The 72,089-nt window shown below is 36.3% G+C and overlaps 1 pseudogene; it reads right to left on the bottom strand.

Moving 5' to 3' along the window:
- Window positions 1-26,942: 26,942 nt before the first annotated feature.
- Window positions 26,943-54,372, bottom strand: LOC138839805 (ubiquitin-conjugating enzyme E2 D2-like; annotated as a pseudogene).
- Window positions 54,373-72,089: the final 17,717 nt, after the last annotated feature.

Here is a 72,089-nt window from a genome sequence, read left to right as displayed (position 1 = left end):
TAAAATGGCCGGAACTCCCAAATACCTCTCAGTCTTAACATTCAACATTAATGGACTTACTCTCCAATTAAGCGACATAGACTGTCTATTTGGAATAAAAAGCAAGATCCTTCTATCTGCTGCCTTCAAGAGTCACACCTTGCCCATAAAAACAATCACATTTTGAAAGTGAAAGGCTGAAACAAAATCCACCAAGCAAATGGCCTCCATAAACAGGTGGGATTTGCAATCTTTATATCAGATAGAATAGACTTCAAATTAAAATTAGTGAGAAGAGATAAAGAAGGTCTCTAAATACTAATTACAGAACCTCTCCTTCAGGAGGATATTACAATTCTAAATATCTATTTGCCAAACAATGGAGCACCCAAATTTATCCAAGAAACTAACTTTCCCTCAAATCTCATGTAGATCCAAAACCATTAATTGTTGGGGACTTTAACACACCACTCTCCCCACCAGATAGATTAACTCAGCAAAAACTCAACAGAGAAATCGAAGATCTAAACAACTGTATAGCAGCACCCAGTAGCACCAGAATACACGTTTTTGTTTTTTTTTTTCTCAGCAGCACATGGAACATTTTCCAAAATAGACCACATTTAAGGTCACAAAGTAATCTTGTCTTAATTCATAAACATTAAAGTTATACCTTGCATTCTCTCAGACCACGAGGGAATAAAATTAGAACTCGGGGCTGGGAAGGTGTCCCACTGGTAGAGTGCCTGCCTTGCATGCATGAGGCCCTGGGTTCAATTCCTCAGCACCACATAAGCAAAAGAAAAAAGCCACAAGTGGTGATGTGGCTCAAGTAGTACAGCACTAGCCTTGAGCTGAAGAGCTGAGGGACACCGCCCAGGCCCAAAATTCAGGCTGCACAACCGGATCCCCTCAAAAAAAATTAGAACTCAACACCAAAAGACACCAAAGAAAGTCCTGTAACACATGGAGGCTGAACAACACACTGTTGAATCACCAGTAGGTCATGGAAGGGATTCGAAATGAAATTCAAATGTTCATGATATTCAACAAAAATAATCACATAAATTACCAGCTCCTCTGGGACACAACAAAGGCAATACTCAGAGGTGAGTTTATGGCTCTGAGTTCCTACATCAACAAAGTGGAGAGATCTGAAACCAACAATTTAATGAGACATCTGAGCCTCCTTGAAAAAGAACAGCAAGATGAACTCCAATCCAATAGATAGAAATAAGTAATTAAAATTAAATCAGAATTAAATGAATTAGAATCCAAAAAACCATAGAAAGAATCAACAAACAAAGAGTTAGCTCTCCAAAAAAATGAACAATATTGACAGAACCTTAGCAAATCTTATCAGAAAAAGAAGAGAATACACCCAAATAAATAAACTCAGAGATGAGAATGGGAACATCCCCACAGAAACAACCAAGATTCAGAATATTAGAAGGGAATACTTCTCAAACCTTTATGCTAATATGTTTGAGAACTTGGAGAAATGGACCTTTTCCTAGCAAATATTGACATACCGAAACTAAACAAAGAAGAGTTAAACCATCTTAAGAAGCCCATGTCAAGCATTGAAATAGAAACAGCATTAAGAGACCTTCCATCTAAGAAAAATCCAGGACCAGATGGATTTACAGCAGAATTCTACAAGGCCTTCAAAGCAGAGCTCTCACCAGTACTCCTGCAAATCTTCAATGAAATTGAAAGAGAAACTTCACTACCGAACTCATTCTATAAAGCTATCATAACCTTCATCCACAAACCAGGCATAGACTCATCAAAGAAAGAGAATTATAGACCCATTTGTTTGATGAACATTGATGCAAAACTTCTCAACAAAATTTGGGCCAATCGACTTCAACAATTCATCCAAAAAATCATATACCATGTTCAAACAGGATGTATTTCAGGGATGCAAAGCTGGTTCAATATACGCAAATCAGTTAATATAATTCATCACATCAACAGGAGTAAGAATAAGAACCACATGGTTATCTCAATAGATGCAGAAAAGGCATTTGAAAAGATCCAACACCCCTTTATGATGAAGGTTCTGGAAAAACTAGGAATCCAGGGAAGATTCCTCAATACAATAAAGGCTGCATTTCACAAACGTACCGCCAGCATTATACTTAATGTTGAAATAGTACAGCCATTTCCTCTTCACTCAGGAACGAGACAAGGATGTCCACTCTCTCCACTTCTCTTCAATTTAGTATTAGAATGTCTAGCTACAGCAATAAGACAAGATGCAAACATAAAAGGGATCCAAATAGGGAAAGATTAAGTAAAAATCTCCTTTGCAGATGACATGATTTTGTATTGAAAGAATCCCATGGACTCCCCTCCCAAATTAAGCAAGCTGATTCCATATTTTGGCAAAGTAGCAGTGTATAAAATTACCCCTCAAAAACCAATGGCTTTTCTGAATCCCAACAATGAGAAAAGGGTGGCTGAAATCACGAAAGTAATTCCATTCGGAATAGCCCCACAAAACTAAAATACCTAGGAATTAACTTAACCAAAGAAGTGAAGGACCTCTATGAGGAAAACTTTAAAAACCTGAAAAAGTAAATCAAAACAGAACCTAGAAATGGCAAAACTTCCCAAGCTCATGGATTGGAAGGATCAACACAACAAATCAAAGAAAGGTTGGACAGATGGGATTGCATGAAAGTGCAGAGCTTCTGCATGGCAAAAAACATAGCTAGCAAGATCAATAGAAAGTCTATGGATTGGGAGAAGATCTTAACGAGCCATACAACGGACAAGGATCTCATAATTAAAATATAACGGGAACTCAAAAAATTAAATCCCCCAAAAACAAATCCTCAAAGAAACAACACCCCAATACATAAGTGGGCTAAAGACTTAAAGAGAAACTTCTCTGAAGAGGAAAGAAGGATGGCCAATAGACACATGAAGAAATGCTGAACCTCTCTAGCCATAAAAGAAATGCAAGTCAAAACAACATTGAGATACCACCTCACTCCAGTTAGAATGGCTATAATCAAGAACTCTAATAACAACAGATGTGGACAGAAGGGAACCCTACTGTATTGTTGGTGGGAATGTAAACTTGTTCAACCACTTTGGAAAGTAGTTTTGAGGTTCCTCAAAAGACTCCACATAGAGCTCCCCTATGACCCAACAATCCCACTTGTGGGCATTTACCCAAATGATCACAAACAAGACTATACTAAAGCTACCTGCACGACTATGTTTATTCCAGCATTTTTTTTTTACCATAGCTAAGATATGGAACCAACCCAGATGCCCCTCAGTAGATGAATAGATCAAGAAAAATGTGGTATATATACACAATGGAATTCTATGCCTCCATCAGAAAGAATGACATTGCCCCATTTGTTGGGAAAGGGAAAGACTTCGAAAAATTTATATTAAGTGAAGTAAGCCAGGCCCATAGAAACATAGGTCCCAACGTTTCCCTTATTTGCAATAACTAGTATATGTCTGAGACAAGCAGAAAAGATCAGATAAGTTGATGTTAGTGGAATGAACCCCAATATAAGTATTCAAATGTTTTTGTTTGTTTTTTTTTCCTTTCATGCAATTGTTTCTAACATATTTATAAGATGCTTTCTGTGTTGCTTTTTATGTTCCTCCTGCACGGTATAACCCCTGATTTCATTGTATTTGATGTTGGTATAATTTGTGGAGGGGAAGGGAAAAAACAAACCGCTTAAATAGGGATACAGGTTGACCCATTGCAACAATGAGATATACAAGTCATTATGTTGAAAAACCTACTTTACAACTTTGGTTGAGAGGGGTGGGGCTGGAGTGGTAGGAGATGGGAAGGTGAAACAAAGGAGGAGGCAACAATGCTTGATAAGAAGTATACTCATTACTTTGCCCATGTAATTCCAACTTTTCTGTACTATATTTTCACAATAAAAAATTAAAAAACAAAGAAAAAGAGAAAATTAACTTCGTTTTTTCATTATGATATATTCAATTTTATTACCACATATTTGATAGAAGAAAAATAGTTACTATAACTTTCTGAGTTTATGCTTTGGAGCTAATTGTATCCTTTAGATTAGTATGTTGAGTCAGTACTGACTGCACTGTGAAAGGCTTTTTAAGGTGTAGTTTAAGTTAAAGCCATAAGGATAATCTCATTTGGTAAAAGTAGTAGATTGATAAGAGTTCTCTCTTTCCTGTCTCTTCTCTCACTTGCTCTCCTCTTTTTTCCTTCCCCCTTGCACTCCTTTCCTCCTTTTCTCTCTATCTCCATATCTCCCTCCCTCTCTCTCCAGAATAAAAGCCCTCCCAGGAAGTCATCATGTTCACACCCTAATCCCATAATTTCAGGTTAACACAGGTGGGAAAATTAATTTCTTTCATGTATGCAATTCAATTGATTGGGTATTTTATGTCAGTGGGAGCTAATTAATATAGATTAATACCCAAAAATTAATTCTGCTAGAGCTGCAGTACTCAACCTAGGTTTTTTTTCTGCCTGAAAGTACAATGAACAGATCTACAAGTACCAACCTTTCTTCATACCTCACATAGTTTCTTCTAGTCAGTAGTGAAGAATAAGTTATCTATTCTTTATCTCCCTTGCATTGCTTCATGAATTTACTTGGACTTTATATTAGAATATCTTAATACTGAGAAAGGGTTACTAATCTCCTAAACTTTCACTGCCACTGAGTTAATATGTAAATGTATATATGTATATATATATATATATATACACTTATATATCTAATTCATTATAGTCACTTTTATATGTTTATAAAACAAAATATTTTATAATGAAAAAGCCTGACAGATATTTAATTATGGGAACATGAAAAGTTATTAAAATTATAGATAGGGATCATTTTAAGCAACCAGTTGCATAAATCAGATTACTACTTGTTTATTTTGCTCTCAATCAGTTCTTCTGTATGAAAAGCAGAGTGACAGTGAGTTTCTTAGTCCAGGGAACCAAACCCGACAGACATTTTTTAAAGAATAAAATCCCTCTTTGTTTATGATATTAAAAGTACAGATTAGAATGAGATTTACTTGAATTTCCACCTACTTGGTTTGATTTATTAAGAAAGAATACAATGTACATAGTTGCTTTACAAATCGAATTATATATATATTTTTAAATTTTATTTTATTTGTGAACATACTGTACAGAGGGGTTACAATTACATGGGCAGGATAATGCATACATTTCTTACCAAGCATTGCAGCCTCCTCCTTTTTTTTACCCTTCACGTCCCTTCCCAGCCTCCCCCCTCCCCCCATCCCAATCCTTCTCCTTCCCCCCCATTCCACCCCCCCCCCCCCCGCACCTACGTTGTAAAGCTCATTTTGGACATGACAACTTGTACTTCTCATTGTTGCAACAGGTCCACCTGTATCCTTAAACAACTGGTTTTTCCCCATCTCCTCCTCAAGTTATACTGACATCAAATATAGTGAAAGCAGGGGTTATACTGTGGGGGAGGGACATACAAAGCAACAAAGAGATAATCTTATAAATGCGTTAGAAACACATGCTTGACAGAAAAAAAAACATTAAAATACATATCTAAGGGTTCATTTTCCTGACATCCCATTATCTGACCTTTTCTGCTTGACTCATGCATATACTAGATATTGCAAATAAGGGAAACCATGGGACCTATGTTTCTTTGGGCCTGGCTTAGTTCACTTAATATAATTTTTTCCAAGTTTTTCCATTTCCTAACAAATGGGGCAATGTCATTCTTTCTGATGGAGGTATAGAATTCCATTGTGTATATATACCACATTTTCTTGATCCATTCATCTACTGAGGGGCATCTGGGTTGGTTCCATATCTTAGCTATGGTAAATAATGCTGCATTAAACATAGTTGTGCTGGTAGCTTTAGTGTGGTCTTGGTTGTAAACATTTGGGTAAATGCCCAAAAGTGGGATTGCTGGGTCATAGGGGAATTCTATGTGAAGTCTTTTGATGAACCTCCATACTGCTTTCCAAAGTGGTTGAACAAGTTTACATTCCCACCAACAATGAAGTAAGATTCCTTTCTGTCCACATCCCCTCCAGCATCTGTTGTTGTTAGAGTTCTTGATTTTTGCCGTTCTAGCTGGGGTGAGGTGATATCTCAATGTTGTTTTGATTTGCATTTCTTTTATGGCTAGGGATGTTGAACATTTCTTCATGTGTTTATTGGCCATCCTTCTTTCTTCTTCAGAGAAGTTTCTGTTTAAGTCTTTCGCCCACTTATTTATTGGGCAGTTGTTTCTTTGAGGATTTGTTGTTGGGTGGTTTAATTTTTTGAGTGCCAAGTATATTTTAGATATGAGACCCTTGTCCGTTGTATGGCTAGTAAAGATCTTCTCCCAATCCGTGGGCTTTCTATTGATCTTGCTAGCTATGTCATTTGCCCTGCAGAAGCTCTGCAACTTTATGCAATCCCATTTGTCCAACCTTTCTTTGATTTGTTGTGTTTCCGGGTCTCTATTCAAAAAATTTCGCCTGAGCCAAGGAGACCTAGGGTTTCTCCTATTCCATCCTGTAATGTTTTCAGAGTGTCTGCTTTGAGTTCAAGGTCTTTGATCCATTTGGAGTTGATTCTGGTGCAGGGTGATATATAAGGATCTAGCTTTAGTTTTCTACATGTAGTAAACCAATTTTGCCAGCACCATTTACTGAAGAGGCTGTCTTTCTTCCATTCTATTGTTTTAGCTCCCTTATCGAAGATTAGATGGCTATAGGTCTGTAGGTTCATTTCTGGGTTTTCAGTTCTATTCCATTGGTCCTGAGGTCTGTTCTTATGCCAATATCAAGCTGTTTTGATTACTATGGCTTTATAGTAGAGTTTGAAATTTGGTATTGATATTCCTCCAGCAGTGTTCTTTCCATTGAGGAGCGTTTTTGCTATTCGGGGTCTTTTATTGTTTCATATGAATTTTTGGATTGCCTCTTTTATTTCCTTGAAGAATGAGGTTGGAATTTTGATAGGTATTGCGTTGAATTTCTAGATAGCCTTGGGAAGTATTGGCATTTTCACGATGTTAATCTTTCCAATCCAGGACGAATTATATTTTTATTCAGTAGTTGCTTATAGTTTGCACTAAAATAGTGATCCACTAAATGAGTATTTTTCTAGACGAACATGTCGATGTCACTAAACCTTGGATTCAAATCTAGGTTCCTCTATTAGGAGCTATGTGCAAATGGACTAGATATTACAAACTTTCCATCTTATTTTTATTGTTTTGTTGTTTGTAAAATGGGGAGAAAAATCATTTTATATTATCATTCTGACAAATGAGCGAACAATGGTAATAAACATGTAGAAGTACCTCATTATTGATTTCATCCTGTGTTTGATAATTTTATGTAGTTTGTAACTTTCTGAAAAATCAAATCACTGTCACCTGTGTTACAAAATATTTTGACCCTTCCTTCAGATTGGATGTGGAAACAATTGGAGACATAAAATTTAAAGGAAGTATTCATAAGGTAGCCATAGGTCTTCCAGTATGACATGTATTCCATGAGCGATCAGAACAGGTAAGCATTATGTAAACCTTAGCGAAAACTGTATGGGTAGATGAAATGGGCATGAAACTGACAATTTATATATGTGTATAATGTATTGTCATGCCCTGAGTGGCAACGGTTTTAGTCCTCTATTTGTTTGCTTTGTATAAGTACTAGATTTTCCAAAGAACTTTTAGGAAAAAAGCTTTTGATAACATACACTCTTGCATTTTGTAATTTTTTTCCCCAACATTTAAATACAAGTTATTCTTTTCAACTTCATCTGTCAGCAACTTGATGCCATATGCATGGTAGAGAAAAAAACTTTGTAGTGTAGATTCCATTGCTAGTATCAATATATTTCCATTATCAGCATTTATTTTGAAGTTCTTTAAATTTTTACTAATTATATTCTAAGATAGTCTGGCAGACTAGAAATAAATAATGGAAGTCCAAATGTTATAACTTTGAACCAGCAGTTGAAGTAAATGCAGTTTTTTGTGCTTGAGTAAAATCACTGTATTGTAAAATCATTTCACTGTGGAAAATTTTAATGATGCAGGCTAAAATTTACCTTAATAAAAATTTTACCTATGTGAAAATGATAAAAATGTCTAGTGTTAGCTTCATTTCAATTTTAATGTCTATCTACTCCAGAAAGTGACTTCTATTACTTCAGAAGTAGTCAGGTGCATAATTGAATTTTAACGAGTAATTCTATTTCAATATCATTGATTAACTCATGTTATTCCTTAGCCCTAAAACTTCTACTCATCTCCTAGAGTAAAAACCAAATTCCTCAAAAGACTGGCAAGTCTTATTTTTCTTGTCCTCATGTTTATCTTATTTCTATCATCTCCCCTTTTTAGTTGTGGCTAGTTGTGCGTATATGCATTTGGTTTGGTTTTGTGTGTGTTTAAGGCTTTTATATGACTCAAGCTGGCCTCAATTCACATTCTTTCTGTTTCAGCCAACCCAATGCTATTTTGCTACAGGCATGTTCAACCAGGCCTAACACATTTTGGTTTTCATCTATTAATTGTCACCTCAGCTCACCTTTACTTAATTACACTAGTTTTACTTATATTCCCTAAATATATCTGGCAAGATATTACTATTACATTATTCTTCTTTCTGCTAGAAAACAATTTCACAATGACCACATGAGTTTCTCCACTCACCTTCTGGAGGTGAAAATGTTAGTATTGTTTCTCAATGATGTTTTCTAACTCTAATTTCCGAATTCATCACACCTTTCTTGCTTTATTCCTTACCACTTATCACCCACTAACAGTATATAATGATATACTTCATCTGTGATCACACAGAATCATTATCATATGATTAGAATTGTGGGACACAGAAAAGTTTCAGTCCTTTCATTCCCATAATATAAATACATAGATTGAAATAGGTTAATTATTAGGTAAAGATGCACTTTACTCCCTTTTCCTATATATTATGTTGTCTAATATATTATCACTGTATTATTTAACATTTCTACATGTTATATTATCCCTTGATATAATAGAATCTGCTCTTCCTTGACACAAATATTAAAGAGAAAATGTTAATTGTGATTTATCACTATCACTTTGATATTATATTGCTTACTTCAAAAAGGAGTAGTAATAAGTTCTTGGTCTTCTTCTTAGACTTCAAGAAATCTTGTTTTACTCTGCTCTTCATAAACTTGGCAGTGTGACTTAAAAGATTGTGATGGCTTATTTTATGTGTAAACATGTCTAGGGCATGTCTAGTTATTTGGTCAAATATCAGTTTTGATATGACTAGGTGGGACTAGATAGCATAACATAACTGACATTATTCAATCAGTTACAATCATTACAAAAAAATCTAAACTCTCCCAAAGTGTATATAATTGTATTCCCATAGTGCCTTAAGCTATTACAGTATTAATGATTATCTAATTTAGCAGACTGCTGTTCTGCCCTGCACAATTTGAACTTGAGTGCTCCAGGTGGACTGAGCCCATTCCTTAAAATATCTCTCTTTTAATCCTGTAGGTGCTCACATATACAAATATACATACATGCAATACACACACATAGTATAATAATATGTGTATACACATACATGTTTACTTAAAACCTCATATTTGTATATATAATACACATATGCATTATATTGATTCTGTTTCGGTGAACTCTAACTGTAGCTAAGTAGACATCAATGGTGACAGCATTGATGAAATTCAGAATTCATCAATGAAATAGAGAAATATAATTGAAGGGCTAAGATATCTGTTCACATGATATGTAATTATTTCTTCATGTTACATTTGGTAGAAAGTAAGGAGAATTTAAATATCTTTTAATTCCTATCTGTTCTGATTGGAAATTTCAGTCACTGACCTTCAGAAAAGAAGAGTCTCTTATTTTTATTGGAAATTTGGAATCAGAAATTGCTACATTAATTAAGTTTTAGAATAAAAATATTAACCAGATAAACAATTTCAAAAATTTTAGAATTTATTATTTATAGTAACATGCATATAAAAATCTCAAATGAAGATTTGATATATGAAAAACATTAATTTTAACACCTTATCTTTCATTGTCAATTAGCCTTGGCAAGAAAACAAAACAAGAAGAGAGCTGCAATATGATCTACAAGGTAACATAAATGCTGTCACCATTGATGTCTCCTTATTTAGAAAAAACTCAACAGTACTCTCGTTCATTTTCATTGTCTTCTTTAAGTAGGCAAATATCTCTCAGAAACCATTATATCATATACAGTAAGGCTCACTAACATTCTGAATTTTTTTTGTTTTTTAATAAGTTTTTATTGTGAAACTACTGTACTGAGGGGTTACAGTTACATGAGCAAAGTAATGAGTATATTTCTTAGCAAGCATTGTTTCCTCCTCCTTTGTTTTTCCCCTACCATCCCTTCCCTCCCACCTCCACAACTACACTCCCCCCCACATAAATTATAAAGTTCGTTTTTCAACATAGTGTTTTGTACATCTCATTGTTAGAATGGGTCAACTTGTCTCCCTATTTAAACGTTTTGTTTTTTCCCTTCCCCTCCCCATATTATACCGACATCAAATACAATAACAGGGGTTATACTGTGGGGGAGGAACGTACAAAACAACCAAAAAAATCATGTCACCTTATATATACATTAGAAACAATAGCAAGAAAGAAAAAACACATGTGTCCCTATCTTGGGGTTCATTTCACTTAACTTCATCTTATTTGGTCATATGTACATAGCTTTTGACCTTTTCTACTTGTCTCAGACATATACTAGTTATTGCAAATAAGGGAAACCATGGTTCCTATGTTTCTTTGGGCCTTAATTTAATATAATTTTTTCCAAGTCTTTCCATTTCCTGACAAATGGGGCAATGTCATTCTTTTTGATGGAGGCATAGAATTCCATTGTATGTATATACTGCATTTTCTTGATCCATTCATCTACTGAGGGACATCTGGGTTGGTTCGATATCTTAGCTATGGTAAATAATGCTGCATTAAACATAGATGTGCTGATAGCTTTAGTATGGTCTTGTTTGTGATCATTTGGGTAAATGCCCAGAAGTTGGATTGCTGGGTCATAGGGGAGCTCTATGTGGAGTCTTTCGAAGAAACTCCATACTGCTCTCCAAAGTTGTTGAACAAGTTTACATTCCCACCAACAATGCAGTAGGGTTCCCTTCTGGCCACTTCCCCTCCAGCATCTGTTGTTCTTGATTATAGCCATTCTAACTGGGGTGAAGGGGAACCTCAATGTTGTTTTGATTTGTATTTCTTTTATGGCTAGAGAGGTTGAACATTTCATGTGTCTTTTGGCCATTCTTATTTCCTCTTCAGAACAGTTTCTCTTTAAGTCTTTAACCCACTTATTTATCAGGTAGTTGTTTCTTTGAGGATTTGTTGTTGGGGTATTTAATTTTTTGAGTTCCATGTATATTTTATATATGAGACCATTATCTGTTGTATGGCTATTGAAGATTTTCTCCCAATCCGAGGGCTTTCTATTGATTTTGTTAGCTATGTCCTTTGCCATGCAGAAGCTCTGAAGCCTCATGTAATCCCATTTGGAAGTGGTAGAGCCCTAGCCTTGAGGGGAAGAGCTCAGGGACAGCATCCAGGCCAAGAGTTCAAGCCCTCCCCCCAAAAAAAAACTTCTTACATTACATTCTGAATTTTTAAGAAACTTTATATCCCTAAAAATATTTCACTAAATTTTACAACTTAAGCTACAAAAATTTTAGTAGGCCAAAAATGCAGAAATTAATTTCAGTAAAATTTTCCCATTAAAGCTCTTAACTGGTTCTTCTCAGAAAAAATGAAAATTTTTATTTAAATGCCTTTCTTACCATACATTGCTTGCTACCATTAAGCCTGGTATATTCTTTTTCACCCTTTTTACTATGATTTTTGGAAAGGAGAGCTGAAAAAAAGCATAGAAGTTTAGTCTATGAGGAAACGCTACCAACAAAATAAAGCAGAAAAATAAAGGGTCTTTCTGATTAGGCTATATTCTAAGTACTGACTGAATTTTTAAAAAGTGAATTGATATAAAATATAACATTAAAATACTTCTAAAGTCAGTTTTAATGAATAAGTCTAGACAAGGCAAAAGAACCCCATACATGGGTATATAAATCTCAAATATTACAATAACAATTTTACTAACCTGTAACCATTGCTTTTTGACTTTAATGGTTCAGTGACATTTTTTTCAGAAAGAGTTGTCTGAAAACCTTCTGTCTTGCTAAGTCATGATATATTCGTTTTGCTTAAAAGTAGCTTATAGAGCCCTTTTTTTCTCTCTCTGTTCGTTTCTAGCTCTTGCTGCTCTTTTCTTGCTCTCTTGCTTTCTCTCTTTCCCAGCCACGTGGAGTGCCAACCTTGCCTGGTCCCAGCAGGTCTACCCCTTACCTGAATACCACGTGAGTGCTACTGTTCTTACCCCTCTCTCTGCTCTTTTCTCTCTCTTTCCTCTCTTCCCAGCTCTCTCTCATTCCCAGGCCTTTCCCAGCCACGTGGAGTGCCACCCTTGCCTGGTCCAAGCAGGTCTACTGAATTTAAAAAAAAAAAAAAAGTAGCTTATAGAAGAAACACCTTTAATGTATTTGATACAGTCACTGGTTGGTAACTGACATGTAATATTTCATATTTGTTAGGACATTAAAAGATAATTTGTACCTAAAAACAACAGCTTGTGCGATAGTACATTTATCTTTACATGCATCATAAAAATGAAAAGGGCATAAATTAATTTCTGCTGGTTAAAATCTAATTATTTGTAAAATCATTACTTGGCACTTTGACAAATTCACACAATGAAATTAATGCTCAACATATTAAAATTTGCAGTGTACTTTTGCTCCCTAGATTTCTAAACCTTAATCAACAGTGATATGAGTGACATCATATGTACGATGCTAGTTTTAATTTCTCTATAAAATGTTAGTCACTCAGCAACTATTGTTCACAGCATATATTTGTTCAACTTGAACAATGATTTTAGGTCAAATTTTATTTTCCATGACATTGTTAATCCTTATGATAACATAGTTTCATAGATGATGACAGCATAAATTGTAAACTAGGATGTTACATTGATATGGAAAATGACCAAGAATAAGAGCACATTATGGAATACTATGCAGTAGGTGTTTGTTGTATCCTAACTTCATTTTGAGACAATATTAATTTTTAAAAAGGTAATGGATGTAAAGTTAATGTTAAAAATTCAAAGTATTTTTAAACTAATTTGCTTAAAAATAGAAGATATAACATCTTGTCACATGGGTTTAGTGGGTTTGGGAGTTACAAAAGCCCTTTTGAAGCTTAATGGCTGTGCCGTTTATCATAACCATCTGTTCATAAGAAATACGTTTGAAATTGAGTGGGACTAATCTGCAATGAAGTACACTTCAAGAAGTCTGCAATGTTTGAGACTTTGTCAAGTCCGTTGTTAGGATTCACAGAACTACATTCGTTCAGATCTCTACTTTTCTTTCAGTATTTGATTTGATTTCAAGTCTGATAGATATTTAAATAAATGTTAATAGATAGGTACATATAAGGTAGGTAATTTAGGGCATAAAGGGCGTAGGCAGAATGTCTGTGTTCATATTCAACTTTTGATTTACTAGATAAGCATTTTTGTCATGTTCTTTACTGTTGTATTGCTGTGTATTTTACATGTAAAATGGAAGTGGAAGCATTAACTTCATAAAGTTTTGGAATAGAGTAAATGAATGACTGAAATCAAGTTACACAATAAATGTTAACTATTTTGTTTATTTCACCATAAATTAATAATGCAAATTGTTTCACTGTAATATTGCCTCTTATGTATGTAATGCACTTTGATCTCTATTGGTTTTAAATATTATTCTGTCTTCTATACTCCTGTACTTTTTAAAAATAGATTTTAATGATTTCCTTATTTTATGAGTCTAGGTAGGCCAATGACAATTTGCAAATATTTTCCCTAATGTATTAGACTAAGATAAAATACAAAAGAGAGAAAGCTATAGGATAAAAAATTTCCTTTTTATCACATCAAGGTTATTTTTGGAAGCAATCAGAAAAGAATATAACCATTTTTTAAGATTTAGAGATTTGCTCAGCATTTAGTGAGCTATTAATAACTTCCTGGATTTGTTACCAAATTCCACTGATAATAGGGTATAAATCTATAGCCAACCAGAGTGGTTAGAGTGAATGTTTTGGAAAATTTATTTCATTTCTACTTAGAATCCCCTAATTATTATTCCTAAATTTTCTATTTAAAAACAAAATAATATATTTATCCATTTACCATTTCAAAGGTAATCTAGTAATAAGATGTTCTTGCATTATGGTCTGAATGTGATATTTTCTTACTGATATTTAAATATTTGAAAACTTTGTTATCCCTGAAAATGACCATATTTCAATTATATAAGCAAAACAAAGCTTGGGCTTCTATTGATTAGAAAATAATATGTAAGCATAGAAGATAATCAATAATACTATGTAAAGAAATTTAATTACTATCAGAGAAGTAATGTTCTTTCCATTTTGTTGTAGATAAATAGACCATTAAAAAAAACAGAAATGAAATCAAAACAGAAAGCACTAAAACACAAACACTTTCAGGATATTACAACAGTGAGTCCAAGCATGCAAATATTATTTTTATCATCATGTCTGTCTTCCTCTACATTACTGGAAAATTACTTAAAAACAAACATGCATGCACACACACTCACACAGTGATAAAAGAAAGGGAGAAGGAGACGATGGGGAGGAAAAGGAAATAAATAATTAAATGAAAGTAGGGGCTGAGGGTAGTGTATAATTAAGCCAAGGAAGAAATAAAACTCCATCTCAAATCAACATTTGTGTAGCTGCACCTGCTTCCCCCCTATCCCTGGTTACCTATCATCTATGCCTAAGACATCAGGACATAAATGTAAACCGAATTCAACTCTTTCCATTCTCTGAATTTGAGAGCTTTTGTTTTGGCTGTATTCTGTTTATGCTTTTTCTGAGAAATAGGCCAGTCTATGGAGCACTTCTGTACTTCATTATCGATTGATTTACTCTGTCCTCCACTGAGAGATTTCAGGTCTTCATGTCTGGTCAAAATCTTACCCTAGACTTCCCTTAAAGATCTAGTTCAAGACAAATGATTCTTTCATGGCTTTGAAATGTCCTCTTTACCTTGGAGACCAGCACAGATCCAGAAAGGAATGAAATCATTGTGTGTGAGAATTTTGGGATTACTGGAATAAGCTTCCCCATCTGTCTTCTCTAACTTTGTCAACTGCAGTTTGGGCAATGGCTATGTGAACTTCTTCCTGAATATTGACACTGAGTTCTAGACACTATAAATTCTGACATCATTAATAAAATACCATTACATATTATGGGGTAGCAACATGGTCCATCACTTCATATGAGTGGAGTGGGAGATACATTCAGCAAAACGTGCATATTAAAAGTTCTTGTATGTATATTTTCTCTTTTGAAATATAAATGTATGAATGTAAAAGGGAGACTTCCTAGGAAAGAAAAAGCAGGAGCGAGAGGAGGGGATAATTATGATGGAAGTACATTATATGAATATGTGAAAATAACAGAAAGCCCATTAAAATTGCAAAATAGGGGGACAAGGATAGAAGATGAATATGATTGAAATACGATATATTCTTGTATATTAATGTCACAATGGAACCACTTTTGCCATTAATATATGTTAATATAAAGAATTTAAGAGGAACTATTCTCATAAAATATTGATCTGTGAAAATCGATCAAGGGATTGGGATTCTATACGTATTGAGAAATCAGAAGCTGCTTGAAGAAAAATTGTAAAGATGAATTGGATGTCTCTGAAAACCAATTTTTTTGAAAGTTGTACATTTTTCAAAGAAAGGGAAACAGAACTACCCACTAAAACAAATGTTTACATAAAGGCTTGCCAATTTTAACATAAAGACTAGTATAAGTAATATGGATAGTGAATGTCTTGGTTCTTAGTGTAAATCATGTTAATCATGTTAATCTTAATAGAAAACAGGATATAAAAGAGGGAGGAGGGATGGAAAGAAGGAAGGAAAGATAGATACCTAATTTGAGCCAATAACATAGTAACTACTAGGTGTAAACATGACAATATTTGACCAAGAAATGTTCAAGATGATTTTCATGATAAATGACCAGAAAGAGAATCCCCTTTTATGCACAATCACTACATCCAGGATCATAATAGAGCCCAGCAACAGTGATGACTTGGGCTGTGTAGGCTTTATATCTCCTCAAGAATCTAATAAATCTGCTGGAAGCCTGTGGCTCACTTCTATAATCCTAGCTACTCAGAAGGCTGAGATCTGAGGATTGAGGTTCAAAGCCAGCCGGGGCAGGAAAGTCTGTGAGACTCTTATCTTCAATAAACCACTAGAGAACTGGAAGTGGCACTGTGGCTCAAGTGCTAGAGCGCTCATTTGAGCTGAAGACTACAGGTACAGCACCCAAGCCCGTAGTTCAAGCCCCACGACCGACAAAAAAAAAAAAAAAGAATCTAATAAATCTTCCATAACAATCTAGCAATCAGTGGAAGAGTTGTGATTACAGAAGCATTGTCTGTTGCACAAAGAAAAGACTGTCAGGTTCTCTATATCAGGAATGAAGTACAAATACAACTATAATACTACGTAAACTAACAGCATTCCTATACTCAATTCTTACCCAGTAGCGGCAGCATAACTGAATAACTTTATGCAAAACATTCACAGATCAACATGGTGATGGACATCTTTCCAAGTCTGGTGTGTGGCAAAATCTTATCTATCTCAGAATATACCCTGTGCTATTCGTTCAGAATAGCTTTTGAGCCATCATATAACATCTTCAAGCTGCAACAGGTCCCCTATTCAAGTCAGCCTGTGAGATGATCAGGGATGACACAGATTATGGCTTTTCACTGTAGAATTTATACATCAGGACCACATCCAAACATTATAGAAAATTGAAGCTTTCTAAAATTTGTTCACAGCCCTCTAAACTTTAAAGTACAATTGCTCCTGCTGAGAAACCTGTTCCTGTTTGCACACAGTTCATGGTATGTCAAATGTAATTGAAATGGACTAAACTACTAATATGAAGGCTTTAGTGTGAAATGCAGGTTCTTCTAATTCAATACATTCATTTGCCTCTGGCTGGAAAAAAATCTGACAAATTATTGAAGATGGATGAGACAGAAATTCTTCATATACTCAAATATTCTGAGAATCTCAAGGCTAAGGTTGATAAATCTATCCTGCAAGCCAATCAAGCTTGAGATACTACCCAAAAGCTTCTAACAACATTCCTCAGTATTGAGCTTGTGAAAAACATGATATTTATGGTCACAAATAATTTCAAATATTAAAAACTTAAACACTTGAAAAAACTGATGAGAATAAAATATTTTACAAAATTACAAGTTAAGACATTACCAAAAATGTCATGTTTCATTGCTAATATTTGATAATTAAAAAATACAAAAATAAATACAAAATAAAATAAACATAAAATAAATACAAAATATAGAAGTTGAAAAGAACTTTAAAAGAATATAAAGAATTAAAATACAATTTTAACAATGGAAAAGCTATAAGCAATTTTGTTCACAGAACAATTAAAATAAGTATTTAAATTATAATATTTTTTGTTGTAACCATTGAAAAGTGACAATAGTATCCTGCGATTCATAGTTGAAAACTTATCAATGGAAAGTAATGTGGACTTAAATTTTCTGGTTTAGTGAACAATGAACGAAAGGTGCAAATATGAGTGATCTTAATATGTATGAATATCAAATTATTTTAAGAAAACTTTTTCAAAGTAGTACACAGTAAACAAATACTGTAAAAATGAAATAAAGAAAATACAAAATATTTTCTTTAACCAAAATGAAGCATATTTATTTTTAGGAAAGGAGTAGGGCAGGAATAACACATTAAGAAATGTCTATAACCTCCTTTGTACAGCTACTTAAAGATACTAAATATTTTTAAAGAACTGACTGAAAATATAAATTTGTTTATCCAAGGGTAAAACTTACTCCTCTTTTAATATTATTTTACACTGTTTAAGACATTTACCAAAGAGAAGAAAATAGACCAAAGAATTAGATTTAACAAATATAAATTTAACATTTTTATTTTAAACATTTTTATTTACTTTATGTTTTCATTCATTATTTCTAATGTAATTATTTATTTATGTTTTATACTTTTTATCGTACAAATATTGTACAGAGGGATTACAATTACATAAGCAAGGTAATGAGTACATTTCCTATCAAGCATTGTTACCTCCTCCTTTCTTTTTCCCCTCTCACCTCCCAGGCCCAGAGTTCAAGCCCCACAACGGACTACTACTACTACTATTATTACTACTATCCTTGCTTAGGCCCCAGAGCACAATGATTAATTATTTTGGGCTACCAAGCAAGGTCAGAGAGAAAGAGCTGCTCTTTCTTTTTCCTTGTCTTTTACTGAATGTTGCAGTTTACTGAGATAGTGTGAAGTTTAAGGGGAAAAGATAGTGTCTGTATGTATTTTTTTTTATTTTTTTATTGTAAAAATGTTGTACAGAGGGGTTACAGTTACATAAGTAGGGTAATGAGCACATTTTATAGTGAGCATTGTTACCTCCTACTTTATTTTCCCCATCACTTCCCTCCCCACCTCCCCAACTCATCCCGCCCCCCGAACCCAACATTGTAACATTCATTTTCAATATACTGTCCTGTACATCTCATCATCACAATGAGTCAGCCTGCATCCCCATTTAAGAGTTCTGCAATATCCCTTCTCCTCCCCAAATTACAAAAATGTATATACAAGATACAGAACACCTGCACCAAATCCAGTGAAACAGGGGTTATACCATGGGGGAAGAACATACAATGGAAACAAAAGAATCAAATAATGCATTGTAAGTACATTAATAACATTAGCAAGAAAGAGAAGAAAAAAAAACCTCTTGTGTCCCTGTCTTGCGGTACATTTTGCTTAACATTAGCTCATGTGGTCCTATGTAGATAGCCTTTGACCTTCTCTGCTTGCCCTACACATGTACTAGTCTCTGCAAACAAGGGAAACCATGGGACCTATGTTTCTTTGGGCCTGGCTTACTTCACTTAATATATTTTTTCCCAAGTCTTTCTATTTCCTAATGAAAGAGGCAATGCCATTCTTTCTGACAGAGGCATAGCATTCCTGTATATGTATATATATATATATATATATATATATATATATATATATATGTACACACACACACACACACACACACACACATCACATTTTCTTGATCCATTTTCATCTACCAAGGGGCATCTGTGTTGGTTCCATATCTTAGCTATGGTAAATAATGCTGCAATAACCATGGTTGTGCTGGTAGCTTTGGTATGACCTTGTCTGTGATCATTTGAGTAAATGCTCCAAAGTGGGATTGCTGGGTCATAAGGGAGCTCTATGTGGAATCTTTTGACAAATCTCCATAGTGCTTTCCAGAGTGGTTGAACAAGTTTACACTCCCACCAGCAATACAGTAGGGTTCCCTTTTGGCCACATCCCCTCCAGCATCTGTTGTTCCTAGATTCTAGCTGGGGTGAGGTGCAATCTCAGCGTTTTCTTGATTTGCATTTGTTTTTTGGCTAGAGATGTTGAGCATTTTTTCATGTGTCTATTGGCCATTCTTATTTCCTCATCAGAGAAGTCTCTCTTTAAGTCTTTAGCCCATTTGTTAATCAGGTAGTTGTTTCTCTGAGGATATATTGTTGGGGGATTTAGTTTTTTGAGGTCTAAGTATATTTTAGATATGAGACCCTTGTCCATTGTATGGCTAGTGAAGATCTCCCAGTCTGTGGGCTTTCTATTGATCTTGCTACCTATGTTCTTTGCCTTTCAGAAGCTCTGCAGTTTCATTCAATCCCATTTGTCCAAAATTTCTTTGATTTGTTGTGCTTCTGGGTGTCTATTAAGAAAATTTCGGCCTGTGCCAAGAAGCCCTAGGGTTTCTCCTATTTCTTCCTGTAATGTTTCCATGGAGTCTGCTTTTATTTTGAGATCTTTGATCCATTGGAGTTGTTTCGTGTGCAGAGTGATATATACGGATCTAGTTTCTTTTCTACAAGTGTTTAACCAATTTTGCCAGCACTATTTACTGAAAAGGTTTTTCTTTCATTCTATTTATTTAGCTCCCTTGTCAAGGATTAGGTGGCTATAGTTCTGTGTGTTCATTTCTAGGTCTTCAGTCCTATTCCATTGGTCCTCATGTCTGTTCTTGTGCCAGTACCAAGCTGTTTTGATTACTATGGCTTTGTAGTAGAGTTTGAAATTTGATATTGATATTCCTTCAGCACTCTTCTTTCTACTAAGGATTGTTTCTACTATGGGAGGGGTCTTTTATTGTTTCATATGAATTTTTGGATTGCTTCTTCTATTTCATTGAAGAATGAGGTAGGAATATTGATAGGTATCACATTGAATTTGTAGATAGACTTGGGAAGTATTGCCATTTTCACGATGTTAATTCTCCCAATCTAGGAGCGTGGAGGTTTTTTCACTTTCTTACTTCTGCTTTAATTTCCTTTTTCAGGTTTTTAAAATTTTCATCATACAGGTCCTTCACCTCTTTTGTTTACTTAACTCCTAAGTATTTTATTTTTATGTGGAGCTATTAGAAAAAGGGTTGCTTTCCTAATTTCAGCGTAGCTCTTCTCATTATTGGCATACAGGAAAGCCATTGAGGGTTAATTTTACACCCTGCTACTTGCCAAAGTTGCCGATCAGTTCAAGTAACTTGGGAGTGGATTCCAAGGGGTTCTTTAAATACAAGATCATGTCATCTGCAAAGAGGGAGAATTTTACTTCATCTTTCCTATTTGGATCCCCTTTTTGTCAGCATCTTGTCTTATTGCTGTAGCTAGGCATTCTAATACTAGGTTGAAGAAGAGTGGAGAGACTGGACACCCTTGTCTCATTCCTGAATTTAGAGGAAATGTTTTTAACTTTTCACCATTAACTATAATGCTGGCTGTAGGTTTGCCAAATATATCCTTTATTATGTTGAGGAATTTTCCATGGATTCCTAGTTTTTCCAGAGCTTTCACAATAAACAGGTGTTGGATCTTTTCAAATCCTTTTTCTGCATCTATTCAGATAACCATGTGGTTCTTATACTTTCTCTTGTTGCTGTGATGAATTATATTGTTTTGTGTATATTGAACAAGATTTGCATCCCTGAAATGAATCCTGTTTGATAGTGCTGTATGATTCTTTTCATGAGTTGTTGAAGTCGATTGGCCAAGATTTTGTTGAGAAGTTTTGTGTTGATATTCAACAAAGAAATGGGTCTATAGTTCTTTTACTTTGAAAAGACCCTGCCTGGTGTGGGGATGAGGTTTATGCTGGTTTCATAAAAAGAGTGTGGTAGTAAATTTTTGCTTTCAGTTTCCTTAAAGAGATAGAGGAGTATTGGTATGAGTTTTGCTTTGAAGGCCTTGTATAATTCAGCTGTAAACCCACCAGGTCCTGGACTTTTCTTTGGTGGGAGGGCTTTTATTGCTGTTTCTATTTCGATGCTTGATATGGGTCTGTTAAGTTGGTTTAAATCATCTTGGTTTAGTTTGGGCATGTCAATATTTGCTAGAAATTTGTCCGTATCGTTCAGATTCTCAAACTAATTAGCATAAAGGTTTGAGAAGTATTACCTAATATTCTGAATCTTGGCTGTTTCTGTAGTGATGTTTCCATTCTCATCTCTGAGTTTGTTTATTTGGGTGTGTTCTCTTTTTTTCTCCTAAGATTTGCTAAGGGTCTGTCAATTTTATTATTTTTTTTGAAGAACCAATTCTTTGTTTTGTTAATTCTTTTTATAGTTTTTTGGTCTCTAATTCATTTAATTCTGATTTAATTTTAATTATTTGTTTCTGTGTATTGGATTGGGGTTATCTTGTTATTCTTTTTCAAAGAGCTTCAGGTGCCTCTTTAAATCGTTGGTTTCAGATTTTTCCAATTTATTGACATAGGAACTCAGAACTATAAACTTGCCTCTGAGTACTGCCTTTGCTGTGTCCCAGAGGAGCTGGTAATTTATTTGATAATTTTTGTTGAATATCATGAACATTTGGATTTTCTTTCTAATCTCTTCCACCACCCACTCGAGGTTCAACAGTGTGTTATTCAGCCTCTATGTGTTACAATATTTTCTTTGGTGGCTTTTGGTGTTGAATTCTAATTTAATTCCCTTGTGGTCTGAGAGAATGCAAGGTATAATTTTGATGTTTCTGAATTTGGACAGATTTGCTTTGTGGCCTAGAATGTGGTCTATTTTGGAGAATGTTCCATGTTCTGCTGAGAAGAAGGTGTAATCTGATGCTGTTGGGTAAAATATTCTGTAGATGTCTATTAAGTCTTGTTGAACTATGCAGATTTTAAGATCCAAGGTTTCTCTGTTGAGTTTTTGCCAGGTTGATCTATCTAGTGGGGATAATGGTGTATTAAAGTCCCTCACAATTAATCTCTATGAGGGATTTGAGGGAAAAAAGTGTTTCTTGGATAAATTTTGGTGCTCCGTTATTTGGTGAGTAGATATTTAGAATTGTAATATCCTCCTGAAGGAGCGATCCCTTATTTATTATGTAATGACCTTTTTGATAAGTTCTCATTGTTTTTAATTTGAAGCCTATTTTATCAGATATTAGGATCACAACTCCCACCTGTTTATGGGGGGCCATTTGCCTTTCACTTTCAGAATATGTTTATTTTGTGGGCAAGGTGTTTCTCTAGAAGCCAGAAGATAGAAGGATCTTGCTTATTGATCCAACTGGACAATCTATGTCTCTTAATTGGAGAGTTAAAACCATTAAATATTAAGGGTTAAGACTGAGAGGTGTTTTTCTGCCCCTACGTTTTTATCCATACTTTTGGGGGAAACTGCCTCGGTTCTGGCTGTGATTACGTATTTGTTTTTTTTTTTTTTTTTGCCATTCTTTTTTTTTTATTGTGAAAATACTGTACAGAGGGGTTACAATTACATGGGCCAGGTAATGAGTACATTTCTTCTCAAGCATTGTTGCTTCCTCTTTTGTTTCCCCTTCCCATCCCTTCCCGCCCCCCCTCCACCAAAGTTGTAAAGTTCATTTTCGACATAATGTCTTGTACATCTCATTGTTGCAATGGGTCCACCGTATTCCTATTTAAACAAGTTTTTTTACCTTCCCCTTCACAAATTATACCAACATCTCTGTTTGTGGACTGCTTCATTTCCTATATTCTGTTCTTGTTGGTTTTCTATATGTAGAACGTCTTGGAGGATTTTTTGGAGAGCTGGTTTCGTAGAGATATATTGCTTCACATTGTCCTTGCTGTGGAAGGTTTTTATTTGTCCTTCTGCTATGAATGAGACCTGAGCTTGGTAGATTATTCTTGGTTGGTAGTTATTTGACTTTAGAATATTGCATATCTCTTTCCAGACCATCCTTGCTTTTATGGTGTCTGCTGAGAAGTCTGTGGTAATTCTGATTGGGTTACCATTATATATAATTGTTTTCTTCTACCTGACAGCTTGAAGAATTCTTTCTTTAGTGGCTATTGAGCCAATATGGATCATATTGTGGTGGTGGGTTTACTTTTTCTGGTCTGGTCTATTTTGGGTTCTAAAAGCTCTTGTATCTGGATGGGCCTGTCCTTTTTTATATTTCAGAATTTAGCTGCTAGGATTCTGCTGAATATATTTCCTAATCCATTGGGTTCCCTCTCCAGGCCCTCTTGTATACATATTATTCTCAGATTAGGCTTTCTGAATGTATCCTGTATTTCCTGCAGTAATCTGTCATGCTTCTTCATTTGGTTATGAATAAAAGTGTGTTATTTCTCTATAGAGTCTAAACTGTCTTCCGCCTCCAATATTCTTTCTTCCGCCTCCTCCATTCTACTTTGAGGGCTTTTTACTTCAGTGTCTATCACTTTTGCTTCTTGTTCATCTTGCTTAATGGTGGCCATAAGGTTTTCTTTTAAGACTTGAATAGATTGCCTTACATCCTTGAGTTGGTTCTCAGCCTTTTCTTTCACTCCTTAATCTTAGTTCCTATCTTTTCCTTAGCTTCTTTCTCACTCTGGTGGAATTCCTTTATCTTTTTCCTTGTGGAGGCCATGAAGTCATCTATAAGCTTCTGGTTGGCCTCATTGCATTCTCTGATAACCCTTTGTTAGGGTGTCCAAATTTTCATTGAGCAGGTTTGCCAGCCATGATTTTAATCTATCTTGAGCATTTTCCTCTAGCTCATCCTTGGACTGCTCTGTAGTTTGTTTATGTGGAGATAATGTTGGGATTTGTTGATTGACCATGTTCCTTGTGTTTCTGTGGTTAGTTCTACCCATTTGGAGACAAGAACCACACTGGTACGACAGTAGGACAGTCTTTTATTTGGACCGGAGCCAACCCGGTGTCATGTAGATGTATATATCTTAGGGTTTCAAAGTTACGTGTAAGTTTTTTCTTTTTCTTTGCTTGGAGAAGGATATTGTGGCTTTGAGGTCGAGATTATGTGTAGTTGTACCTTTTGAGACAACCTGGGTTTGGCTGAAAAGTAGTCTGTTCATTAGAGTTAAAAAGATGGGCCCCTTGTACTCAAAATAATCAAATGGATCCAATTTTGTGGTCAAATATAGAACCAACTATAAGTTGGGTAAGATATAAACCATTAGGGATCAATGGGCTGCAGCAGATGGAGAAGTGAAGGGTTAGGATTAGAGAGATATGAATTCAAGTTCAAAAAAGTACTTAGGTTTAATGATAATAGAGGTGTAAGACAGCTTAGGGGAGGGGTATATGTAGTAAGAGGAGAATATAGACCTTGTTACCCAAGTGTAAGAGGTAGAAAAGCATTTGAAGAAAGGTTATGTAAGGAGTAGCCTAGAGATTGAGATGAAGGTAAAAAAAAGAAGTTATATATAAGTGTGTTTGGGAGACTTGCTGAGATGAGAAAAAGATTATTTAGATATTATTTAAGAATTGCTTAATCTAAGTTAACTCCTGTCATTATTGTTTGCACACATGGAGGCATTACTTTGTGTATAGAACTAGGCAGGGTAGCTCTGATGTAGTAGTGGTATACTGTGGAGAGAAAGTAGAAGGGGAGAATGAGAGGAAAAGAAAGAAGAAAAAAACCTACAAATTAGGAAGTTGGAAAGCGGGAGAAAAAAATAATAATGAAAAATGAAAACTTTTTTAATTGTGAAAATACTATACAGAGAGGTTACAGTTACATGAGGAAGGTAATGAGTACATTTCTTAACAAGCATTGTTGCCTCCTCCTTTGTTTCCCCTTCCCATCCCTTCCCATCTCCCCCCATCCCCCACCACCCCCAGACCAAAGTAGTAAAGTTCCTTTTTCCATTTTTCAACATAATGTCTGGTACATCTCATTGTTGCAATGGGTCCACCTGTATCCTTATTTAAACAATTTGTTTTTTCCCTTCCCCTCCACAAATTATACCAACATCAAATACAGTGAAAAAAGGGGTTATACCGTGGGAGAGGGACGTACTAAGCAACAAAAATCATCTTATAAATATGTTAGAAACAATTGCAAGAAAGAAAAAACCATTTGAATTCTTATCTTGGGGTTCATTTCATCTAACATCAACTTATCTGACCATTTCTGCTTGTCTCAGACATATACTAGTTATTGCAAATAAGGGAAACCATGGACCTATGTTTCTTTGGGCCTGGCTTACTCCACTTAATAATTTTTTCCGTCTTTCCATTTCCTAACAAATGGAGCAATGTCATTCTTTCTGATGGAGGCATAGAATTCCATTGTGTATATATACCACATTTTCTTGATCCATTCATTTACTGAGGGGCATCTGGGTTGGTTCCATATCTTAGCTATGGTAAATAATGCTGCAATAAAGATAGTTGTGCTGTGAACTTTAGTATGGTCTTGTTTATGATTATTTGGGTAAATACCCAAAATAGAAGCTTTAAGTGGAATATCAAATCCTAAATCGCAATACACATATCACATAGAAATGAAAACAAACAACAAACAATCACACATAAAAACTAACAAAACAAAACATAAAGAAGAAGAAAAAACTAAAGAATGGGTTTTTGGGTTCTTTGGTGGATCTTTAGTCTCCCCATAGTCCTCAGAGCAGATTCCTGATAGCACCTTGTATACCTTGCTGTAGTCCATTTTCCTTCTGGCTTGGTTGGGAGCAGATGGTCTTTTGATGGGGGAGGCTGCCTGCTATTTATAGTCCCAGTTTTAGGCCTGGTAGGAAGGGGTTTTGGGGGTTTCAGGTTTGTAGACTGCTATCATAGGCCTAGAGCTGTGTTCCCAGGCTTTCCCAGGTAGCCACAGGAGTCTTAGGAACAGAGCTTATGTCTGTGTTTTGTTCTGTTATGATCCCTCCCTTTTGGAAGGGGGCTTGGGTCAGAGGGCTTTGGGATTCCACAGGGAATTGCCCCCAAGGGAGTGGACCTATTTGGGTTACTCACGAGGTCTGTAGCTGGTGATGTGCTGGACCACAGAGCCTGTGCGGTGGCAGGTAAGATGGAGTTGGCAGATTCTGTAAGATGGTCTGGGTGGTGGCAGATGCATGTGGGGTAGTGGCTCTGCTGATGCTGAAGGGTCTCCTCTGTGGTAGCATGGGGAGTCCTGGCTCTGGGAGGACCAGGTGGAGGTTCATGCAGCAGGCCTATGTGGACTGCAGGGCCCAGTGTTTGTCTGCAGCAGAAGTGGTGGGAGGTGGCAGGTGACTGGCAACATTGAGGGTAGCTGCCTGAGGCTGCTAGGTGCATCTGGGGAGATGCCTGTAGCAGCTTGTTTGTGCCAAAGCTGTGAGGCCTGGGGTCTGAGCTGGGTGGCAGCAGGGAGGGAGCAGGCCTCAGCAGGGTGCCCAGTCAGTAGGGAAGTTGGCCAGTAGAGCTTAGAGTGATGGATTGGCTTTGGCTGTGGTTTCCTGTGAGCCTTGTGTGGGGTTGGCAGGGGCCCAAGGAGATCCTGCCAGCACTGCAGTCACAGGCTGACTTCGCAGGCTTACCCCGTTGTGCCAATTTCTGGAGATTGTAAGGGCAGTATTGCTGAGTTTGCTCCTTCCCTGTAGCTGCCCTTGGGGAGTTCGGGTTGGGACGAGGGCCATTTGCCACCTCGGAGTTCTTCACCGGATTTCCTCTTAACTTTCTGTGGGTCTTCATTTTTTGTGTGCTCCTCCGCTTAAAATTTGCAGAGAGTCCCAGAGTTGCATGGAGTGGAGCCGGGTGGTGCAGCTGCTCCCAAGGGTCTTGTTCACTGTTTCTCTTTTTCCTTTCCTTATTTGCCTGCTAGGATAGTCCTCTTGTAGTAGAAAAAGTCTTTAGACATTTAGAGTTTGATTGGAGTGGATCTCTTGATGTAAAGTGTGGCTGTGCCCCTAGATCTTCTTTTTGGTCACAGACTTATAATGGGGCTACCTGTGAGAGCACTGCCATTTCCCTCTGTCTTATGCTTGTCTGTCGGTCTGTATTTAATCAAGGTATTTATTAACACACTGTATATCTATGAATGCCTGAGTGCTGTTTTGCATGATTCATTTTCTCTGATTTATCCTGTCTGACTAATTGCAGAAAGATTTTTCATAAACTTTAACTGGTAAAGATGGATGGGACTGATAGGAAAAACAATAACCAGTAATAGCTTCATAATGTCCTAGTCAAAATCAGTAAAAAAAAAAATAATTGAAATTGAGTCCTAGAGAGAGAAGAGACAGGAAGAAAAACAGTCATAGCCCAAAATAACAGAATGATAATCAGAAGCATTCCACTTTGAGCACTGTGAGATAGTTGTATAGATGCACAAATTCAAGGTTAGGATGAAAAGGAGATGCTAAGTTGTCAAAAGGTTCTTGTTTCCATTGTTTTGGACAGAATCTTCTTGAAAATGGAAGGCACCTACTCCAATTTTCTTTTCTATTTTTAAATTTAACTTTATTTTATTGTAAAGGTGATGTACAAAGGACCACAGTTATGTAAGTGAAATAATGAGTTCAATTCTTGTTGAACATTGTTACCCCCTCACTCATTTTATCTCTTTGCTTCCCTCATGGCTCTCCTTCCTTCCAAGTTGTAAAGATCATTTCCAACTTAGTGTCTTATGAGTATCGCTATTGCATTGGTTCATCCTTTGACCTTTGTCTCACCATTTTGTGATTCCGCTTTTGTTCCCCAAATCAGATAAACATATATACAAGACACAGGGTCCCCAAATCAAAAGCTGACAACAGGGGATAAAACAAAGGGAAAGTAAACAAAAGAAAAAAGAAATGACTTCATACTATATTAAAACAAAAAGAAAACAAAAAATCCTATTATTTACATACCTTGGATTCATTTCAATTAACATCATTTTATATGGTCATATGTACATAGTTATTGAGTTACTGTGATCTTCTGCTAGGAATTTCCTAATTATTACAAGTGAGGGAAACCATGGAGCCTATGTTTCTTTGGGTCTGGCTTACTTCATTAATATGATTTTTTCCCAAGTCTTTCCATGTTTTTACTAATTCCATTGTGCATATTACCACATTTTCTTGATCAATGAACATGGTTGTCCTAGTAGTTTTAGTGTGGTCTTGTTTGTGATTCAGTAAATGCCCAGGAGTGGGATAGCTGGATTGTAAGAGCTTTATGTTTATTCTTTTGAGGAACCTTTATACTGCTTTTCAGGGTGGTTGAACCAGTTTCCATTCCGGCAACAGTGTAGTAGTACTCCCTTTTGGCTACATCCCCACCAGCATCATATATATATGTATATGTATATATATATGTATATGTATATATATATAGAGAGAGAGAGAGACATAGATAGATATAGATATAAATAGATATAGATATAGATATATAGATATGTAAAATGGACAAGGACTCACTCCAATACTCCTCAAATGCTTCAATGAAATTGAAAGTGAAAGCCCTCTGTATATCACTTTTACAATAAAATAAAGTTAAATTTAAAATTATTCTATGAGGCCAGCATAACCCTCATCCCCAAACCTGATAGGAACCCATCAAAGAAAGAGAACTATAGACCAATTTTTTATTGGATATCGATGTAAAGCTTCTCAATCAAATTCAGCCAACTGACTTTAAGAACTAATAAAAAAACTCATAAACTATAACCAAACAGGATTATTTCCAGGGATGAAAACCTGGTTCAATATATGCAAGCCAATTAACATAATTTAACATATCAATAGGAACAAGGACAAGAACCACATGATCATCTCAATAGATGCAGAAAAAGCATTTGGCAAGATTCAACACCCCTTTATGATAAAAGCTCTGGAGAAACTAGGAATCCATTTAACATTCCTCAATATAATAAAGGCTGCATATGACAAACCTACAGCTAGCATTATGCTTAATGTTTAAAAATTAAAGCTATTTCCTCTAAAGTCAAGAATAAGACAAGAAGTCCATTCTCTCCATACCTCTTCAATATAGTAATGAATAAAAAATAATGCAAGAGACAAACATAAAGTGGATCCAAATAAGGATAAAAGATGTAATATTCTCTCTCTGTAGATGACATGATCTTGTATTTAAAGAACCCATAGACTCCTCTCTCAAGTTACATCAGCTGATCCAAAACTTTGCCAAAGTTTCAGGGTATAAAATTAACCCCCAAAAATCAGTAGGGTTTTTGTTAGGTAGCAATGAGAAGGACAAGGCTGATATCATATAAGCAACTCTTCTTGTAATGACCTCAAAAAATACCTAGGAATTAACTTAAACAAAGAGTTGAAGGACCTCTATGATGAAAACTTAAAAGCCTGTAGAAGGAAATTGAAGGAGATTTAAGGAAGTGGAAAAATCATCCGTGTTCTTGGATTGGGAGGATTAACATTGTGAAAATTGCAATACTGCCCAAAGCTATCTACAATACCCATCAATATCCCAACAGTATTCTTTAGTGAAAAAGAAGAAGCAATCCAAAAATTCATATGGTATAATAGAAGACTCCAAACAGCAAAAACAATCCATAGCAGAAAAACATTGGTGGAGGAATATCAATCAATACAAAACTTCAAACTCTATTACAAAGCCATAGTTATAAAAACAGCTTGATACTGGAACATGAATGGGCTTGAGGACCAATGGAATAGAAATGAAGACCCAAAAATGATTCCACAGACCTATGGGCATCTAGTCTTTGATAAGGGAGCCAAAATTATCTTATGGAAGAAAGACAGCCTCTCCAACAAATGGTGCTGGCAGAAATCGCTATACAGGTGTAGAAAATTGAAGTTAGATCCTTATATAACACCCTGCAGCAGCATCAACTCCAAATGGCTCAAAGACCTTGAGGTAAAAGCAGATACCTTGAAGGAATAAGGGAAACACTAGGGCTCCTTGACACAGGTCTAAACTTCCTAAAAAAAGATCCAGAAACACAACAAAGAAAGGCTGGATGAATGGGATTGCATTAAACTGCAGAGCTTTTTTATGGCAAAAGACATGGCTAGCAAGATAAATAGAAAGCTCACAGATTGGGAGAAGATCTTTACTAGCTACTAGACAGTCAAGGACCACATATCAAATATATATTTAGATCTGAAATAATTAACATCCCCAATAACTAATCCTCAAAGAAACAACCACCCTATTAATAATTAATAAGTCAGCTACTGAAATATAAAAGGACTTCTTTGGGCAGGAAATAAGAAGAACCAACAGACACATGAAGAAATGTTCAACATCTCTAACCATAAAAGAAATGGAAATCTGAACAACATTGAGATTCCACCTCAACCCATTTAGAATGAACATTATCAAGAAAACAAATAGCAGATCCTGGTGGGGATGTGTCCAAAAGGGAACAATACTACACAGTTAGTGGGAATGTAAACTGGTTCAACCACTCTAGAAAACAGTATGGAGGTTCCTCAAAAGATTCAGCATAAGCTCCACTATGATACAGCAATCCCATTCCTGGGCACTTACCCAAATGACCACAAACAAGGCCACACAAAAGCTACCAGCACAACCATGTGGATGTAATAGCATTATAATAGCATTGTTTACATAGCTCATTCTATACAGGAGTTTTTTCCCCATATAAATCTTGGACACTTTCTAAAAATTATTGATTGAGTTTTAGACAAGTAGATTAGGTCAAGCCCAGTAGCATTCACCCATAAGTGACTTACAAAAATCCTAAGAGATAAGTAGTAAAATTTTCTGTGCCACTGTGGACCTGTCATTCTCATTATGACCCCTTCGTGACATATTTTGTCACTGTTAGTTCTATTAATATTAATCGTTATAGCTTTCTGGTTCATTTCTGAAGAAAGCTTACAGAAGTCTGTATAAGGGTTACATAAAAATTTCATGAATATGTAATAAATATTGTGCTTCTATGCAACACTGCTTTTCAAACTACAATCTTAATTTTCAATGAACTTAAGTTAGCTTCCTCACATACCAACCCCTATCAGGGAAAAGCCTGTGTGTTTCTTGGAAATTTTCACAATATGCATATAAAATTAATATATCTAATCTTCAATAGCTCATAAAAAATTGCCTGGGTCAAAACGCTTGCTTCAATGGCTAAGTTCAGTGCTTGGTGTGCCGCCTGCTTTCAATTATCTTGCAAGCTATATTTTTTTTCACTTTTGCTTGGTTTTAATAACCTTGTGTGAAATTTCTTTGTTGAGTCCAACCCTGAATTCTTCAGAGAAACCAAGCATACATACAAGTCCTCGTATTTTGACTGGACACCAGTTACAATATTCATTTATATTTTATGATTTTAAACTTTTAAATTTGATTAGTATTTCATTTTACATCTATACTTAAGTTGTACATAGTGTCATCACATAAATGAATAAGGAAAAGACTACGGGGAATAATGGTCTATTTTTCTGGGTTCTATTACATCCACAATTATTTGTCTTAAGAACTTTTAACAGATTGTTCTACTACTTTGTATTATTTTAATATCTTTTAAAATTATACCGCTGTTTTTCCACTAAAGAATTAGGAGTGTGGTTTGATTTTGTAAATATTCCTATAGGATTTCTGATATGCTGAAGCAGATATTGTCATTAATTAGGTGTTATTTAAAAGTAGTTAATGCTAATATAAAATGATAATTTATTCATCTTTTTTTTCTTTTTATCTGTTGTGGGTCTTGAACTCAGGGGCTGAGTACTGTCCCTGAGCCTTATTGCACAAGGCTAGTGCTCTACCACTTTGAGCCGCAACTCTCCTTCCCATTTTTGAGTGGTTACTGAAGGTAAGTGACTCAGGGAACTTTACTTCCTAGGTTGTCTTCCTATCGTGATTCTCAGATCATAGCCTCCTGGACAGCTAGCATTATAGGCATGAGACACCAGCACCTGGTGAGAATTTATTTTTAATGAAAATAGCACTGCTAATAGATGAAACCATGCTATGAAATTATCTTCAAAATTTCACCAAATAAAAATAAGGACATTTTAAAAACCCGATGACAGTAGTTTATGAATAAGCTTTTGCATGGGTATACCTATCATATAGAACTAAAAGACTTGACTTATATATTAAGTAATTTTTTCCTTTTACAATTGGAGACATTTTATGTTTATAAAATAGCATATGAGGGTTGTACTAATATGTGAAATATCCAACTGAATGCTAAATATATTATTTGCTCTTCATATATTAAATAGTTCATTATTTATAATTATCTAGAAAAATATTAATATAGTCTTTCATTAATCATCTAAGAGTTTAACATTTTGTATTAATGTTTTGCAATTAAGCTGCATGATAAAATATCCACTATGTTGTACATCCCTATCTATATGTATTTGTTCAAATAATTGAATGAGCAAAGAAAAGAAGAATCTATTAAAATACTTTTCAGTATCATTAGTTCTTGTTATCTGTCATTTAAATGTAATTATTTCAACTCAATTTATCACTTAACTATTTCTAGAATACTTAACTCCAAATTTGAATATAACAATAAATGAACAATTAGGATTCTCTCTCTTTTCTTTCCATTTCTTTGGTTACGTCACATTTTAATTTTACTACGCATGTTGACTACGTAAGATCACCTTAAGGCAATACAATTTCTTCCTATTCTGATAAAAATCCAAGAGAGTCACTTTCTTCTCCTAAACTAAAATCCCTGTTTCATTTTTTTCCCATTACCTCAAAAGTCTTTTCTCCATTTCTTTTTTTTTTTGATAAGTTTTTTATTGTGAAAATACTGTACAGAGGTGTTACAGTTACATGATCAAGGTAATGAGTACATTTCTTATCCAGCATTGTTGCCTCCTCCTTTGTTTTTCCCCTACCATCCCATCCTTCCCACCGTCTCAACTACACCCCCACCCCCTCACCTCCCACCCCCCCCCGCCTAAATTGTAAAGTTCATTTTTTGACATAGCGTCTTGTACATCTCGTTGTTGCAATGGGTCAATCTGTATCCCTATTTAAACATTTTGTATTTTCCCTTCCACTCCCCAAATTATACCAACATCAAATACAGTGAAAACAGAGGTTATGCCATGGGGGAGGGACATACAAAGCAACAAAAAAAAATCACATGGTACCTTATAAATACTTAAAAGATCACAAACAAGTCCATTTCTTGAAAACCTATACTCACTCTCTACTTCTCTGAATGAAACTGATATGATGTGAGAAACAGTAGAATATCACAACACATACTAGATCTGAAGTAAGAAAGCCAACATTCTCCCTATAGCTTCATCACTTGCTAGCTGTGTAGTTTTAGGCAAACCATAAATTTGTGTGCATAGCTTCCTTGTTTCAGGACATTGCTAAAGACCAAGTAAAATAATAATTTTCAGTTAGATTCTTTCATGAAGAATAAAAAACCTTATAAAATAATAGAATTTATATTGTAGTTATAAGGGCCCAGACATTGTTCAAAGCACCTGGAAGAATCAATACATTTATTATTTTTTTGTGCCTGTCTTGGGGCTTGAACTCATGGCCTTAGTGATATCCTGAGCTTTTGTGTTTAAGGCTAGCAATCTTCCACTTAAGCCACAGTTCTACTTTCAGCTTTTTGGGGTAGGTAATTGGAGATAAGTTTCATGGACTTCCCTACCCAGGCCGGCTTTGAAGGACAATAATCAGATCTCAGTTTCCTGAGTAGCTAGGATTATAGTTGCAAGCATCTGACACTCAGGTATATGTAATAAATTTCAATTTCCTAAATTATCTTATGAGATATGTACTGCTATGATACCACTTTTAAAGTTTTACTTTAAAGTTTAGTCAATGTAAATCAAGACTGTAATATTTAGCTTCTTGGGAGGTGGATACTGTTAGACTGTGGTTCAAATTTAATCCAAGCATAAATGTCCGTGCGACATTATTTCAAGAGGTGCAGTTCATATGTCTGTTTTCAGGATTACATGAGAATCACAATGGCGGGGCGAAGTGGCATGCATCTGTCTAACCCAACAAAATTGTGTAGCATAAGCAGGAGGATTACAGCATGGACATAACTGAGACCTTACTTTGAAAATAACCCATGTGAAAAGAGGCTGGATTCATGGCTCCAGTGGTAGAGTATAGAGCCTTGACTTCAATCCTCAATACTACAAAAAATAAAGAGAGGAAGAAATAAAGGAAGAAATGAAGAGAAGAAAAAGAGAAGAGAGGGAGGGAATGAGGGAGAGAGGGAAAAAGAGAGAGAGGAAGTGTGAAAAGAGGTGAAATGCCCCAAAGACTAACAGGGGTGGGTATTTGGAAGGATTATTTTGTCTCTAGATTCCTTCCTTCCTTTTTCCTGTTTGCCAGGATGTGAGCACTTTTCCTCTGGCATGGCCTTCTGCAATAATGTTCTGCCTTGCCACTAGCCTAAAAGCAATGAAGTCAGCAACCCATGGATGGAAACTTTTGAAATAATGAGCCAAAATAAAGCTTTTCTCCTTTATATTTTCTCAGACTTACTTTGTCACAGCAAAGAAAAGTTCACTAACATAGATATGAAACTTAAGTCACAAGAAGTGAAATAACTTGACAAAATAATAAAAATAGCATATGAGTCATATTCTATACTCTTATTCATAGTATACTATATTAAATTATTTTATGATTTTTTCATGTTCATTATTTTCCAAGAACTGATACGAATGTTGATTTACAAATGCTATTTAACTCATAACAATATCATGCAAAAATAAATTCATTATTTCCATTTTACATGTGAGAAAATGGGAAAAAATCAAGAATTTTCTGTAGGTTGAAGAGCATGTAAGTGGTAGTGTGAGAATTCAAACTTAAGTAGTGTTGGTTTAGAATGAGCATATCACTATGCTTTGTTATTAAAAATATTAAAAATGTTTAGAGACCCTTCTCATGTGAATTTTATCAGCATCATTAGAATAATTTCATTAAAATGATTTCAGTATTAAGGATATTGAAACATGTTTAGTATATAAAATGGTATAATAGAAAAGGCAAGGTCTTTGTAGTTAGAAATGTGTTTGATTTCTTTCTACTACTTTTCTATCTTTCACACATTATTAAACTTCCTCTCTGCTTGTCTACTTCCTTACCTTCAACATCTAATATGAGATTTAAAATAATGCATAATTAAATATAAAATCCTACTGTACTTGGTACTCAATAAATGTTAGTTTTCTCATGACTCATTTATATCAATTTAGTAATAACTTCATTATCTTTGTCTTGATCCTAACAGTTCTGTGGAACAGAGGCACAAATAAGGTGTATATATACATATATATATATATATATATATATACACACACACACATATATTAATATTTGTGTTAGCTTTCTATCTCTTCGGCAAAGATAAATAGCTTAAGTTGAGTTTTAGGACACACTTCTACCCACTGTGAAATGAACCTGAGCTATACGTGCATTGCTCACTTGTTCTTTACAAGCCCTGCACTGGAGGGTGAACTGCAATGATGTGGTAGTTCTCTGAAAGTTAATTTTACTATAGAAACTCTATTAATTCCTTAAAAATCTGATTATTGACTCTTCCAATGGGCTGAATTGTGTTATTGCTAAACACATATATTGAAATATTATTTCTTATATTACCAAAGGCAATTTAAAAATTCAATACAAAAATCGTTAAAATGTAGTAGCCTGTGGTCAGGACTGAGAAAATATATGTAGGTTTTGAAAAAAGAAATATAATCCTTAAGTCCATCATTTTGTTACTTTGTAACTAGAAATATGGGCTGTGGAATTGAGAGGAATATGTTAGAATTTGACAACATGTGACAATGACTAGGTAAGTAGTTTGAGGAATGAGCAGACCAGGTTGTGATCAACACTACAACCAGGTGTGATCCAACCAAGCAATACAATCATGTCTACCTGACAAGTTGTGAATTCAGGAATTGATGTTTTATAGCTAATTGGGTTCTATATTAGGCAATCAGGATTTTATTTTCTTTAAATATTTATATGACTTTATTGTCATGTAGCCTAAGGCATTGATTTATGCTGCATGAAAATTTGACCAAGTTGAAGCTCATTTTTAATGTCTCCTAAAGCTAAAGTACTATTATTGTCGTCAAAGTAAATATATAAGAAGTATAATGTCAGTGGACACATGTGATACTACTGGAAGCAGAATGTTTCCAAGAGTCAGTCAGTTCAAACGATACACATTAGTCAAGAAGTCAAGCTAGTTTCAGTTTTAATCTAAGAAAGATTGCAGGACTCATCATGCATTTGTCAAATTAACGCAGATGGAGGAGTTTTGCATGAAAACACAAAAGCCTAGAAAATTATCTGTAATGTTTGTTCTATCAGGCAAGGCTCAAAAGTCTGAATCCAAAGCATTCATAGCAATTTGAAGAAGCAATGTAGGGAGAATTTTGTTCATTTGGTTTTTGAAGAAAAAAAATTTGGAGCAGTTATAAAACAAATATTTTTCTTGTCCTCTTACCTCTTTTGTGCTTCCCCAAGTGACAGGGTTTTTGTTTGCTCTTACTATCAAATTTTACATTTTAAAATAAACTTTTTATATATCCTAAAAAATTAAGAAAATTGAGGGAAGGTGTGGGATGGGAGGGATGGGTGAGAATGTTGAAAATGTTGGCATTGAGCAAGATACATTGTATCCATAAACTGCTTTGTTCAATGGCAACTCCTGTGTACAACAACCTAAAGATAATAAAAATTACTTTTAAAATAAATTACTTTTAAAATAAATAATCTTTTTATTTAGCTAGATATTTTGTTCAGAAGATTCCATACAAGAGTAACAATGCTATTTTTATAAAGAACCATTTTGATATGACTTACCCAGGAAGTCATGCAATATTCAAGATTTAGTTAGAAAAATCCTGAATTTTAGAAATATTTTATAATGTGTTTATGTAACTTTCTCCTCACTATTTAATACCTATATTTATCTCCAATTTATTTAAGTCCAAAAAGAGATGAATGGTTCTGGAAGGTTCTTTCAGTATCCAACTCAGAGACCAAGGTGTCAAAAGTATAAATGAGTCTTTTCAGAAATTGCTCCATTGAAACACCAGGCTGATTACAGGAGTACTGTAATCTAGTCTGCAGTTGTTTTTCTTGTTTTGTAAACCATTTATACCTATACTTTAACTCTCTATTAAAATACTCATTTCAATTGTTTAAGGGTGATCAGGCTTGAGAGCATATTGTATGCTCTTTGACTGGATCCACTTCTTCAAGGATGTTATCAGATCAATGTGTTCAAGGAATCAAAACAGGAAACAAATATGATACTTGTGGGTACTGGTTTTTGTTGTCTGAATCATTGGAATGCATGCATATGGCTAAAGAAAACCAGAGAATAAATCAGCTACAGCTAGAATCCAGCCAAACATTCTGAATATGTGGAAAAGACCCATTTAATCCTTGAGGCAGGAACATTTTGACCTGTTGTGTTGGTAACCTATCCCTGGACAAAACCTTGAGTCTTGTCCAAGGTATTGCAAGTAGTAGAGGCTTTCATGATGGTTCAGTGAATTATGAAGTTAGTGGTAGGACATATGTGTAGGTATTTTAGGAGAGGGTCAGAATTTCTTTCTTTTAAAGAAAATTAAAAACGTTATTTATTACAGTAAATGGGTTGAATATTAGAACAACACATCAGTTATATTGTAAATAAGGGAAAAATCTAACAACATTGGGCAAAAGCTATGAACATTTTGTTTTAGAAGTAACATAGAATTGTGTGATTGTTATTTCATTAGAATTTGGGGTCAGTAATATTTTCAGATTTGGTTAAAACTTCTTTACACATATCATGTATTTCCATAGATACTTTTATTTCTTCTTTTCAAGTTGGATTGATGTACAAATCCTTAAATGTCTTTCAATTGCTCATAGTGTCAAAAGTATATAAAGAAAAAAAATAGCCAGAAAATTTATTTTTTCATGTACTATTGTAAAGATACTGTTCAGAGGTGTTACAGTTACATGAGCAAGGTAATTAGTCTATTTCCTATCTAGCATTGTTACCCCTCCCCCTCCTTTGTTTGTCCCCTACCATCCCTTTCCTTCCCACCTCCCCAATTCTTCTCTCTTCCCCAAAGTTGTAAAGTTCATTTTCAACATAGAGCCTTATCCATCTCGTTGTTACAATGGGTCATCTTGTATCCTTATTTCAGCATTTTGTTATTTCCTTTCCCCTCCCCAATTTAGAAAAATGTGTATAAAAGATGCAGAACACCGGAATCAAATACAGTGAAAATAGGGGTTATAAAATTGGGGAAGAATACACAAAAGAAACAGAAAATCACATAATACATTATAAATACATCAAAAACAATGACAAGAAAGATAAAACTTCTTGTGTAGAAAAATTTTTTGGTCTTATGATCGTAATGAAGAAATATACTTGGTGTCAGAATTTCTATGGTCAAACTCTTGGGGATCTACAATGTGGTTGTTGCATATTTATTTGCTCTCCAATGGACACCAATTTGGCCAATATATTTTACTGACAAACACAATGTGCTTTGTGATTATGTTTCACTTTTTCAGCATAGGGTCCTATCTGATGAGCATCCACATAGATTTAAAAAAAGGGCTATTAGGAAAAGAAGTGAATATTATCGAATGACATCCTTACAGTAGAAGGTTTTATATCATTCTAAATATTTCAAATTGTCTTGTCAAATACGACAACCATGATTCAGACAGGTTTACATTTTCCCACAGGTCCTTTTATAATGGCTCTAACTGTGGCTATTCACACAAGAGATTGGAACCAAAGATGAACAAAAGTGTGCATAGATAATGCATCAGTATAGGTAGTAAACCTTATAATTCATTGCATAAAAGTAGAGATTTGTAAAGAACTGGAAGAAGGCACTCAGAGTTGCTTTGGACAAATGTCTTGTTGATAGCAGGCCTTGATCTAGCCAGGCTTCAGTGGCTCACTCCTGTAATCCTAGCTACTCAAGAGGCTGAGATCTGAGGATCGGATTGTAGTTCAAAGCCAGCCCCAGCAGGAAAGTCTGTGAGACACTTATCTCCAATAAACTTCCAGAAAACTGGAAGTGGCACTGTGGCTTAAATGGTAGAGTGCTCACCTTGAGCTGAAGAGCTGAGGGACAGCACCCAGGCCCAGAGATCAAGCCCCACAACAGACAAAATAAAGAGAGAAATCTTGCATTTATTTCTGTTTTATATTATCATAGTGCCAAGGATTGCAGAGATTATTGTCACCTGTGCACCTATATTTGGAAAATCAAGAATTATATTTTTCTTTTTTTATTGAACTATAATCTTCTCATGAGAGACTTACATCCACTGGAGAAATTAGAACCCTCAGCCTAACTCTAAGTTTTGTTTAATTCTAAAAAGTGAAAGTGAGCCAGAAACAAGTAATCCAGTTAAGTTAGCATTAGGCTCACAGATATGGAAAAGAACACTTGTATGTCAATGAGTCTTGTCCATTAAAATTTGCTCACAAATTTTCTGGGACATAGAACCACTGAAAAGTTTAGTGAACAATCAACCAGATGGGATATTCTTTTCAAACTTAGAATTCCAGGAAGTTTCTCTGAGCAGATAAGTTCTAAGGGATTCCTAGCTTCCAAAGAGGAAGTGTGTCCAGAAGGTTGCAACTATTGTTACTGTTATTGTTGTTCCTACTTCCACTCAATTATTCTGTTAACAGCTCCTAATAGTAATCTGAAAAAGTGGTCTGTTAGGAGTATGTTCCAAACAAACCTACTCTCTTGCATTAAATTTAGCAAGATTACCTTCAGAGGTAATCTAATTAAACAGTATTTTAGTTAAATCTCTTCTAAATGTCAGGCCCAAATAAACTCAGAGTTATATATTTCAATATATACATATAATTTGAAATACTTTCTTATACACATGCACATATATATATATATATATATATATATTTATATACATACACACAATTTGCTTCATAGAGTATTGGCAATGATCTCTGCTATTGGAGAACTAATATCAGTGCTAGAAAACTGTTTCCACAGCTTTTTCAAAAACTCATGATCCATGACAAAAATTTAGAGGGGAAACCAAGGACTATAGAGAAAAATTAAGATTCCCCTGAGATCTGAAAAGAGTATATACACAATTTTTGAATATTTCTTCAAAAACAACCTGTGACTTCTGTTAGCATACCTCCCTAATCATTAGCGTAGCTAGAGAACTGCATGATTTCTGCTAGCACTTTTACCATCCTTGGATGGGAAGCCTTGTAGGACACTTACAACCTTGAAAATACTTTACTACTACCACCAAAGGATATTTTATGAACTCTACTCCCTGCTCCCCAAAGCACTCTATTATTTTAGACTACTAGTTTTACAGAATTGTATTATGCATATTTCTCAATGTCAAATATTAGTTTGGCTTTTTAAGTTGCCTATTTGCAGGTCAGCTGAGTATGCAAAGGGTTTGGGGGGGAGTGAAAGAGAGAGAGCAAGAGTGAGACAGCAAGAGTGAATGAGTGAGCAAGCAAGCAAGAGAGAGAGAGAAAGCTTCCAAGTCAAGAGTGAACTTTGACTTAATAAATTATAGCCAATGTACTAAGAAAGATTATAAAATCAAAGAAATCAGATTTGTATTTCATTTTTCTCAAAGTAGTACAATGTAAAGTGGATCAATGCTGAATATGAGTGGGTCAGTGCAGTTTTGGGATGTTTCTCAGTGTTGGTGGAATCCCTCAAGAAGAGATGGGTGCCCATGGCACATGTCTGTACTCCTAGCTACTCAGGAGGCTGAGATCTGAGGATCATGGTTTGAAACCAGCCCAGGAAGGAAAGTCCATGAGACTCATACTTCCAATTTTCCACCAAAAAGCTGAAAGTGGCGTTGTGGCTCAAGTTGTAGAGTGCTAACCTTGAGCACAAAAGCTCAGGGACAATGCCCAGTTCCAGCGAACACATACACAAAAATAGGCAGTCAACTTTTGGGGCTAACATCTTCAAGTTACCTCTGATCTCTAATAAGAAAATCTCCTCTCAAGGCTTTTGATAAAGGGATCAAGTTGTATATCAAGGAGGAATGTAAGTACGTGAAGAGCATGACTTGTCAGAAGACTTGATACTTTTTCCTCTATACCCACACAAAACAAGTATACATTTCATGGTAATTTCCTGTGAGCCACTTTTTTTTGTCCATGTTTTAGCCAATCAAACAAGCTGTTAGAATCATTTCTTTATCAAATCCAGAATCTCTAAGATTTGACTCCTGATTTTATATAATAATACATGTGTGTGTGTTATATGATGTTCTCTCAGAATTGATATATTAGCTATGTACAACGGTGTTAATCTTTGCCACCATGCTATTATGTGATTTGCTGAAATTAACACCATTATAATGGGACACATGGAAGAATGTAAACCTATCTGATTCATGGAATAAAACTTTTGACTGGGTTTGCAAACTTGACTACAACTCCCTCTGTCACTTTTCATAATAATTATATGTAATACATAACATAATTACATATAATTATATAATATAAATTATATGTGTATTACATGTAATATATAATTTCATATATTATATTATGCATATATATGACAAAATGTATTGTTATGTATTATATATTATATGTCACATATTTTATATGTATATATATATATAATTTAGATATTTATCTGAAGAAATACAAGGCAGGTTATAAGCCCTACAACTGATGAATGGATCAAGAAAATGTGAGATAACACACATGTGCACACACACACACACACACACAGTGGAGTATTATTAAGCCATAAAGAATACAATTATGTAGTGTTTAGGGAAATGGACAGATCTCAAAACCATCATAAGTGATGTAAGACAGATTTAGAAGGATGAAAGTTGAATTTGTTCTCTCATGTGTAGATAAGAGCACCTTTGAATAAATAACATTAACAAAAATGACTATCGATTGGAAACATGTCCTCTTTGGAGTGTTTGGGTACTACTTGGAATGAGAAAGAAGATTAATACAACCAAAATATTTTATGTATATGTATAAAATAAAGACTTGTGTGGGACAAAGAAAAGGGACAGGGAAGAGGGAGAGTCATGGAGGAGGTGATTCTGACACGTCCAAACTATACATCATCTAGGCTGGGAAGGTGGTTCAGTGGTAGAGTGCTTGCCTTCCATGCATGAGGCCCTGGGTTCCATTCCTCAGCACCACATAAGCAGAAAAATTTGGAAGTGGAGCTGTGGCTCAAGTGGTAGAGCGCTAGCACTTCAGATTGTTGTTAGAAGTCAGTTTTGGCATGAAAGTCCATGAGAGTCTTATTTCCAGTTAATCGCCAAAAAAGCTGAAGTGAAGCTGTAGCTCAAGTGATAGAGTACCAGCCTTGAGCAAAAACATCTAAGGGACTGTGCCCAAGCCCTGAGTTCAAGCCTCAGTACCAGCATAAACAAAACAAAAAAATGGTTACAGAAATATTCCATTGCTGTTCAGACTTTTCTCATGCTACTCCTTATAGTCATGCCCAAATCTTTCCCTACCATAGCAGTGGCCAGGCCTTGAGGTCAAGCCTCAAGACCAGCCTACATACAAAAAAGTATTTTACAAACATTACAGTCTCTAATAAATAAACTCCATGTCTATCTTTGTACTCTTCCTTATGTTTCCTTAAGTGTTGTCAGGTCCAGAAAACTCCACATCAAAAAATTCTGGCTGAGTGTTGGCGGTTTACACCTTAATCTTCACTTCTTAGGTGGCTGATATCTGATAGTATAGTTCCAAGGGAGCCTGTGGAGGAAAGTCTGTGAGACTTGTCTCCTGTTAACCACCCAAAAGCCAGAAATGAAGATGGGGCTCAAGTACTAGAGAGCTGGGCTTGCGTGAAAAAGCCACACAAGAGGCATGAGGCACTAAGTTCAAGCTCCAGTACAGACAATAAAGAAAAAAGAACAAAAAATCATTTTGTAGGCAGAGTATGTTGTTACAGGTATGTTATCTGAACCCTTGGATGGCATAGGCAGGAGAATCTCTTGTTGGAAGCCAACCTAGCTCATTTAGTGAGGCTTTTTCAAAATATTCACCCAGCCCTCCCCACCGGTAAGCAGAACTGTTTTCCATCTTTTAAAGCCACAACTCTTTTGCTTCGTTTCCAATTCTAAATCAGTAAGTTTTGGTAAACAATAAATAAAAACTTGTGTATGTTATACTCTTTTCCACACCAAATGCTTGCAAATTTTCACCAAACCCTCCCCCACCTTTCCACCAGAGAACCTGTCTTCTCCATAATTTCCTCCCTTCTACCCCATTCCCTATTCCCCCCCAACACGCATTTCCTCCCACACATCCCTCCACATTAGTCTCTATATGAAAGGATGAGGTAGGTCCAGAAGATCGGGAAGGCATTACTTAAAAAAAAAAGACAATTATTTGAAGTACTATATTTATTTTAAAAAGAACTACACATCTGTCAACTGTAGGTTATTATTCAGGCTATTATAACAAAGTTATTCTAGTTCAATATTACATAGCAAATTTCTGTCCATTCTTGAGCTGCTGTGTCATACTTTCTCTTGTTACTATGGAAGACTTTCGCAACTTCAGGAGCACAAGTATTTTCCAGGTTGGAGTCACACAGTAAGGAGAAGATGGACAGCAATACCTTGGAGATAGCACAGGTGACCACTTGGAACCCAGGATATCTAGACAAATATTCCTGTCTTTGATGATGTTTGGATGGTAAATTTTTATGGTGAATGTGACCTTGGGTGGGTTGAATGGGCAATCAGGTGGTAACTCGATTGAAAGGAAGAAGACTCCTCCTTCTTATGAGGTACCTTGAGGCCCAATGATGGTACCTTGCCAGTGGAACAGATCATCCTCCACCAGGCCTGCAGAGCACAGTGCTGGAGGATTAAGAGACAATTCCATGAGCTCTTAAGGGCTTCAGAGTAACAGTTCTAGTCTTTGAAGTAGAACCTGGTACTTGAGAAGCAGGCTCAGCAGACAGAGGGTTGATGATCACAGCTGTTGTCAAATTCTTAGAAGAATCAATGGTGCCAGATGATATCTGTGGCTCCGCATTACTTTCAGGTTGCTCTTCTAAACTCCTGACTCTATTGTCTGGAGGTGGAGGGGCCAAGAAAGCTCTGGTTCTGTGGAGAGCTACTGCTACTAGAATCACCAGAACTTTCTTCTTGTGGTATCTTGCCCTGGTCTGGGGTCCCTGAGACTGACATATAGGCCCTGTTCAATACCTTTCTGGAAGCTCTGACAGTGGTTAGCCCAGAAATGGAGATTTCAGGGCAGGCTTCGGTTTGCCAGCAGTGGTGAATGGCTGCATAGTGTTTGCATCATAATGGAAGCAGTATAGGGTGGAGTGTAGGCAATGTAGGGTCATGTGGGGTGACATTAGAGAGATAAAGGGTCATGTTAGGTGGCATGGTTACAGTGTAAGGATGGGTATGCGAGTTATTGTGTGTGTGTGTGTGTGTGTGTGTGTGTGTGTGTGTGTGTATGTGTGTGTGTGTGTGTGACATCCTGAGTAGCATGGGTACAATGTGGGGTTTTGTGGGGTCATCTAGAAAGTAGTGTGCACACAACATCTGGTGCCCTGTACTTAACTTGATTGCATTGGAAGTAGCATAGAGTACATTTAGGATCATGTGGACTCATGTCAGAGGTAGTTGATGAACTGATTGGGGTTGTGTTGGATGGGAAATGGCACTGAGGGTGTGGCAATTGTGAAAGGGTCACATTGGGTGTCATGGAGAGTGTGGGGAAGTGGTGAGAGTGGTGTAGGATGACATAATGGGAGGAGGGGTCATGTGGAAAATGTATGGAGAAGCCTGGGGCACTTGAGTTATGTGGAATCAGCCATGTTGGAAATAGCATAGGGGATTTTTTTTTTTACTGTGATAAGGAAGGTGGAGAGTAGATGAAGAATCTTTCCTCATCCCTATCATATAAGTACACTTGGATGAGTATACACTAGAATGCATAATAGAGATATTAGGTTTTTGATAGAATACTTTAATACTATCATTTACCGCAATTGTATTATTGCAAACTGAAGCATAGGGGAAGTGTTGGAAGGGGTAATTAGGTGACAGTAAGCAAGTCCCAGTTGCTGCTGCCATATCCCACCTTGGGTCTAAACTGTACTGGGTTGCAAGCACCCACCTTATTGGAAGAGGGAGTGGAGGTCTGTCTAAAACTTAGATTGATGTCTCCATCCTTGTGGCTCCTCTGAATGGTGGAGATAGTTTTATATCACCAGCATGGGCAGAAAAATTTATCTGAGCTGAAACATGCATGGCTAACTTTTCTTGTACCTTGACATATACATTTTTATAATGTGTAATCCCTTTTTATGTTGTAATTTTTTATATCCATAAGTTCTAATAGCCACAGACACATACCCTCCCTTGAACTGACCTCCTTCCCAGTCTTTCCAGGGCCTGTGATGATGGTATCTACACAGAAAAGGGAGCATAAATCTATACTAAGGATCACTTTTTCTTTTTCTTTTCTCTTTTTTTTTTTTTTTTTGGTCAGGCATGCGACTTGAACCCTGGGCCTGGCCACTGTCCCTCAGCTCTTCAGCTCAAGGTGAGTGCTTTACCACTTGAGCTACAACACCATTTCCAGTTTTTCTGGTGGTTTATTGGAGATAAGAGTCTCATGGACTTTTCCTGCATGGGATGGCTTTGAACTGCAATTCTCAGATCTCAGCTTTCTGAGTAGCTAGCATTACAGGCATGAGCCACCAACACCTGGCTAGGGTCACTTCTGCACCCTGGGTTTGAGTTTTAAGGACTTCCCCAGTAATGCCATTTTTGAGTTTTCATATTACTGCAGGTTTCCATATTCATGCAGGTTTCCAAATCGTAATGCAGTCCCAAAGACAAAAATTAAGGCATGTTGAAAAATCTTGTCTTTAAGGGGTCCAAGGAGCCCTGAACTTTCCATTCCATTCTCTCCTTTTTTTTTTCTTTTTTTGTCAGTCATGGGGCTTGAACTCAGGGCCTGAGCACTGTCCCTCAGCTCTTCAGCTCAAGGCTAGTGCTCTACCACTTGAGCCACAGCACCACTTCCAGTTTTCTGGTGGTTTAATGGAGATAGGAGTTTCACAGAGTTTCTTGCCTGGGCTGGCTTTGAACCTCAATCTTCAGATCTCAGCCTACTGAGTAGCTAGGATTACAGGCATGAGTCACTGGAGCCTGGCTCCATTCTCTCCTTCTTAAGCTGGAAATGATGCATCAAGGTTGGAATGCTGTTGATCTTTACTGCATTAATGGTGGTCAAGATGACAGTATTTGGTCACATCAAGTCTAGAGTCCCTGGGCACTGAGTTTCTTGACCCCCCCCCCCAACTATATCTCCAGGTTGGAATATACTGAATCATAGGAGGGACATGGCAGGGCATCATGAGCCTGCTTGAGGATACCCTGCAGGGTAGAGTGCAAAGCCTGTAGGTACTTGAGCAAAGAATGCTTATAAATTTCAGCTTTCTATTCCTCCTAAAGTTTAGGGAGGATAGGAGGTAGTCTACCATACATGATTTCAAAAGGGGAGTACCCTTCCTTGTATGGACATACCTTGTCCTCAAGAGAGCAAAGGAGAGTAGAATGGTTCAGTTTTCACTGTTTTTAAAAATATATTTTGTCAAGGTTTTCTTTAGAGTCCTACTTACTCTTTCTAGTTGGCTGGAACTTTGGGGCCTGTAAGCACAATGTCATTTCTTATTTATGTTAGAACTCTAGAAATATCCTTGGAAATTTTTACTATAATTGAAAAGCCCTTATCAGATCCCAGAGAGGTGGATAAGCCAAATCAGGGTATTATCTCCTGTAGCAACTTTTATACAACTATGGTGTCTGTCTCTGTTCTAGTAGGATAAGCCTCTACCCACACAGAAAAGGTATCTTTGTGGACTAGAAGGTATCATGCCCATCTACAACAGGTATAATTTCTGTGAACTCTATTTCTCAATCTTCCCCTAGGGAAGTTCCCCTAGCTCTGATTTCCATAGAGTCTTCACACTTTGTTTTGTGTTAACCTGTGTGCAAGTCCCACATCTGGTCACTAAACTGTTTACATTGCTATTTAGGTATGATATTCTTAGAAGTTCAATTAACTTTGTCTGACCCAAATGAGCAGTCTGGTATAGCTGATCTATTATGGTCCTTCCCACAGCCTCAGGTACCATTGGCCTCTCATCTGGCAGAAGCCACCATCCACCTATTTCTTTAATGGCTTGTTTGTGTGTGGCCAGGTCCAGTTCTCAATCTGTATAGGTGGGATTAGTGGGCAAACTTGGGTATGGAACGACCACTAATATTTGCCCCACTTGATTGCACAGCTTTAGGCAATGACCCCTGGGTAATTTACCAAGGTGACAACTTTTATTAACCAGATTTTTAAAATAAGGCTAGGATTGCCTTGGCATACATAGAAGGCTTGGGCCTATAACCATACCACTGTTTTTTCATGCCATTTTTACCTATTCTACTTCATTTCCCCAAAAACGACTTTGATCTTAAGGGTGGTTGATGGGTGAAGATCCATCTTCTATAACTTCTTCAATCTGTGTAGGGGTCCTGGCCATACCTAACCACAGAGACTCAAAACTTTAGCATATATTCCAAGGGGTTTCCAGGATCAGATGTTATTTGCAGCAATATTTTAACTCCAAACTAGAAATTATATGTAACATTTAACTTTTAATAACTGCACAGACCTTTTCTTAGGCTATTGGGTTGCCTGTTTAGCACTTTTGTTTGCAAAAGCATTTTCCTGACTGCTTGGAGAACCTGATTTCTGGTGACCCTAACAATGACTAAGTTACATGTGCTGGCTTTTTCACAGGTCTCAATAGGGACATGACCTCAGGTCCATTCCCTATTCGGTACAAACCTCTTTTCCTAAAAAAAAAAATTATGAATATGGGCTAGTACCAGCCCCAAACTCATTGCCAGTTAGGGCTTTGAGCATATACTGCTGGGATTTTTGATAATTTAAACTACCCCCCATTTGTCAACCTTAGCTTTTTACTACCTACTATAACAAATGACTGATAGGCAAGGGTGTAAATTCTTGCCCAATTACAAAGTAGGCAGACATCATTAAATAGGCATGCTCATAAACTATGTTCTTATGACCTCCCAGCTCTGATTAATTTTGGAGGGCCAAGCACAAATGACTCTAGGATCTGATACAATCTCTGAGCCCATGTTTTTTAACTGCCTTTAGACACTCCATTGTTTTGTTCCAGGAGTGTATTTTTCACACTGGAATAATGCCCTCATTGGCATTTCTCCAAACTCAGGGCCTGGGCTCTGTCCCTTAGCTCTCCAGCTACACACTAGCACTCTGCCACTTTGAGCCACAGTATTCTGCTGATTAATCAGAGATAAAAGTCTCACAGGGTCCTTTTTGCTTGGGCTGACTTTGAACTGCAGGGCTCAAATCAAATGAGTCATTACCCAAAACCCATTTACTCCAATTGAAGCAAGAAGGAGATCAATAGACATATATAGTCTTTTAAACATGGCCTATCTGGAATTTACCAAGAGCCAAAATTACATCTGAAAAACTTTTAAGAGTCATCTGTAGTCATCTGTGGTACCTCCTGTAATTGCTACAGCAAATTTGTAAAGGCAAAATTTAAACAGCAATTAAGCAATAATTTTTTAACTTTTGACTGAATATAGAACATTAATTTAAACCATTGTTAATTGTGATTACAATAAAAAATGCAGGGAAAAAGGCTCTGAATCCAAGGCAGCTCACATCTCTAATAAAACACATACTAATACCATTTTAGTTAAAAGGTGCCTATATGAAAGTTTAGTTACCATTTAGGTTTATATTATTAAAAACTTAACAAACAATCATATATACACAATTACTTTAATAAATCTACATAAAATATAACGTGGTGGTTTTACACCAATGTATTATTCTTAACCCTATTTAAATCACAAACCAACATAATTATATCCAACACTACTAATATAATAAAAAGCTAATAAACTCTATCATAAAAAGCTAATAAGCTTTATTTTATAAAAAGTTAAGGCATACTCATACCATCTATTACCCTCTAGAACCTTTTGGGTTTGTCTTCATTTTTCCCTTTTTCCATTTTGGAACAAACATTCAAGACAAGTTTTCCTTTCCAAATTCTTTCTTATCCATAGGAAACCATTTTTATCTCCTTTTTATAGCCACTTTAACTTGCATTTAAATGACCCTTTAAAAACTTTAGTACAGGTAATAGCCATTTACTTTTCATATCCTGATTTTAAAAGAGTTGCCATTTTTTAAAAAATTGAAATTAACTCTTAGAAAACCTTTTAGCTCAAATAACAGTTTTTCTAAATGTAAGAATTATATGTAGGTTGGCAATATATATCGACACTTTACCAAGAATTAAGATATCTTAGAGCATCGCTTCACTTTTTCCAAAATGTATCTAATTGCAAAATAACATTAAAACCAGATTATTATACAGACTAACCATTTTTTCAAGCTTTTTCAATTTGTATGCAACTCCAGGTGCAGTTTTTGAAATACTAATTACATTACCCACATTACTATCAGGTTTTTAGTTTCCATCTGTAAGGAAAAGAAAGAAACAAGTGAAGATGGGCCACCCACCAATCCTATAAAATGGGAACCAACCATTCAATTCCTTAGGGTTAGGTGAATTGTCTTTGTGCCAGATCATCCCATCAACCATCCCTAGGATTGGGTGAGCTTCACATTTGCCAGATCAACCTCTACCCTTCAAAGAAAGGCCATTTTAAATTTATTTAGACTTTTTATTTTTAACAGATAAAATCAACACAGTTGCAGACAGATAAAACAATATCTTTAACAGTAATAAACAAACTTTTATACTCTAATTTCTGATACTTAGCCCCAAATTTCAACAGTGGAGGAAAATAAATCCTAAGTCCTCAAAAGATTTACATTTTTGTTAGGACAACTAATTCTTACAGTGCAAACAGCTTTTATTTTAATCATATTTACATACTTACACAAATACACATGTGCATAAAGATCTTAAAGCAACAAAAATAAATATTGGTCATACATTTCTGGAATTCCAGTGGTAAGAGATACTTTTTCCAATTTTACTCTTACAGATGACCAAGATTTGAGACAAAATTTTTAACAAGGCACATTAACATCCTCCAGCCCCATTTTCCAGAGGCTGACTCTCTTTTACCCAATTTTAGACAAGAGCACTTTACAATTTTAAGTTGAAAAAGTTAACAAAGGGTCATAACTAGGACTGAGGCCACCCAGGCCCTGCTTCTAACTTCCAACTGTGTTGCTGAACAGGATGCAACTACAGCCAGATGCAAGAACTTTGACTCCCCCGAGAGATATCCAAATAAAGAACAAAGACACAAAAAGTAGTAGGAGACAAGACAGGAACACAAAAGTAGAAGGCTGAATTAGGGCCTCTCTCACCATGAGTGGGCCCCACAGTTCAGCTCTAAACAGAATTCTTTACTGTCTTGAGAGTCAAGACTCGACAATATAAGACCACTATCAAAACACAAAAAAACAAATCTTTGGGAGAAAAAGAAGAAAGAAAACAAAATCGATATTATGAAGGAGAGTAGAGACAAACAACTCAAAGCAACAGGACAAGCAAAAATGGCCCATAAAATTCAAATGTATCCCACACTAGAGACTGCCAAAGGCTCCAACTAATATCTTAGGGGAGCAGGTGGCAGGGAGTTCAGGCTCATCTGGTTCCTCCACAGGCCACCTTACACATAGGTACCTAAACAAATTAAGTGTATGACTCACCTCCACAAAGGTAGACACACTCTTGGAATGTGCAGAGGAAGTGCTGATGCCTCCTGGCCAGGTGTCAAAATCTTCCTTGGAGTAGTTTGGGGCCTTGGAATGTCTCAGGGGTTGCCTCCCCTAGAGGCTCCATGGAGGTTGACAACTGGGAAGGAGAGGCAAGCAGCCATCCTCGGGCATCCGACCTTAGAAGGGTGTCCCAAATGCTAGTAAGCAAAATCTCACTGGGGCCTCCGAAAATGTTGTATCCCAATCAGAAGGAAAAGAAAGGACACTACAATTGATAAGCCAAATCGTAGGAGTCTTTATTGTCGCCTCCACAAGCCAGTTGCTGCACAGGGGTTATAAGCTTCCCAAATCATGTAGCGACAAGACAGCTCAGAATTAGACAGCTCCAATTATTTTGTTTTTGTCTTGCAAAGAATATACAAAAGCAACAATCAGCATTATCAGTAAATTTAGCCTTACTTCCTAGATATCTGGGCAGCTGGAACAATTTTGGGGATTGGCAGAACCTGCTTGAGTAAACAGTTCTGGGATCAGGAGCCTTTTTCTTTGGGGAACAAAATGACATTACTTCTATCAGGCTTCAGGCTTAAGGCCTTAACCTACTTCAACAACTCACATTATCTTTTACTTTATTCTCTATTCTCTCTGTTTAAGGTGCAAACATTGAGAACCTTGCATGTGTATTTCCTTAAGGTTACATCCTCATGTATAAACGCCTTTAGTAAGTTTATTGTTGAAATAGCATTTTTATGCCAGTAGTGGGGGTTGAGCTTGGCTTGGCTTCTGTCCCTTAGCTCTATCACTTAAGGGTAGTACTCTACCACTTGAGCTACAGCTTCACTTTGAGTTTTTTGGTGGTGAATTGGAGATAAGCATGTCGTGGACTTGTCATAATGCAAATAAAATAGTACTTGAGTAAACTTATTAATGTGAAGTATTTTCAGATTTTCTTCTTATCTTTTATCCTCTCCTCTATGTAAAATCTTCTCCTTCATTGTCTTCCTGTTTTTACTTTTCAGTTTTGTATGTGTCCTAAGGTTGTCATAATCAAGTACCACAAAATGGTGGCTTACAAAAACAGACATTATCTTTTTTTCAGTGTAGAAATAACTAAAACTTTGAAATCAAGTTTTTGGCACAGGCACACTACCTTCCCAAAGGTTTTAGAATAATGCATATATTCCCCTTTATTCTGTTGGTTCTGGATAGTCTTCTTTCCTCTCATACTGGCTGTATCATTCACATCCCGGTCTCTATACTCACATGAGCTTCTTCACTGAGTGTATTTTCTTGTTTATCCAAATCTAATAAGCACATTAATCTTTGGATTTAGTACCTACTTTATTCCTAGATTTGTCTCATCTTGATTATGTCTGCAAAGTTTCTATTTCTGGGTCAACATACATTTGAGGTGAACACTATTCATCCTAGTACATGTTGCCCTCTATCTTCCAAAATTCTCATTTGTTCCATATGCAGAATACATTCCCTGTATTCCAATAATGTATATATTTGCCAATCCATCCCAACATTAATTCTAATTCTCAAATTTTATCTAAAAAAGAATGTAAAACATCCAAATCACATTACTTAACTTCTAAATTTTGTGTGGATTAAGCTTAGTATCATTCATCCTAGAGCACAATTCTTTTCTATGCTTCTGTGAAATAAGAAAATAAACTACCTGCTTCTAAAATACTATGCTATAGACACATGATTTATAAAAGAAAAAGATTGAAGAGATAAAGGAGTCCCAAGTCCCAAGGAACTTTGAAACCCAAAGAGGAAATAAATCCTTTAATTTTTATGTCATTGAAAAAACTCTTTTGTGCCTCAATCCATCTTCTGGGTTACAAAAGACCCCACCAAACCTTACATCTGTTCATCTTTTGCTGGCCTATTGTTCTATTGGCTATGTTATTAAATTTAATTTTTTTATGATAAGTTCAAGTTGGCATATTTATTTTAACAGTTGAACATAAAATAATTAAGTTTTTAATATGGTATGGTATTAATCTTTAATTATATCCATAAATTTTGCCAGTTTTACTCAATACTTTTTTCTTAATACATATTTTTATTGTAAAGATACTGTACAGAGGGATTACAGTTACATGAGCAAGGTAATGAATCTATTTCCTATCAAGCATTGCTACACCCTCCTTTATTTTTCCCCTACCATCCCTTTCCTCAGCACCTCCCCAACTCCTCCATTTCCTTACCCCCTCCCCCAACAATGTTTTAAAGTTCATTTTCAACATACTGTCTTATACATCTCATTGTTACAATGGGTCACTTGTATCCTTATTCCAACATTTTGTTATTTCCCTTCCTCTCCACAAATTAGAAAAATGTATATACAAGATGTACGACACTGGAATCAAATACAGTGAAAACAGGGGTTGTACTATGGGGGAAGAAGATAAAAAGAAACAAAAAAATCACATAGTACATTAAAAAGAACAGCAACAAAGATAAAAACACTTGTGTCCCTATCTTGGGTTCATTTCCCTTAGCATCAGGTTTTATGGTCATCTGTACATAGCTTTTGACCCCTTCTGCTGTCCTAGGCATATACTAGTTATTGCAATAAGGGAAACCATGGGACCTATGAATGCTTGATAAGAAATGTACTCATTATCTTGCCCATGTAATTGTAACCCCTCTGTACAGTATGTTTACAATAAAAAATAAAAATAAAATAAAAAATATATTTTTTCCCAAGTCTTTCCATTTCCTAACAAATGGGGCAATGTCATTCTTTCTGATGGAGGCATAGAATTCCATTGTGTGTATGTATGTATATATATATATATATATATATATATATATATATATATATATATATATCACATTTTCTAGATCCATTCATCTACTGAGGGGCATCTGGGTTGGCTCCATATCTTAGCTATGGTGAATAATGCTACAATAAACATACTTGTACTGGTAACTTCAATATGGCCTTGTTTGTGATCGTTTCGGTAAATGCCCGAAAATGGGATTGCTGGGTCATAGGGGAGTCTCTATGTGGAGTCTTTTGAGGAACATCCATACTGCTTTCAAAATGGTTGAAGAAGTTTACATTCCCAACAACAATGCATTAGAGTTCCCTTCTGGCCAAATCCCCTCCAACATCTGTTGTTGTTAGAGTTCTTGATTTAAGCTATTCTAACTGGGATGAGGTGGAATCTCAATTTTGTTATGATTTGCATTTCTTTTATGGCTAAAGAAGTTAAGCATTTCTTCATGTGTCTACTTTCCATCCCTATTTCCTCTTCAGAGAAGTCTCTCTTTAAGTCTTTAGCCAACTTATTAGTCAGGTGGTTGTTTCTTTGAGGATTTGTTGTTGGGCGATTTAATTTTTTGAGGTCTAAGTATATTTTAGATATGAGATCCTTGTCCGTTGTATGGCTTGTGAAGATCTTCTTCCAATCTGTGGGCTTTCTATCGATCTTGCTTGCTATGTCCTTTGCCATGAAGCTCTGCAGTTTCATGCAATCCCATTTGTCCAACTATTCTTTGATTTGTTGTGTTTGAGTTTTATTAAAAAAAATTTCAGCCTGTTCCAAGGAGCACTAGAATTTCTACTATTCCTTCCTATAATGTTTTCAGGGTGTTTGCTTTGGCCTTGAGGGCTTTGATCCATTTGGTGTTGATTCTGGTGCAGGTTGATATACAAGGATCTAGGCTTAGTTTTCTACAGATGCTTAGCCAATATTGCCAGCACCATTTACTGAAGAGATTTTCTTTCTTCCATTCTAATTTTTTTAGCTCCTTTATTGAAGATTAGGTGGCTATAGGTCTGTGGGTTCATTTCTGGGTTTTCAGTTCTATTCTATTGGTACACAGATCTGTTCTTGTGCCCGTGCCAAGCTGTTTTCCTTACTATGGCTTTGTAGTAGAGTTTGAAATTTAGTATTAATATTCCTCCAGCAATGTTTTTTTCTGCTAAGGTTTGTTTTTCCTATTTAGGGTCTTTTATTGTTCCATATAAATTTTTGGGTTGACTCACATATTTCCTTGAAGAATAAGGTTGGGATATTGATAGGTATCACATTGAATTTATAGATAACCTTTGGAAGTATTGCCATATTCCCGATGTTAATCCTCCCAATCCAGGAGCATGGGAGGTATTTCCACTTCCTTAATTCTGTTTAATTACCTTTTTTCAGAATTTTAAAGTTTTCATCATAGACATCCTTCACTTCTTTAGTTAACTCCCAGGTATTTTATTTCTACTGGGGCTATTACAAACGGATTTGCTTTCCTGATATCAGCAACGCTCTTCTCATTATTGGCATACAAGAACAACATTGATTTTTTTCTTTTTAATAACTTTTTATTGTGAAAATACAATGCAGAGTGGTTACATTTACATGAGCAAGGTAATGAGTGCATTTCTTTCTTTTTGAAAATACTGTACAGAGGGGTTACAATTACACAAGCAAAGTAATGATTACATTTCTTATCAAGCATTGTTGCCACCTACATTGTTTCCCCTTACAATCCCTTCCCATCTCCCCGCCTTCCCCGACTCCTTCCCCCCCATCCCCGCCACCCCCACACACCCAAGTTGTAAAGTTCGTTTTTTGACATAACATCTGGTATATCTCATTGTTGCAATGGGTCCACCTGTATCCCTATTTAAACAATTTTTTTCTTCCCCTCCACAAATTATACCAACATCAAATAAAGTGAATTATACCATATAATAAAGGGATTATACCATGGTGGAGGGACATACAAAGCAACAAAGATATCATCGTATAAATATATTAGAACAATAGCAAGAAAGAAAAAAAATTAAATCCTTATTTTGGGGTTCATTTCAACTAACATTAACTTATCTGACCATTTCTGCTTGTCTCAGACATAAACTACTTATTGCAAATAAGGGAAATTGTGGGACCTATGTTAATTTGGGCCTGGCTTACTTCACTTAATATAATTTATTCCAAGTCTTTCCATTTACTAACAAATGTGGCAATGCCATTCTTTCTGATGGAGGCATAGAATTCCATTGTGTATATATACCACATTTTCTTGATCCATTCAACTAGGAGGGGCATCTGGATTGGACCCATATCTTAGCTATGGAAAATAATGCTGCAATAAACATAGACATTCTGGTAGCTTTAAGATGGTCTTGTTTGCGATCATTCAGGTAAAGGCCCAAAAGTGGGATTGCTGGGTCATAGGGGAACTCTATGTGGAGTCTTTTGAGGAACCTCCATTACTGCTTTCCAAAGTGGTTGAACAAGTTTACACTCCCACCAACAATGCAGTAGAGTTCTCTTCTGCCCTCAACCCCTCCAGCATCTGTTGTTATGAGAGTTCTTGATTATAGCCATTCAAACTGAGGTGAGGTGATATCTCAATGGTGTTTTGATTTGCATTTCGTTTATGGTTAGGGAGGTTGAGAATTTCTTCATGTGTCTATTGGACATCCTTCTTTCCTCTTCAGAGAAGTTTCTCTGTAAGTCCTTAGCCCACTTATTTATTGGGCAGTTGTTTCTTTGAAAAGTTGTTGTTGGGGGATTTAATTTTCTGAGTTCCAGGTATATTTTAGATATGAGACCCTTGTCCATTGTACGGCTAGTGAAGATCTTCTCCCAATCCTTGGGCTTTCTGTTGATCTTGCTAGCTGTATCCTTTCACATGCAGAAGCTCTGCAACTTCATGCAATCTCATTTGTCCAACCTTTCTTTGATTTGTTGTGTTTCCGGGTCTCTATTAAGAAAATTTCGTCCTGTGCCAAGTAGACCTAGGGTTTCTATTATTCTGTTCTGTAATGTTTTCGGGGTGTCTGCTTTGACTCCAAGGTCTTTGATCCATTTGGTTTGATTCTGGTGCAGGGTGATATAAAAGGATCTATCTTTAGTTTTCTAGAAATTATTAATCAAGTTCACCAGCACCATTTACTGAAGTTGTCTTTCTTTCATTCTATTTTTTAGCTCCCTTATCAAAGATTAGATGGATATAGGTCTGTGGGTTCATTTCTGGTCTTTAAATTCTATTAAATGGGTCCTGAGGTCTGTTCTTGTGCCAGTACCAAGCTGTTTTGATTACTATGGCTTTATAGTAGAGTTTGAAATTTGATATTGATATTCCTCCAGCATTGTTCTTTCTGTAAGGGATCGTTTTTGCGATTCAGAGTCTTTTATTGTTCCATATGAATTTTTGGATTGCCTCTTCTATTTCCTTGAAGAATGAGGTTGGAATATTGATAGGTATCGCATTGAATTTGTAGATAGCCTTGGGTAGTATTGCCATTGTCATGATGTTGATATTTCCAGGAATATGGGAGGTTTTGCCATTTCTAGGTTCTGTTTTGATTTCCTTTTTCAGGTTTTAAAGATTTCATCATGGAGGTCCTTCACTTCTTTGGTTAAGTTAATTCTTAGGTATTTTATTTTTTCTGGAGCTATTACGAATGGTATTGCTTTTCTGATTTCAGCCACCCTCTTCTCATTGCTGCCATACAGAAAAGCCATTGATTTTTGAGGGTTAATTTTATACCCTGCTACTTTGCCAAAGTTTTGAATCAGCTTGAGTAATTTGGGAGTGGAGTCTATGGGATTCTTTAAATACAAGATCATGTCATACGCAAAGAGGAAGAGTTTTAGTTCGTCTATCCTATTTCTATCTCCCTTATGTTTACATCTTGTCTTATTGCTGTAGCTAGACATTCTAATACTAAATTGAAGAGACGTGGAGAGAGTAGATATCCTTGTCGTGTTCCTGAGATAAGAGGAAATGCCTTTAGTTATTCACCATTAAGTATAATGCTGGCTGTAGGTTTGTCATATACACCTTTATTGTATTGAGGAATGTTTCCTAGATTCCTAGGTTTTCCAGAACCTTCATCATAAAGGGGTGTGGTTCTTGTCAAATGTTCTTTCTGCATCTATTGAGATATCCATGTGGTTCTTATCCTTGCTCTTGTTGATGTGATGAATCATATCAATTGATTTTCATATATTGAACCAGCTTTGCATCCCTGAAATGAATCCTGTTTGAGCGTGGTGTATGATTTATTGGATGAATTGTTGAAGTCGATTGGCCAAAATTTTGTTGAGTAGTTTTGCATCAATCTTCATCAAAGAAATGGGTCTATAATACTCTTTCTTTGATGAGTCCCTGCCTGGTTTTGGGATGAGGGTTATGATAGCTTCATAGAATGAGTTCGGTATTGAAGTTTCTCTTTCAATTTCATTGAAGATTTGAAGAGGTATTGGTGTGAACTCTGCTTTGAATACCTTGTAGAATTCTGCTGTAAAAAAATATGGTCATGGACTTTTCTTAAATGGGAGGTTTCTTATTGTTGTTTCTATTTCAATGCTTGATATGGGCCAGTTAATTTGGTTTAACTCGGATTAGTTTTGGCATGTTGGTATTTGCTAGGAAAAGGTCTATTTCTGTCAAGTTCTCAAACTTATTAGCATAAAGTTTTGAGAAGTATTCCCTTATAATGTTCTGAATCTTGGTTGTTTCTGTGGTGATATTTCCATTCTCTGAGATTATTAATTTGGGTGTGTTCTATCTTTTTCTGATAAGATTTGCTAAGGGTTTTGTCAATTTTGTTAATTTTTTCGTAGAACCAACTCTTTCTTTTGTTGATTCTTTCTATTGTTTTTTTTTGTTCTAATTCATTTAATTCTGATTTAATTTTAATGATTTCTTTCTGTCTACTTTATTAGAGTTTATCTGGCTGCTCTTTTTGAAAGAGGTTCATGTCACATTAAATCGTTGGTTCATATCTCTCCAATTTGTTGATGTTGGAGCTCAGAGCTATAAACTTGCCTCTGAGTACTGCCTTTGCTGTGTCTCAGAGGGGCTGGTCATTTGTATGTTCATTTTTGTTGAATATCATGAACATTTGAATTTCCTTTCTAATCCCTTACATGTCCCCCTGGTGATGCAACAGTGTGTTGTTCAGCCTCCATGTGTTACAGGAATTCTTTGGTGGCTTTTGGTGTTGAGTTCTAATTTTATTCCCTTGTGATCTGAGCGGATGCAAGGTATAACTTCAATGTTTCTGAAATTGGACATTGCTTTGTGACCTAAAATGTGGTCTATTTTAGAAAATGTTCCATGTGCTGCTGAGAAAAACGTGCATTCTGATGCTGCTGGGTGAAATATTCAGTAGATGTCTGTTAAATCTAGTTGATCCATACAGTTGTTTAGATCTGTGGTTTCTCTGTTGGGTTTTTGCCGAGTTGATCTATCTAGTGGGGATAGTGGTGTGTTAAAGTCCCCAACAATTAATGCCTTTGGATCTATGTGAGATTTGAGGGAAAGTAGTGTTTCTTGGATAAATTTGGGTGCTCCATTGTTTGGTGAATGAATGTTTAGAATTGTAATATCCTCTTGAAGGAGAAATCCGTTAATTAGTATGTAGCGACCTTGCTTATCTCTTCTCACTAATTTTAATATGAATTCCATTTTATTAGACATTAGGATTGCATCTCCCGCCTGTTTATGGGGGCCGTTTGCTTGGTAGATTTTGTGCCAGCCTTTCACTTTAAAAATATGTTTGTTTTTATGGGCTGAGTGTGACTCCTGAAGGCAGCAGATAGAAGTATCTTGCTTTTTAATCCAACTAGACAGTCTTTTTCGCTGAATTCAAGAGTTAAGCTGTTAATGTTGAAAGTTAGGACTGAAAGGTGTTTGGTAGTTCTGCCACGTTATCCACCTTCTTGGGGCACGTCAACTGGGTTCTTCCTATGGTTCTTGGATTCTCAGTTTGGTGCTGTTTCTTGGCCTTTATTGTGGTCTTGTTGGTTTTCTATGTGTCGGACATCTTTAAGTATTTTTTTATAGGGCTGGTTTGGTGGAGATATATTGTTTCAGTTTTTCTTTGCTATGGAAAGTTTTTACTTGACCTTCGGTTATGAAGAAGAGTAAAACTGGGTACAGTATTTTTGGTTGATAGTTGTTTGTCTTTAGGGCATGGCATACATCATTCCAGGCACTTCTTGCTTTGATTGTCTCTGCTGAGAAATCTGAGGTGATTCTAATTCATTTCCCTTTTCTCCTTGACAGCTTTAAGGATCTTTTCCTTGGTCTGAATTTATCCTTTGCAGATTATAATGTGATGGTGGGATGTCTTGTTCTGGTCTGGTCTATTTGGGGTTGTAAACACTTCTTGTACCTGAATAGGCCTATCTTTTTGAATGTTTGCGAAGTTCTCTGTTAGGATCCTGTTAAATAATTTTCCTAGGCCATTAACTTTTGTCTCTAGGTGCTCCTTTACACCCATTATCCTCAGGTTAGGCCTTCTGATGATGTCTTCCAAATTTTGAATGGATCTATCATATGTCTTTGATTTGTCTTGGATAGTTGTATGTTCTTTCGTTATAATATGTAGACTGTCTTCAATCCCCGAGATTCGATCTTCTACATGGTCTAACCTACTGTCAACACTTTCTACTTTGTTTTTTTTATTTATTTTCTTTCTAATTGGTCGGCTTTGATGGCCTCAAATTCTTTGTTGGAGCTTTGTTGTAGAACTTGTATGATCTTCTTTACTTCCATAATTGAATGTTCAGTATTTATTCTCAAATCACTTACTTGATTGGTTATAGTTACTTTGGACTCTCATTCCTTCTGTCAGGCTCCATTCAGCATTCCCTTTGTGGTCTCCCTGAATCTTTTCATCTGTCTGTTTATGGATTCCATGAATTTCTGTATTGATCTTTGTGTATTATCATCCTGCTTTCTCAATTCCTGTATTACTCTTTGATTAGCTTCCTCACATTCATGCAATTCCTGTAGTTCTCGTTGACTGTTCTCAGCCTGCTCAAGCAATTCCTGTTTCTCTTTGACAGTTCTCAGCCTGCTCATGCAATTCCTGTCTTTGTCTTTGATTGTTCTCAGCCTGCTCACATAATTCCTTTATTTCTCTTTGACTGTTGCCAACTTGCTCATTCAATTTCTGTATCAATCTTTGAGTATCTTCCTCATGCTCATGAGAATCCTGTATTAATCTTTGGTTTGCCACCTCTCGCTCCCTATCACGCTCACACTGGGTCCTTTGCAAGTTTTCAATCTTTTCATTAACCATGTTTACCAGTAGTGTTTGTAGAGCTTTTTGGGAACTCTCCTTGGATTATTCATTAACTGTTCTATCACCTGATTATGAGTGGGAGTTGAGATACCCGAACTTGTCATTATTCTTGTGTTTTTCTTTTTTTTTTCTGTCATTTGATATGAAAGTAACACCAATTTTGTGCTACAACACTATTTTAAGGCAAGCATCAACCAAAGTCCTGTAGTTGCACAGTCAAAAGGCCGCAGATACAATCTAGTTCAACAGATACAATCTATTCATCATCAAACTACTATGGATTAATGAGCTAAGAACAGCAAAGAAGGATTTTGCAAACCAGAAATTATTAGGTTTAGGGAGAAATGTGGGGAAAAATAGGATTAGAGGTATATGGAGAGGTGAAAGGAGAGTGAATTTAACCAAGTCCTAATCTCAGAGAAAGAAATGGATTGGACACAATGCTAGGAGAGAGATTTAAAAATAAACAAGAAAAAAAGTGTAAAAACACAAAGTTAAATTTAAAAAGTGAAACACTGAAAAGTTTAAAGAAATAATATTGAGAGAAGGAATGGATAGGGTGAAAGGAGGGGAAGGATGAAAGGAGATATAAAAACTAAAAAATAAAAATTCTTAAAATTAGTTACTTAAAAATTATATAGTTATAAAGATATAATACTGCTATTAAAGAAGTTAAGCCTAAGAGGTTGTGAACTGAGTAATAAATTTCTGGGATAAGTATGGACACAATGGGGGATAAGGTCTAAAAATCGATGACAGATATATCTTGGGATGAGCAGAACAGTAATTAAGTCACACAAAAAAGAAAGAGAAAAAAACTGAAAAGAATAAAAAAATAAAAATAAAAGGACCAAAGATCAAAAGAGATTTAAAAAAAGCATACACACATATAGACCTAAAATAAATATTATGATAGGGAAAAATATGAATAGAAAACATTTTTTTAAAAAATAAAAATTAAAAAAAGGCAAAAAAAAATTCTTTGATTTTTTTTTGGAGGTGAATGGGAACATCTTGTATCTCCTAACTAGTCTCTTGGTGAAGTCTCTGGTCTGCTTGTGGTGTTTTGTTTTCCTGTGGCTTGGTTGGTTTCTTAAGTCAGTTTGTTTGAGCAGGCAGAAAAATGCTCTGCTTTACCCAGGATTTTGTGATCCTCCTCTGAGGCTAGTTCAGTGGGAGGGAGATCTGCTTTAAGTGGCACGAAAGAGGGAGATAGCTGTTTCCTCTAGTTTGGAGATGCTGTGATGAGGCTAGGTTCTGGGTAGGGTTGAGGCCTTTCAGCAAACTGTAGCTTTTCCCTGAGGGGCTAGGTCCTGAGACATTCACAGAGCCCAGCCTGGAGCCATTCTCAGGGTTTATGTTTACTGAATTTCAATTGTTTGTCTAGGCTGCTCTAGGGAGGGGTAGCTGCTCTCTCTGTTTACCCAGTGAAGAAAGTCACCCCTTGTGGGTGGAGCTTGCACTGACTGGGCAGGGTGACTTTCCCCTGGGTGGAGCTTAGCCTGGCAGGTCAGGTCAGGTCAGGTTCCTGTGACCTTCTAAATGACACTTGTTTTCTTCCAAGGCTTGAGTTGGAGCTAGCTGCTCAACTGGGCCTTTGTCAGTATCAAAGATGGAGATCTCCGTAGGGGAGGTTGGGAGGGGTGGCCTTCCCTCCTCTGATCCCTGAGAAGGAGTGAGGATGTCAGGGTCCTACTCACGCCAGTGTCTTGGTTTCTGGTCTGTCTCTGGTCTGTGATCTGCAGGATGAAGATATCTGCTCCTTGTCAGTTCTTGCTGGTGTTGAGTAGAATCTGTTAGCTCACTTCATCTCTGACCTTTGTCCCTGACTCTCTCTGTAGGTATGGTGGCTACAGATGCCACTGCTGCTGCCACAGACACTGCAGCAGCAGCTACCAACAAGTGCTCAGATCTGTCTCCTTGCTTGGATTTTCCCTCTCTGGCCAAACTCTCTGTACTGTGATGGCACACGTGGTGTGATTCTCTAGCCTAGGACTGTTCACTGGAACACTAAAACTGCTTTCTATGCGACAGCTTCTATTGTCTCTAGCTTCTCCTCCGCCATCTTCCTGAACTGTACGATATTTATTTTGAGGTTTATTTTTTTATCCTGCTACATTGCCAAACTTTTGAATCAGGTTAAGGAACTTGGGAGTGGAGTCCATTGGGATTTTTGAATATAAGATCATATCATCTGCAAAAAGGGAGAATTTTTCTTCACCTTTCAATATTTAGATCCCCTTTATATTTGCTTCTTGTCTTATTGCTCTTGCTAGGTCTTCTAATACTAAATTGAAGAGAAGTGAAGAGAGTGGACATCTTTCTCTGGTTCCTGAAGTTAGATAAAATGGCTTTTCACCATTAACTATAATGCTGGCTATAGGTTTGTCATACACTGCCTTCATTATATTGAGGAAATTTCCATGGATTCCTAGTTTTTCCAGAGCCTTCATCATAAAGGGGTGTTGGATCTTGTCGAATGTTTTTCTGCATCTATTGAAATAATGTTTTTCTTATCTTTGCTCTTGTTGATGTGATGAATTATATTAGTTGATTTGCGTGCATTCAACCAGTTTTGCATCCCTAAATTAAATCCTGTTTGATCATGGTGTGGGATTATTTTTGATGAGTTGTTGAAGTCGATTGGCTAAAATTTTGTTGAGAAGTTTTGCATCGATATTCATCAAAGACATGGGCCTATAGTTTTCTTTCTTTGATGAATCCCTGCTTCAATTTGGAATGAGGATTATGGGATGAAGGTATTATTATTAAGATTAGTAGAAGGAGTTTTGTTATGAATTTTCATTTTCAATTTCATTGAAGAGTTGGAGGAGTATTTGTGTGAGTTCTGCTTTTTAGGCCTTGTAGAATTCACCTGTAGATCCATCCGGTCCTGGGCTTTTTGGGGGTGGGAGTTCTCTCTCTTATTGGTGTTTCTATTGTGATGCTTGATATGGGTTTGTTAATTTGGTATAAATCATCTTGATTTAATCTGAGTATGTCAATATTTGCTAGAAATTTGTGCATTTATTCTACATTCTCAAGCTTATTAGCATAAAGTTTTGAGAAGTATTCCCTTATAATGATCTGAATCTTGGTTGTTTCTGTGGTGATGTTACCATTTTCATCTCTGAGTTCTTTTATATGGTATGTTCTCTTTCTAATAATATTTCCTAAGTGTCTGTCAATTTTGTTAACTTTTATGAAGAACCAACTCTTTGTTTTGTTGATTCTTTCTATGGTTTTTTTGGATCTAATTCATTTGATTCTGATTCAATTTTAATTATTTCTTTCTGTATACTGGATTAGGGTTTAGCTCATTGCTCCTTTTCAAAGAGATTCAGGTGTCTTTTTAAATTGTTGGTTTCAGATGTCTCCAATTTGGTGATATAGGAAATCAGAGGTATAAGCTTGTCTCTGAATACTGACTCTGCTGTGTCCCAGAAGAGCTGGTGAATTGTTTGTTCATTTTTATTAAACATCATGAGCATTTGAATTTCCTTTCTAATCTCTTCTGTGACTCACTAGTGATTCAACAGTGTGCTGTTCAGCCTCCATGTATTACAGGATTTTCTTTGGTGGCTTTTCATGTTGAGTTTTAATTTTATTCCCTTGTGGTCTGAGAGAATGCAAGGCAGAATTTCAGTTTCTGAATTTGGAAAAATTTGCTTTGCGACCTAAAATGTGGTCTAATTTGGAGAATGTTCCATGCACTGCTGAGAAGAATGCGTATTGTGATGCTGCTAGGTGAAATATTTGGTAGATGTCTGTTAAGTCTAGCTGATCTATGCAGTTGTTTAAGTCTGAGATTTTTCTGTTTAGTTTTTGCTGCATTTACCTATCCAGCATATATAGTGGTGTGTTAAAGTACACAACAATTAATGTCTTTGGATCTATGGTTGATTTTAGGGAAAGTAGTGTTTCTTTGATAAATTTGGGTGTTCCATTATTTGGTAAAGAGATACTTAGGATTGCAATGTCCTTCTGAAAGAGAGATCCATTAATGTGTATGTAATGACCTTCTTTATCTCTTCTCAATAATTTTAATTTGAAGTCTATTTTATCTGATATTAGGATTGCAACTCCTGCCTATTTATGGGGCTGTTTGCTTGGTAGGTTTCATTCCAGCCATACACTTTCAGAATGTTTGTTTGTGTGGGAAAGGTGTGGCTCTTGAAGGCTTCAGATAGAAGGATCTTGCTTTTAGATCCAACTAGACACTCTATTTTGCTTAATTGGAGAATTAAGTCCATTAATATTGAGAGTTAGGACTGAGAGGTGTTTGGTAGTTCCTGCCATGTTATCTACCTTCTTGGGAGCTGTGCAAACTGGGTTCTTCCAATGCCTCTTGGATTCTCTGTTTGAGGGTCTGTTTCTTTGCCTTTATTGTGCTCTTGTTGGTGTTCTATGTGTAGGACATCTTTAAATATCTTTTAAAGGGATATATTGGTGGAGGTATATTGGTTCAATTTTTCTTTGTTGTGCAAGGTTTTTATTTGTCCTTCTCTTATGAAGGAGACTTTTGCTGGGTACAGTATTCTTGGATGATAGTTGTTTGTCTTTAGGACATGTCATACATTATTCCAGGCTTTGGTTGATTTCCTTGTTTCTGCTGAGAAATTTGAAGTTATTCTGATTGGTTTCTCTTTATAGGTGATTGATCTTTTCCCCTTGACAAGGATTTTTTTTCCTTGGTCTGAATTGATCCTGTGCGGATAGCAATGTGAAAGTGGATGTCCTGTTGTGGTCTGGTCTGTTTGGGGTTCTCTCCTTTAGAAAGATAGGCCTTTTTGCATGTTTGAGAAGTTCTCAGCTATAATCCTATTAAATAAATTTTCTAGACCATGAACTTCTCTCTCTAGGTGCTCCTCTATACCCATTATCCTCAGAATAGGACCTCTGATTATGTCTTCTAGATGTTGAATAGATCTATCATATTTCTTGGATTTGTCTTGAATAATTGTCGGTTCTTTATAATATCTAGGCTGTCTTCAACCCCAGAGATTCAATCTTCTGCATGGTCTAACCTATTGTCAAGACTTTCTACTTTGTTTTTCATTTCATTTCCTTCTAATTGTCAGCTTTGATAGCTTCAAATTCTTTGTTAGAGCTTTGTTTTAGATCTTGTATGAACTTTTTTACTTCCTTAATTTGGTGCTCAGTGTTTATTCTCAGATCCCTTAGTTGATTGGTAATGGTGTCATTGGACTCCCTTTCTTTCTGTTGGGCTTCATTCAGAATTCTCTTTGTGGTCTCTGGATTCCTCCAGCTGTCTGGTTTTGGATTCCATGAATGCCTCAATTATCCTTTTCTATTCTCACCCGCTCATGCAATTTCTCTATTAATTTTAGATTAGCCTCATCACACTTGTGATATTCCTGTATTAATCTTTTTTTTATCCTCATCGTGCTCACATATTTCCCTATTCCATGATGCATTTCCCTATCATGCCTTTGCAGGCTGTAAAACTTTTCCTTCATCATTTTACCAGTAGTGTTTGTAGAGCATTTTGGGAACTCTCCTCTGTGTTATTGAATACATTGACTGCTCTGTTGCCTGATTGTCATGAGCGGGAGTTGAAATACCTGGCCTTGCCATTTTTCTTGTGTTCCTGCTTGTTCTGCCCATTTGGGTATGATATGATTCTGAGCTAGAACACTATTTTAAGGCAAGCATCAACCAGAGCCCTGTAGTTGCACAGTGTTTGATCCAGTCAAAATTGGTACAGATACAATCTAGTTCAACAGATACAGTCTAGTTCAACAACAAATAGCTAGGGATAAATGGACTAGGAAAGATCAAGGAAGGGTTCAGCAGACCAGAAATTAGTAGGTTTAGGGAGAATTGTGAGGAGAAAATAAGATTGGAGGAAGTAGGGAGCAAATTGAAAGAGTGATTCAGAGAAAGGGCAGGGATAGCAAGAAAGGAGAAGAGAGATATAGAAAAAGGAAAAATAAAAAATTAATGTGAATCACTTAAAATTATATAATATAAAGAAATAATTCTACAATTAATGGACTTAAGGCTGGGAGTTTGTGAATTGATTAATCAATATCTGAATTAAGTATGCACAAAATGAAGGATAAGGTCTAATAATCAAAGATAGGTATAACTGGGGATGAACAGAACAGCAATTAAGTAAGGCAAAAAAAAAAAAACCCTAAAAGGATCAAAAGGGAAGAGTATAAAGAGAATATTTAAAAAAACAAAAAATGAAACAACAATAACCCCCCAAAAAACCTAAAATATAAATGAAAAATAGACAACAGTTTAAAAAATTATGTAGAAAAAATTTCTTCAAATTTTTTTGAAGGGGGGACAGGGACAGATCCTGTGTCTCCCCTGAATCCATAACCAGTTTCTTGGTGATGGAGTCTCTGGGTTGCTTGAGGCATTTGGTTGTCCTTTGTCTTGGTTGGTTTCTTAAATCAGTTTCTTTGAGCAGGCTAAAGAAAGCTCTGCCTTACCCAGGAGTTTATGTCCCTCCTCCCAGACTAGTTCAGTGGGAGGGTGATCTACTTTTAGTATCACAAAAGAGCGAGATAGCTGTTTCTTCTAACTTGGTGTTGCTGTGAGGGGTGCTAGGCTGTAGGTAGGGCTTTTGCCTGTCAGCAATCAGTAGCTTTACCCTGATAGGCTAGCTCCTGAGAGACTCAATCAACCCAGCCTGGAACCAATCTCAGGATTTATGTGTAACAAATCCCTAATTGCTTAAGGGCTGGAGTTGCTTCCTGTGCAGCAGCTGAGTAGAGTAGCCTCTGGCTCTGGTTACCCACTAAGGAGAGTCTGTCCCTCCCAAGTGGAGCTGCCTCTGTTTGAGAGAGGCAACTCTCCCCATGGATGGAGCTGAGCTCTGCTGAAGGTCAAATCCTTTTGACCTGTTGAATGGCGCCTATAGTCTTTTTCCCACACCTGAGTTACACTAGCTGCTCTAGCTGGGTCTGTGTTAGTATCAAAGATGGAGTTTTTCTCCAGTGGTGGGAGAGGGGTTACCATCCCACTGCTGCTCAGTGAGAAGGAGTGAGGATGTCTTGGGCATTCTCACAGCTTTTGTTTGGTTTCTGGGCCATCCACATACATGGTCTGCAACTGTCTGTTGTCCGCCGAGTGAATATTTCCATTCCTTATCGGTTCTTCCTGGCAGTGAGTAGAATCCCTTTGTGTATCCCCTCTGGTGCCTTTGTTCCAGGCTCTTTCTGTTGATATGGTGGCCGTGATAGCACTCAATTCCACGGCTGCCACCGCAAACTGGGGTTGCTCAAATCTGTGACCTTAACTAAGCTGCCTGAGTTTTTCTTGTCTGGCCAAACTGTGTACTACGATAACACACTTGGTGTGTCTCTCTAGCTTTAGATTTTTCCACTGAAATACTAATACTGGTTTTTATGGCAGAGCTTGCTTAGCCCCCAGCCTCTCCTCCACCATCTTCCTCATACTCCTTAAATTCTTTATTCAGTTCTCTTGGAGAATGTACATATTTGTGCCCGCATGTTTCCATTGGTCAGTTTATTTCCTGTCAAATCCCTGAATCTAAGAACCTGCTTTTATTTTGTTTTGTCCCTGTATCCTTTAGTTCAAGTTTGCAAAGCTTATCTAGTACAACACGGTCCAAAAAGACCTTTATCAATCTTCAATGTTTGTCAAAATTGTCTTTGTTTTCCGTAGATAATTCCAAGATCAGCTTATCTGTATTCTGTGATTCCACTGAGATATTAATTACCTCTATGAGTTGAATGTCTAACCTCTTCAGTGTAAGTTTGTGCAGCTACATACATAGATGATCCTCATCTATGATGAAATTCAGTCAGGATCCTCACAATACAGTTACTTCACCAAAACCCTTCCTCTGAACAGTGCACTGGAGATCAAATTTCAAAACATGAGCCTTTGTGTGACATTTCAAATCAAACAATAACATTTATATTTTCTAAATGATTAATAGAAGTCCGTAGTGAAGCTACCAGGTTCTTGGTTTATTACTGATATCCTTTCATTACTAATTATTGTTATGATCATATGTTCTATTTTACCAATATTTAGTCTAGCTAAATTGTATGTATCTAGAAAATTATTTCTTCCAGGTCATCCAATTTGTTGTTCATAGTAGTGGTGCATGATCCTTTGCATTTGTTACACACAACTATATTTGTATGTGGTATGTGTGTGAAGTCTTGTCAAACTTTCTGTGAGGATAACTATATATTGAGAAGAAGGAAATATTTAGAACTTTATTTCAAAGACTTCTTAGGACTGCCTCAGAATAATGTTCATTGAAGGCATTAGGGTCAGTAAGGTTTTATGGGGATCCACACAAGTAAAATTTTACCTCATGTTTGCTTTAAAGTGAGGTACAGTTCATTGATAGAGAGCTTACTTAGGATTCATGAGATCCTGACTTTTACCCACAGCACAAGAAAAAAGTGATCTTTGAACTTGCCCTGTAATCATTTCTTAAATTTTAGGATGGATAGATGAAATAATCATTCTAAGCACTAGTAGAATCCTCACCTTTGTTACCTGACTTATGTCAAAAAATAAAATTGTAAACCAAGAGCAATACTACATTTCAGAAAGGACTATGGAGACTATTGTCACCATAGACTTGAAATATTAAAGGACAGTTATTCCTACCATGTTAGCACACAGCTTGCATAGTTGTTTTGTGTAGAAAATAGATCTTGGAGAGTGACATAAATATTTTAAGTTTAACCTTAGGATGACTTGAACTGAAGCTGTTATGAACAAATATGAATTCCTTTTATTAGCTAATTTATACAAACTTTGACCTCTAGTATTATTGACATGGCAAATGTATTTCCCCTCCATTACAGTTAATGAAAGTCTGCCAGAATCTTTTTTTTTTCAAATCTGACAACCAGAAATAAACCTTCACTAATATATCTTAGGAGTATATCAACTTTCTTGCCCTATGTTTTAATTTGCTTTAAAATGAACTTGTTCAGCTTTCCCATCTACAAAGCATCATATCCACCTGTTACATTGATAGCATTATGGTGTCAAACCTAGCAATCAAGAAATAACAGCTACCCTTGATTACTTGTTAAGAATTTGTATGCTAGAAAATGTCAGAAGTGAGTTTTGGGGTTGCACAACTAAGTAAAGGAATAGAACCAGCTCAAGTGTTTGCTGAAACAAATGGAATAAAAATTAACTAGTGGAAGTGATTGTAACTTACAGGCACATGACCAGTTATAGAAGAAAAATGATTTTCTCCTTTATTATTGTTATTGTTGACAATGGTTGTGGACTCTGTGTGTGTTTGTCTGTGTGTGTGTGTGTGTGTGTGTGTGTGTGTGTGTGTGTGTGTGTGTGTATGTGTTTTTGGAGGGAATAAACTTCACTCAAGAAGTACCTCTGTTTCTGAAGGAAGAATTAACATTTTCAGTTGTATGCAGAATAACTTCATCATGTTTGGTTTAATTACCACTTTGGTATTGTCTTTATTTAAGTATAGTAAAGAAATGTATGTGGGGTCAAGTTGCAAATGATGGACTTGTGATGATTAGTATGGCAACTTGGCTGGGCCCCAATGTGCATAGACAGCTGGGAAATCATTATTCTGGGTCTGTCTGTAAATCTGTTAACAAATAATATTAATACCTAAATTACAAAATGTAGTAAAGCACATGGATCTCCCTCATATTGGTGGGCCTCATTCGATCAGGAGAATGTCTGATCCAATAATCAGAAAGAAATTACTTTGCCTTACTTATGATCTTTGAACTAGAAAATATTTTCCTGCTCTTGGACATGAAACTATATCTCTTCTAACATTAGAACTAAAACAATTTCATCTGCTTACCTAGATCTAATGGATTCTAACTCAGATGAGAACTATAGCATTGAGTCTGTTAGATGACAAATCTTCTATAGTGGATGCCTTCATAATCATGTGAGCCTTATAAATCCCTATCTCTTCTCTCTCATATCAATGCACATCTTTTTCTTTTAAAAAGGTATAGAAGTTTTAAGGTGAAGGAAATATAACAAATGTTATAGTTAAATCATTAAAAACAAATTATAATTGAAGGGTTAAAGTACTTGAGGAAGTGACCATTTGTTGCTTGTTTCAGAGCAGAGCAACACATGGTGATAAACCACCTGATTGTGTGCCTTTATAAGACCTGCAAATCATTAGCTTGGGGCTCTCCTCCTAGGCTCCACTGTGTCAGACTGTAGGACGAGGCCTGAGCTGCAGCCCATTTAAGTAAAACCTTAAAACAGCTGTAAAGTCTGACTCTTGGTGGTTTTCTTGGTGGGGTCCTGTGACCTGGCATAACATATTAGTGGGGGCTCGTCTAGGATCCCCCCAAAGACCCCTGAGACCTCAGACTCCAAAGGTAAAACAGTACTGTCTTTGTTAATTTGTCTTGTCCTGTCGTTTGTCTGTTTTACTTTCATTTTCCTTTGTGAAGACGGCCCCTCCGACTTGTAAAGGGTTGTCGAAGCGATTGTGCTTGCATGGCAACCCTGGAGGAACTGAGAGATGTCCCAGATCCTTTTGTGGGGCGGGGTCCTTGGAACACTGCCGTGTGGAATGGAGGTCCTTGGAACCCCACCGTGTGGGGTGTGGGTCCTTGGAACCCTGCCATGTGGGGTAGGTATCCTTGAAACCCCACCCTGTGAATTGTGGGACAGGGGGCTGTTAGGTTTTGGGCTGGAACTGACCAAGAGG

This window comes from Dipodomys merriami, unplaced genomic scaffold (genome assembly GCF_024711535.1).
Source record: "Dipodomys merriami isolate MVZ:Mamm:240054 unplaced genomic scaffold, mDipMer1.0.p SCAF_3, whole genome shotgun sequence".
Taxonomy (NCBI): Eukaryota; Metazoa; Chordata; class Mammalia; order Rodentia; family Heteromyidae; genus Dipodomys; species Dipodomys merriami.
The sequence above is the reverse complement of the archived record's forward strand: the minus strand, read 5'-3'. Positions and strand labels throughout refer to the sequence as shown.